The 71,824-nt window shown below is 37.0% G+C and overlaps 6 protein-coding genes and 2 pseudogenes across 12 annotated transcripts; 3 read left to right on the plus strand and 5 right to left on the minus strand.

Annotated features, from left to right (window-relative positions):
• Positions 1-5,994: 5,994 nt before the first annotated feature.
• LOC147508196 (outer envelope protein 80, chloroplastic pseudogene) lies at positions 5,995-6,733 on the minus strand (annotated as a pseudogene). Its single transcript, XR_015215613.1, has 3 exons — positions 6,681-6,733; positions 6,428-6,575; positions 5,995-6,202 (listed from the first exon to the last, which is right to left on the minus strand). The product of XR_015215613.1 is annotated as an outer envelope protein 80, chloroplastic pseudogene (transcript).
• Positions 6,734-6,750: 17 nt separating this feature from the next.
• LOC147508197 (outer envelope protein 80, chloroplastic-like) lies at positions 6,751-9,683 on the minus strand. The gene is made up of 7 exons (XM_086596943.1): positions 9,284-9,683; positions 8,626-8,663; positions 8,407-8,546; positions 8,178-8,318; positions 7,123-7,193; positions 6,914-6,992; positions 6,751-6,801 (listed from the first exon to the last, which is right to left on the minus strand). Exons 3-7 carry the CDS (start codon positions 8,413-8,415, stop codon positions 6,751-6,753), a joined length of 351 nt encoding a protein of 116 aa, XP_086453069.1. The 5' UTR covers positions 8,416-8,546; positions 8,626-8,663; positions 9,284-9,683.
• A 9,719-nt stretch (positions 9,684-19,402) lies between these two features.
• Positions 19,403-21,186, minus strand: LOC147508198 (very-long-chain 3-oxoacyl-CoA reductase 1 pseudogene; annotated as a pseudogene).
• A 639-nt stretch (positions 21,187-21,825) lies between these two features.
• LOC147508199 (DOMON domain-containing protein / dopamine beta-monooxygenase N-terminal domain-containing protein) lies at positions 21,826-25,258 on the minus strand. 2 transcript variants are annotated; one of them, XM_086600768.1, is made up of 2 exons: positions 24,811-25,252; positions 21,826-24,413 (listed from the first exon to the last, which is right to left on the minus strand). In XM_086600768.1, exon 2 carries the CDS (start codon positions 24,334-24,336, stop codon positions 22,090-22,092), a length of 2,247 nt encoding a protein of 748 aa, XP_086456894.1. In that variant the 5' UTR covers positions 24,337-24,413; positions 24,811-25,252; the 3' UTR covers positions 21,826-22,089. The 2 variants fall into 2 exon arrangements, with proteins under 2 accessions (XP_086456894.1, XP_086456893.1); XM_086600767.1 differs by having other exon boundaries at positions 21,826-25,258.
• Positions 25,259-27,226: 1,968 nt separating this feature from the next.
• Positions 27,227-28,069, plus strand: LOC147508200 (uncharacterized). Its single transcript, XM_086596944.1, has one exon. The coding sequence runs from the start codon at positions 27,227-27,229 to the stop codon at positions 28,067-28,069; it is 843 nt and encodes a 280-aa protein (XP_086453070.1).
• Positions 28,070-36,259: 8,190 nt separating this feature from the next.
• Positions 36,260-39,038, plus strand: LOC147508201 (uncharacterized). Of its 4 annotated transcripts, none has more exons than XR_015217954.1 (3): positions 36,278-37,390; positions 37,505-37,888; positions 38,643-39,038. XR_015217954.1 is itself a non-coding variant. In XM_086600771.1 (2 exons), exons 1-2 carry the CDS (start codon positions 36,329-36,331, stop codon positions 38,700-38,702), a joined length of 399 nt encoding a protein of 132 aa, XP_086456897.1. In that variant the 5' UTR covers positions 36,260-36,328; the 3' UTR covers positions 38,703-38,781. The 4 variants fall into 4 exon arrangements, 1 of the variants encoding a protein (XP_086456897.1); XR_015217956.1 differs by having other exon boundaries at positions 37,251-37,390; positions 37,505-37,613; positions 38,643-38,772; XM_086600771.1 differs by lacking the exon at positions 37,505-37,888 and having other exon boundaries at positions 36,260-36,667; positions 38,643-38,781.
• NIP6;1 (NOD26-like intrinsic protein 6;1) lies at positions 38,441-41,215 on the minus strand. Its single transcript, XM_086600769.1, has 5 exons — positions 40,887-41,215; positions 40,425-40,649; positions 40,150-40,344; positions 39,758-39,819; positions 38,441-38,864 (listed from the first exon to the last, which is right to left on the minus strand). The coding sequence occupies exons 1-5, from the start codon at positions 41,118-41,120 to the stop codon at positions 38,663-38,665; spliced, it is 918 nt and encodes a 305-aa protein (XP_086456895.1). The 5' UTR covers positions 41,121-41,215; the 3' UTR covers positions 38,441-38,662.
• A 2,268-nt stretch (positions 41,216-43,483) lies between these two features.
• LOC147508203 (Transport protein particle (TRAPP) component) lies at positions 43,484-48,906 on the plus strand. 2 transcript variants are annotated; one of them, XM_086600772.1, is made up of 8 exons: positions 43,485-43,635; positions 43,713-43,801; positions 43,918-43,981; positions 46,484-46,561; positions 47,679-47,755; positions 47,862-47,928; positions 48,034-48,141; positions 48,521-48,906. In XM_086600772.1, exons 1-8 carry the CDS (start codon positions 43,561-43,563, stop codon positions 48,548-48,550), a joined length of 588 nt encoding a protein of 195 aa, XP_086456898.1. In that variant the 5' UTR covers positions 43,485-43,560; the 3' UTR covers positions 48,551-48,906. The 2 variants fall into 2 exon arrangements, with proteins under 2 accessions (XP_086456899.1, XP_086456898.1); XM_086600773.1 differs by lacking the exon at positions 46,484-46,561 and having other exon boundaries at positions 43,484-43,635.
• The last annotated feature ends 22,918 nt before the right edge of the window (positions 48,907-71,824 follow it).

Below are 71,824 nucleotides of genomic sequence, written 5' to 3' on the forward strand. Positions count from 1 at the left end.
GCAACACAAGAGAGAGAAAACTCAATCTTGAAAGCAATCAAGATTGAGATATAACTTTTACAGAGATACAAGCCTGTAGAGAGAGAGAGAGAGAGGAGTGATCTAGTAAGGTGAGAGATTGAAATGAGTGATTGTAATCTTCCTTCCCACTTTATAAAAAGATTAGCTCTTGTGGAAGTAGGCACCATTGGCCGAACCACGATATATCTTTGTGTTGTGGTATGCATTTTACTTTTTACATTATTATCTGTTGTTAATAGTTGTTTAGAGAGTTGGACATATTAGCTAGGTTGTAATTGATATTTAAAATTTGTCTGAAGTTGAAACGAGTTCAAATACAAGTTATCTGTGTAGTGGGGATCGATTGATATCGGTTTAACCCCAACAAGTGGTATCAGAGCTAGGTTAAATGAACCTAGGGTGTTATCCAAACCTAGCCCAAAGGTGTTTGAATAAATTCCTGAGAGGAGGTTTTAGTTGAAAATAACTTGTAGAGATTGACCATTTCGTGAACACTCGCATGACGAGTCTGAATAGGAAGAACTACACCATTTGGAAAGCCAAGATGGAAGACTTGCTCTATTGCAAGAATTTGGCACAACCCATTGAAAATGGAGGAGAACAACCGGAATCGGTTGCTGCGGCTGAGTGAAGCAAGCTTGATAGAAAATCAATTGGGTACATTCGACAGTAGATTGACGACAGTGTTTTTCACCATGTATCCCAAAAGACTACAACTTTTGGCTTGTGGAAGAAACTCGGATACCTCTATGAGAGGAAGTCGGGCGGAAACAAAGTGTTGCTCGTTAAGAAGTTTGCCAACACGAAGTACCAAGAAGGTTATTCAATGTCTGAGCATCTTAATGAAGTACAAAATATCATAAATCAGTTGCATTTGATGAAGATTAATACGGGAGACAAAGTTGAGGCTTTGTTTCTATTAGGCTCTCTACCGAAAGTTTGGGAGACGTTAGTAGTTTCTCTACACGGATCAGCTAAGGATGGAATCGTTTCCATGGAGATGGCTACCGCGATCTTTATTGAATGAGGAGACTATAAGGAGTTCAAGAAGCAACTCCTCTCACTCAGAGATCCTTGTCACAGAGAAATGGGGGAGAGGTAGAAGCAGAAAACCATCTCATTCTAGAGGTGATGACAGAAATAAATCTAGGGGTGAAGCTAGAACTCCTAAGGCAGATAGGCAATGTTACTATTAGGCTACTAAGGGTCACTTCAGGTATGAGTGTAGAACACTGAAGAAGGATGAGAAAAATAATTTTGTACATGAAGACATGGTATAGAGGAACGGAAACACAAGTAGAGATACTACCGCACTAGTCGACGATCTAGTGGGAATTGTGTCAGATTGTGGTGTGTGCTGGCTTAGTACCTCATGCCAGGATACAGAGTAGGTGATAGATACAGGATCATCATATCATGTCACACCGCACAGGGGATTCTTCACTACTTATAGCTATGGTGAATATGGTGAAGTAAATATGGGTAACAATGGAGTCTTGAAGATTATAGGCATTGGTGATGTTCATGTAGAAACCAATGTCGGCTACACATTGACACTCAAGGATGTAAGACATGTCCCGGACATTCTGCTAAGCCTAATTTCTGCTGGGAAGTTAGACGATGATGGCTTTGTAAACTCGTTTGGTAACGGGATATGGAAACTGAAAGCAGAGGTTCCATTTGTAGCAGCCATAGGGAAAAAAACTTGCTCTCTTTACAGAACACAGGATAGTTTGTGTAAAGTAAAAGTGAATGCGGCAGAATAAGAAGCTTTCTCCGAACTGTGGCACATGAGACTGTGTCAAATGGGCGAAAAATGGATGGAAGTTCTTGCCAAGCAAAAGGCCTTGCCAGACATCAAAGGTATACATTTAAATAGATGTACTCACTGTTTGGTAAGAAATCAACACAGGGTGTTTTTCTAAAGATTCCCGTCTCACAGAAAGGACAGTTTCCCTGAACTAGTGCACACATATTTATGTGGTCCTATAAAAGTAGAGTCCCACGGGGAGCTTTATATTTTGTGGCCTTCATTGATGATGCGTCAAAAAATGTATGGGCATATAGTATGAAGACCAAGGATGAAGTACTTGGCGTGTTTGAAAATTTCCATAGCATGGTCGAAAGAGAGACAGAGAAGCTTTTGAAGTGTATTCGCTTAAATAATGGGGGTGAGTATATTGGGACATTTGAAGAGTATTACAAGAGTCACGGGATTCGTCATGAGCAGACCATTCCCAAGACACCGCAACATAATGGAATAGCAGAGAGAATGAAACGTACCATTGTAGAGAAGATGAGATGCATGTTGTCTCACTCTAAGCCACCTAGAAACTACTTGGTAGAAGCAATGCATACAGCCGTGCATGTGATAAACCTATTACCGTCAAAGCTTCTGAATAGTGATTATCTAGAGAGAGTATGGTCATGCTAAGATGTTGATTATGGATACTTGAAGGTATTTTGGTGCATGGCATTTGTGCATATTCCGAAGGATGAGAGATCCAAGCTTGATGACAAAGCCAAGCAGTGCATTTTTTTGGATTATGGGGATGAGAAGTTTGGCTACAAACTCTATGATCCGATTAACAAGAAGGTAATCTGAAGTCGAGATGTTGTGTTCTTGGAAGACCAAACCATAGCAAATTTCGAGGAGGGTGAGAAACTACAGGCTTTCACTAATGATCTTGTTGATTCAGAACTAGAAGTTCATACTGTGGAACGTATAAAAAGCATTGAGAATGCAGAGAGCCATGAGTTTGAAGCTCATGATGAGAATCATATTGCTCATAATGGGATAGAACCTATTGATATAGAATATGCAGATGAAATGCATGAACCACCACCTGAGCAAGCAGAAGTGCATCCTCCTGAGGCACCAGAAGATGGGGCAAGGAAGTCTGACAGAGAGAGACAAGCTTCAACCAAGTATTCACCACATACGTATATTTTACTATCTGATGGTGGAGAACATATGTACTATCAAGAGGCACTTGAAGGTACAGATAAAGAGAAATGGTTGAAGGTCATGCATGATGAGATGGATTCTTTGCATAAGAATCACACTTATGAGTTAGTTGAGAAACCGAAAGGAATAAAAATTCTCAAGAATAAGTGGATCTACAAAGTCAAACATGAAGATAACAATCCACACCCAAGGCACAAAGCTCACCTTGTTGTGAAGGGATTCGGTAAAAGAAAAGGGATTGACTTTGATGAGATTTTCTCTCCTGTAGTGAAGCTGACTTCTATCCAAGTGGTATTGGGTATAACCGCAAGTATGAACCTAGAGGTTGAGCAGCTAGATGTTAAGACAACTTTTCTTCATAGAAACCTTAAAGAAAATATCTACATGAACCAGCCAGAGAGGTTTGAGGTCAAAGAGGTAAGGAACACTTAGTATGCAAGCTGATAAAGAGATTGTATGGGTTGAAGCAGGCACCGAGACAATGATACATAAAGTTTTGATTCCTTTATAGCGAAGCCAGGATACAAGAAGTCCGCTTCCGATCATTGTGTGTTTGTTCAGAAATTTCCAGACGGAGATTTCATAGTGCTCTTGTTGTATGTGGATGATATGTTGATAGTTGGCCCAAACATCAACAAGATATCCAAGCTGAAGAAAGACTTGAGTAAATCTTTTAAGATGAAGGATTTGGGTCAAGCAAAGCAGATACTTGGGATGCGGATCACTCGTGTGAAAGAGTGGGAAGTTGTGGCTTTCAAGAAAGCTACATTGAGAAAGTGTTGAAGAGATTCAACATAGATCAAAGCCGGAAACCAATCGGGTTGTCCGCTTTGGTGGCGATTCCGCATGACCAAAGAGATGTGTCCAAAGGGTGAGCATGAGCAGATTTAGATGGAAAAGATTCCTTATGCATCCGCAGTGGACAACTTGATGTATGCAATGGTGTGTACAAGACCGGATGTTACTTTCGTCGTTGGTGTTGTAAGCCATTTTTTGTCAAATCCGGGTAAAGAACATTGGGAAGGTGTTAAGTGGATATTGAGATATCTTAAGGGCACTTCCAAATCGTGTTTGTGTTTTGGTGGAAGTAAGCCCTTACTTGAAGGCTACACTAATGCAGACAAAACAGGTGGTGTTGACTCGATAAAGTCTACCTCCGGTTATCTGGTTACTTTTGTAGGGGGAGCAGTTTCTTGGCAATCTAAGTTACAAAAAAAGTGTGTTGCCCTCTCCACTACAGAAGCCGAGTATATTGCAGTCACTGAGTGTTGCAAAGAGATGCTATGGATGAAGAGATTCTTAGATGAACTAGGGCTAAAGCAGAAACAGTTTGTAGTTCTATGTGACAGTCAGAGCACCATCCATTTGAGCAAGAATCCGAGTTTTCATTCTAGATCCAAATACATACATGTGCATTATCATTAGATTAGAGAAGTACTCGAAGACAAGCATTTGTGTATCGAGAAGATCCATACCAACAATAACGGGTCGGATATGATGACCAAAGTCTTACTGAAAGGTAAGTTTGATGTTTACTGTGTTACCGCCGGAATGGTAGCAGACTCCTCCTGTTGATTTGAAAATTGCACGGAGGTATCCCCCTTCACTTGTTCGGGAGGGAGAGATTGTTGGAGTTATCCCTTATATGAGGAAAAAAGTTCAGTCTCCTGTTTACAGGGCGCGCGCGCTCGACTTTGGCCTTGCCCAAGGTGTGGGTGCGCCCATGCCTATTTTCATCAGGATTTCTATTTTTGCGAAACTGTGAGTTTGCAATATAAGGTTTGGGTTTTTGGCAAAACCTAACAGACATAACACACGAACCAAGGCAACACAAGAGAGAGAAAGCCCAATCTTGAAAGCAATCAAGATTGAGAGATAATCTTTACAGAGATACAAGCATGTAGAGAAAGAGAGAGAGGAGTGATCTAGTAAGGTGAGAAATTGAAAAGAGTGATTGTAATCTTCCTTTCCACTTTATAAAAAGATTAGCTCTTGTGGAAGTAGGCATTATTGGCCGAACCACAGTATATCTTTGTGTTGTGATATGCGTTTTACTTCTTTACATTATTATCTGTTGTTAATAGTTGTTTAGAGAGTTAGACATGTTAGCTAGGTTGTAGTTGATAGTTAGAATTTGTCTGGAGTTGAAGTGAGTTCAAATACAAATTATCTGTGTAGTGGGGATCAATTGATATCGGTTTAACCCCAACAGTAAGGACTAAGGATAAAATGAGACGGCATGAGCAAATCTTGTTAACTTCCAAGCTTTTTTATTTTGGCTACGTTGGTTGGTTAGTCAGTGTTTTTTATGAGTTCAAAAAAGTTAGTCCAACTGAACAAAGGATTATTACTTCACTTACTTATCAGGTAACAAAGGATTATTACTTCACTTACTTATCAGGTAACTTTTGTTCGACAAGTATCCGTAACCCTGAAAATTTGGTTCTTTTGCAGGCAAATATTTTGGGAGCAATCAGATTGTGACTATATGTAGATTGTAGAGAATACATAAAACTATTGGAGATGGATAATACAAAATTTTGCTATGGCAATTATAAGTTTATAACTCACTAACTCGATCACGAGGACGCAAGTAAATGTTGCTTCATTTCTCAATTTTCATATAATTTATCTCAATATTAGAGTATGCTATTTTAAGTTTGAGCACTTCTCACTACACCAGATCTGTTGAAAAAAGACATGACAAATGTGTTGTTTTTAAAAAAAAAATAGACACTTTTGGGTGTCTTATGGTGACCCTTTTTTTTTTTTTGCAGTCAGTTTTTTTTCTACGACACTTGACATGTGTCGTTTTTAAGTTTTTCAATATTTTTTTAAAAAGGTCGAATCAGGGCCAAAAAAAATCCCTAACCCAAAATCTATTGAATCATGGCCAAAAGAAACCTACCCAATACAGGCTAATTGGATCACCTCTACCCTAGTGATCCAAAATCCCTTTAGAAGCCCAACCAAAACAAGACCCACAACATACAAGATCAAAAAAGATGATGCTTTATATATTCTAAGTTCTGACAACTTTCAACTATCAATTATCAAAATAAGAATTTAGGATATCCCAAAATACCACAAATTCCGGCATTACCAATGAAGCAACAAGTTTGTTTTATTGAAATCCCCAACAGAAAAATGGAACTGTTCATAATAGAATCATGAGAAATGTAGTGACCAGCATACCAATAATAACAGCTGTACCTGCAGCACAAGATAAGAAGTTAAATTTACAATATTATGAGCTTAAAACACATCAAGAAGTAAGAAAAACAAGAGAATTTGAAAAACAGAAATATAAGAATATGTTATACATTTATAATTATGACTGTATACACATGAAACTTCAAGAATTCTAAATACATGGCATAAACTGCAGAAGCAAACTAAATGACATGAAAGAGCAGGAGCTCTATGCTAAGTGCATACCATTGGAAAAGACACTTCTCCACTACCAACCACATACGATCGACCAGAGCCAACAGCACCTTCCTCATAACCTCTGACACTGTTAGTTCCACTAATAGCAAATGCTTCATGGGGAGAGAAACTTCCCACAACATGACCACCAGATAAACTACGCGACAAGAAAAACAATATAAGTAACATTTACGGCCCTATCTACGAAATGCTTACTTTCTTTGAAAGCTGTCGTGTTAACCCAAACAGAAGGAAATCATACCTCAAAAGAAAGCGAGCAGGACCAACTTCCACACCCTTCCTAACACGAAGCATTAACTTCGGGTTGAAACTTAACCACTTTCGGCCATAACAGGAAGACCCTGTTCCATGTTGAACACTAACTGCAATAACAAAGTGTCCAATGAGATGATGGTAGAATCCCACTGATGCTATATGTTATATATTCAAACAAATGTCAGCAACTTGAATTGAAGTTTAAGAAAAATAAGTTACCATTGAAGACCCATGGTCACCAGAATCAGTGTAGATGCTTTCAAGTTTGGCGAGTAGCATGTCATCATGTGTATTACCACTGGATCAGGAACAAATTTAAAAGGAGATTAGATATTATAATGACAACTATAACAAGCTATCCAGCATAATAAATCATTCAGATGAATTTTAGACTAGAGGTAGAACCAAGCAAGGTTTGGCACGCATACCTAGCAGTAAGTGGGCTGCTGTAATAATCCTTTCTAAGAGGATTCCCTCTTTCATCACGAGCACCAGCACGCTGAGAAGTTTCAATTTAAAACATATATCGAAAAGTGTACAAGCAACACTGCCACAATATTGTGATAATATATAAACTCTTGCTAAGTGATTAGCACACTGACACGTCCGTCAAATTCTGATACTATTATCTATTCTTTTCTTTTTCACTTGGTAAAGTAGAGATATTTTACAAATTACCAAGAGAGAACATTAGAGTTGTGTAGGATGAGACATCCTACCCTACAACAGTGGAGAATAGCAAATATAGAAAAAATACAGTACATAACAAAAGAGCATACTAGCCCGTGCTCATCAACGACTCCCATCTAAAGACAAAATTCCCGAACAGGTATCCCACTATTCGTCCAGACTTTCGAACAAAACTTACTATCTAATGTCATTAAAAATTTAAAAGTTCATGCAAATTGCAAAGCATACAAGAAATGTAACGACAAGTTGATACACAACACGAAAATCACATTATCAACATGCATACATCAATTCAAACATATATCCAAATAAACTAAGACATCTAAAAGGTGTTTAGTATTGTACATGAATATGACTATCTTCCCACCTACACCTACAATACAAAAAGATATATTCATGCTAGAAGAGTTAAATAATATATCAGAAAAACCAAAAACATGTAGTAATACATTACCATTACAAGGATGCAGATAACAGAATAAGAGTTATTCATTGTCCCTTTTATTTTTTCAATTGTCAAGTTATTTCAAACAACGACAGTCTAAATATCAATGTATGCTGCGTGAAGGTAATAGGATACAAAGTGGGACTGAAACCCAAAGGTTGGTCATGGATCCAGGAACCAGTGCCAAGCCATGGCAGGGCAACTTTTATAATCCTTGCTATACATGAATATTGTGATATATGACAAACCATGTCAGACACATCTTCCAGATACCCCTATTATTTAGATGCTAAAAGCCTAAAACAGGTACCACAATTAATATTTAATACTAAAGAATCAATGACATACCTGATAAATAATCCCAGACGTTCCACTCCACTTTGGTCTTATCGGTCGACTGAATTCAATACCAGCTGTTATCCTACCAATGGTCACGTTACTACTATCGGGTTGATTACCATGAACAAGAGTTCCCGGGGTTCTTGAATTCTATAAACAAAAAATAAAAAACAAAAGGTACTAGTTAGACAACTTTCTATTGATGAAAAATGAACAAAATTAGAATATCTTTACCAACCTCGACCATGATTGATCTAGATGTGCGCTTATCATCTCCTTCAATCCAAGGATCTGTATAATTGATGCGGAAAATAGAGTCGATTTTCCCCCTTTCCCATGCATTAGTTCCAAATTGTACATGTCTTGTACTTTGCCAACCTTTACTCCATTAGATAAGTAATCAGTCACAATAGTCGTAAAAATGATAATTATGGGTTGGTAAGGACATGGAACAAACCTCCACAAGAAGATCAACAGCCCAGGCTCTGCATTGTGCTGCAACATTGTAAACCAAATATAAGTACAAAATTGTAATAGCTAGGCGTCTGTGTTGAAGGGCCAAAGAACTCGTGATTATATCAACAAATAAAACATCAAGGAAACTGTGCTAGACATTCAAAAACCCTGAAAGCCTACATGAATTAGGAGCCACGCCTTCATACTAAAAGAAACGATTTGTATCACAAGTTACCAAACACAAAACTTTCACTTAATTTTTTTATTATTTAAAATAGATATTCCCCAAAGCTCCTATGTCAAGACACCAAACAAAAAAAAAACCCACCACTAAACATCATCAATAGCATTACAGCATTACACAACATGATTGCCTAACAAATAATACTCCGCAATAGCACCACAATGTTGAATTTGGTAATTTTTAATTTCTAAACTTTTAATTATGTATCTAGGTTTCATTACCAAACACAAAACCAACTGACAAATCAATGAATCACTAATTTCGAATCTTATTACAATACTACTCTGTTTAACTAATTTCGAATCTGATTACATGTTTGAAGATTATATGAATTAATCATTGACAGATTAAAAAGCGTCAAAATCTAAACCAAAACGCTTAACCAGGACAGTTGAAATCAAATAATTGAAATTACCTGAAGAGATTGTAGATTTGATAAACACAGTGATTTGCTGAAGATAGCGATTTGAGCATCGATCAAATGTTATGAAGATTTTGAGAGCGAGGGTTTTCTCTTATTTTTGTGAGAGAGAACGAAAGTGTGAAGAGACGGTTATTTTTTTGGGTCCCTTTTTTATTTTTCTATGGGTTGTGATAATGTGATCGGTAGTCTTTCTTTTTGAATCTGGTGTAGTGTTTACTCAAACTCCCTTATACTCTCTTGGGACACCATTCCCTACGTCGTATCCAAATTTCACTTTCTCTTTCCAAAAATAAAAAAACAAATATAGAAACAAAATAATAACTAGTATACTGCTAAGTAGTAGGGGCGTGAGCCGAGAGGGAGAAGTGGAAAGGGATAGGGAGGAGTGGAGTTTGAGAGTGCGTAGGGAGAGAAAGGGAGAGGGCGTGAGCGGAACATGACATTTCGTTAATAATTAATAATTATGTACTTTTTTAATTATTATTATTTAATTATAAATTTTCTTATGAAAAAAAAATTGACCACCACACCTTGGACTAAAATTTAAACACATTAAAAAAAATTCAAAATGTTCAGATAAAATTTTAGTCAAACCACGCACGTAACCATGTTAAGTTAAAAGATTGAAATACTATGTTCAGTTAAAATTAGCCAAACCATATAACCCTATTACTCAAATGTTTTGAAGTTAGGAAATCAAAAGTCCTGAGTACCACTTTGGCATAATTAATTAAACCCAATTCTACACAATGAGAAGTTTTTATTTTATCATGTCACAAATCCCCTTTAAGAGTCTCAACAATTACTAATGTGGTCATTGTATTGGTAGAGTCGGTATGCAGTTTTTGGCTATAAATTTAATACATACAACAAAATACACGTAAGACTCAACAAATTGTTTCATTACAAAGCTCTCACGCTCCAGTTGCACCTAAACATATGGTGCATATTTACACTAATAATCAAACTTAAAGAATATGAGAGTGGAGGTGAATCAAAGTCCAGTAGGAACAAACGAAATACACTAGCATCAGATGAAGTTAATAATCAAATATGCAGCAAGTGTAAAAAATGGTTCTGCATGGTTGGTATTTGCCGAGTCCCTACATAGATTAAAAAAAACAAAAAACAAAAACTTTATCAAGGTAATAAAAAAAACTTTCTTGGGTAATGACATAGACATTACTTCAAATAAATATTACGATGTGTTAATAAGACTATGTTCAATTTTAATTATTTAAAATCAACCCAGCAACCATCATTTTTTTTTCCTACAAAAAATCCGGCAAAATTTCATTTGTATTTTCAACATTTCAAATACCCAAAACCTGTCATAACCTGAAAATCAAAATAACATAATATTCATATATCAACCCTTCCAAGTTATATATAACCTTACATAGTTTAAAAACCAAAACATATTTATATACAACGCCAACCAAATATATACAACACCATCAAAAAATATACACAACACCTTCCAAAAGATAAAGTAGTGACTACACTACAAACATATACATACATGAAAATAAAATGTTAACTATAAACAACTTCACTCCAAAGCTTTTACTCCTCGTGGTCGCTTCTATATACTCCACTAAACTCGATCGCAATCTTCGATAGTTATATCTGAAAAGAGATATAAGGGGTGAACAAAAGTCCAAAGAGAAGATACAACTGCTATTAATTATCATAAAAACATTTCACGCATAAATATAATAGACTAGTGTACACCTAAACATTTAAACCACCAATCTAACCATCATAGCAATATCTACCACAACCTGAGTACATTCCACAAATCAAAACACGTTCTAAATAATTTATAGAGATAAATGGATGCCTAGAAAAGTATGTGGGATTTCCTGGATTTCATTAAGGAAGCATTCATCTCTTAGAAACCCCATAACTGCGGCTAATTTAAATGACAAAGCCCACGGCCCATTTAAAAGACAAGCCCGCGGCTAATTTAAATTACCTACACCATTAATCAATACTTACCGGGGCTTCAATCTCTGTAATCATAGCTCAATAATATAGCAAGCTACACAATCAACTAAACTTCCATCTCTAAAACCAATACCATATAGCCAATCATTCTACAACACAACCAAGCTTATCACACACATCACATCAAAATATCATACAATATATATTTTTCATAAATGACTAAGAGAAGTAATATCCACCTACATTCTACTCAAGAACCAAAACCAAACCTCGGTTAACTTCATGAACCACTAGATCTCTTCCATTACAAACCACTGAAAATAAATATTGGTAACTTATATTAATCATTTAGTCATACTCTAAACCAACGAGGATTCTCTAGTGTCTAACCGAAATACCAAACCCTAAATTACACTCTACGATTATAAAGATGATTTAAAATTCATCAAGCGACAATGAAATTGACTCCACTATTACTGTTCATATCCTCAATTCAATAAAATCAACTAACACAATGAAAATTACAACTACTTAGCTTTAAATTCGTGTTTCTACAAATACCTAACAAAAAACCGATGAAAATCATGTCTAAACACTTAAAAACTAAATAATTTTGTATGGTTATCATAGAATAATGATAGGGTAGTGTCTACAACATGATTTCTACTCAAAATATCAATTCTAGATGATGAAAAAATGAAGACGAAGCAAAGAACACGAAAATTTCAACAAACTCACCACTTGAAGCTTTGATTTCATCACCCAAATCAATACCAATGCACTCTAATCACTTAGAGAACTTAATTCAATCTATTTTCAGCAAAACCCCTCAAATTTTTTATGGCATTTTACCAAAATTTCAAAGTTGTACACTTTCTTGGTGTCTAGAAGGTGGAGTTGTGACCAGCTAGCGATGATTTCTAAAACGGAATTAGTTGATTTTCTTAATGAACTTTGGCAATCTTTGTGATATATTGAAGATTTCGGGGCCTATCATAAAGTGTACCTTTTGCATGAGGATAGGAAAGAGTCAAGTCGCCTAGCATAACCAAAAATCTTATTTCTGGAAAAGGCCAACCAAGGAGAATGGAAGTGGAAGTGTGAGATCGACCATTCCACCCCACTTCTAGGTATCTCCGACCTATACCTACATCTGCACTTCCTTGCTCTCTTGATATACATAATATTCTACCCTCTACAAGTTCAAGCTTATAGAAAAATTAACCATTTGACAAGAATTAACTTTTTTCTTAACAACTTTCCAGAAAGCCCTCCATAAGTCCATAGAATACTCAATTGTTCTGAAAAGCCCAAATCACAAGAAATCTCCTAAATACCTAATTTTGTGTGTGTGTATTACACCAAATCTCTAGTACGTTAGAAATATTACTTGTAAGGCTTGAAGTAAGAGACAGCATCACAGAATAAAAAGAAAACAAAAAAGGGGCAAAATAATAATAATCAACACATAGTAAATGACATAGATCACACAAAAATGCCTCCTCCATAGATCAATAATTGACAAAATGTACAGATTGTGAGTTGTGACACCTAAATCCCAAGGCTTACCAACCTCTATACCTATGACCAATGCATCTATTCTATGTTTTTCCTCTCACGAAAATGAGTTATTAGATCCTTACAAACTACCTTTCAAACGGCAATTTATGTTTCTCAAGAACAAAAAATAAGTACCACCATATCGTCACAAGTAAAATGTACGTAAGATCATCGTAACATTTGTTCATAGTTCATACTATTCAAACCATGAAATCTCCCCATAGGCCATGAAATCTTCACATGTTCCATTACTTATTTACTTCCATACTAGTTTTAACAAATACATTCATGGAATAAAGCATTCTCTATATTCTACCAAAATGACTAGCTAATACTCAATCTTAACACAAAAAGTTATACACGATCACCAAACAAATATTAGCCAAGCATGGTTTCGAGAAGGAATAATAGGTGACTTCCTTACCAACTTCAAGATACACATAGTAGTAAGCGCAATAGTCAAAGTGCTTTAGCAGCAATTTGATATTCCCACAAGATACCGAAAAGAGTCATAGAAACTTATTTATAGGGGTATTATCGTTAAAATAATTTAACCACGAACACACTCAACACATGATCGTAATAGAGTTCAAGAATAGAAAATTGATTTGAATCGAACATTTAAAGGACCAATAACTAGTTTGAACCAAATAAAAGGGAAACATTACTCTCCAAAAATCAAGAAGATTAACAATCAAATATTTCAAATTTCTCGACCAAATTAGAACATAACAACAAAAAATGATAAGAAGCTATATAAAGACAAAGAGCTAAACTAATTTCTCTACCAAAATCAATACTATAAAGTTAGTTGTTTTCAGCAGAAATTCCAAATGAAGCAATTGGAGATTAAACACCAACAACTACTTACATTCTCACATTAGCTAGTGCCTTCAATACCCCACATTCAAACCACCAAATCTCAAAATTCCACTATCATTAAACTTCACGTGAGCACTTGCCATACAACCCATGATCACAAACGAGAAACCAAGCGAGAAGATTCGATACCATTTAAATGAGTTATGCTTCCTTCATTCTTAGTTTCGATACCATTTTTCATCTTTCATGATAAACTAACAAAAAATATTCAATAAAATCCAAAAGTGAGATTTATTTCAAAGAAAACCGAATCAAGTATAAACCACAAAGCACAATTGAGATACAATCAAAAGGAAAGCTAAAAACTTTGATGAACGGATATAGTAGAAAAGGTAGAACTTTGGAACTTACCTTCTTTAATGTAAAGGATTTGCCGCACTTTGCTGTCGGATTTGTTGAGAAAGTTACCCTGCTGCGGTTGTTATAACAGTTGCACAAAAAGTAATGAAACCTGATTCTTGACCAATTTTCCAAATAGAAAGCGAAATATTGTGGGGTGTTGTGAAGAAGAGATAGAGAGAGTGTGTGCCAGGGGAGTGATGGATTTTGGCGTGGAGAGTTTTGGTAGGAAGAAGATATAGGGAGAGCGAAGGGAGTTTAAATAGCGAGAACGAGTGAGTGAAGAGAAATTGTAAAAGTCGCGGATGCATTGCATGTAAACGCGACAAGTTGTTTTTGTCCGAATACCCCCCTTCTCCCAAGATCGTTCGCTCCCGCTCACTCGATAATAACTTACCTAATTAAATAACTAAAACCATAAATAATAACAAAAAAATAAAAAAACTTACCAATATTTTCACAAACAAGAAAAAAAATAAAGAAAGAAAGATCCAATTTTAGTTATCGCAAAAAAAATAATAAAAAAAAAACCCCCTTCGTTCATCTTTCTTCTCTCTCCCCGACCGCCAGCACCACTCCCCCACCGCCTCCACCAGCACCCACTACCATCGGAAAACTCATCTCCATCAATCCCATCAACCCAAAAATGGATCTACAATCCACTACCCGGAAAACCCGACCTTCTAACTCTGCAACACCACTTGCGCTGCTACCACCGCCCACCACCTACCGCCACCACTATCTTTAAACACAATCCTCACATCGATCAACCACTGCCTCTCACCGCCTCCACCTACAACGCGGTGGCCTCCTCTTAGCTTATTCACCATCTCTCACCACCACCATTGCACACAATTGAACTGCCACAACCACCACCCTCCGCCACGAATTGCTACGTCCACCACCACCTTCTCCAGATCATTTCCTTATTCGCCATGCCTGGTTTCAATCCACCACCTCCTTAACAACGCCCTCCAGCCACCTTCTCCTCATTCCCATCGCCTGTACCACCATCACAACCCAACCTCCACTACAAAACAGTCGTCACTACCAGCACCCTTACTACAACCCCATTTCCATTGCCCAATTCACACATCACCCAATACCCAACCTCCATCACAACTGTGAACCCACTACTTCCTAGCCCCACTCTTTCTACCTTTTCAGCACTCTTCAAAGTATATATATTTTAATTCTTATCCTTATTATTATTATTATTATTATTATTATTATTATTTGTTTAGCACCTGTAGATTTTGTGGGATGAGTTTTGGGATTTGTTGAACTGTCGACAGGATTTGGTTGTGCCATTTGGGGATTTGTATGATGGGATTTGGTTTTGCCGATTTGGGGTTTGTTCTAAGGGAGTTGGGATTTGTCGATTTGGGGATTTGGGTTTTGTTCGACTAGAATTTTTGAGTGTTTGACGAGATTTGGCTATGAGAGGGAAGAAAAGTCTTGCTCTCTCGGTTGCTTCTTCTGGGTTCATTGACCCAACACCTAAGAAGCGTGTTCACTGTCCTTTCCAAGGTCGTCATGGATGCACAAATGGAGTAAACAGTAATGGGTTTACTATTTCCTATATTTTCACGCATTTCGATAAACAACACATGGATTATCAGTTGAATATCGATAGGGTACGGGATGAACTTAAGGAGGATCGTGAACTTTTTTTGTCACTAGAGGATTCCTTAAAGCCATTAGACAAATGGATTTGTGGCATTTGTCTTTGCATCCACGCATTTGGTATACCATGTCGTCATCCAGATGATACCATACCACCACCTGCTTTGATGGAGAATGGGGAACCCGAATGTGTCATTGTGGGCATACCACAACCACCCCCTAAGCCCAACACTACAGATCTTACACCCATAATAGAGAGGGGTGACGATAATACCCCTAATCCGTTTGTTGTTGCATCCTCTCTTGATGAGACGTTACTTGATAGTGCATTTCGTATACCTTTCCGTATTATGAAAAGTATACCACGTGCTTGTCATTTGCCTTTTTCTGGTGTACTGAAATCTGCTCTCTGGGATATCACAGCTGATCCTGGTTCAGTTATGCCCTGGGTTCGTCTCCTTCTTCTACCGCGCTGTACTCTGCAAGTTTTTCAACCACAGAATCGTCAGGAACGTCGTTCTGATACTAGAAAAAACCTTCAACAAAAACAGATTCTCCATGCTTTGATGACATGGAATGAGCCTGGTGGGATGTTTCGCCTCTTAGAGTCTGTAATAGAGCCTCCTTCAATCCAGTTAACCAGGAAATCCGTTCCCACTCAGAATGTGTGTCGATGCTTACAGAAAGTTACCGATGGATATTTTGCTGCAGCGGTACAAGTGTTATCATCATCAAGGGTTGCCTCTAATACTGCAGAGACTGTACATGCATTAAAGGAGAAACACCCAATGCGACAACCACCTATGAGACCAACGATTCTTTTTGCTGAGCCCCCTTTATTAGTAGAGAGAGACACCTTATTGTCATGTATTAAGTCGTTTCCGAAAGGTACTTCTTGTGGTCGTGATGGTCTCTGTGCTTTGCACTTGTTAGATGCCATGAGTGGTGCTGCAGCAGCTATATCGTCTAACTTGTTAGATGCCTTGGCTTCGGTGGTGAATTTGTGGTTACAGGGACAATGTCCGCAGCCGTTAGCAGAATTTATAGCGAGTGCTCCGCTCACTCCACTTCTTAAGCCGGATAATAGCATTCGTCCGATAGCTGTAGGTATGGTTTGGCGACGTCTTGTTTCCAAAATTGCAATGAAAGGGGTTTCCAAAGAGGTGGTAGGGTACTTGTCGGATTTTCAGTATGGGGTTGGTGTCCCTGGTGGAGCAGAGGCAATTTTGCATGCTGTTAATCGCATGGTATGTGCTAACGGTAACAATACATCTCTTTCTATGTTGTTAGTAGATTTTCAGAATGCCTTTAATATGGTTGATGTTGCTAGTAGATTTTCAGAATGCCTTTAATATGGTTGATCGGACTACTATGTTGAGAGAGGTTCGCATTCGCTGCCCCGTTATTTCCCCTTGGATTGAGTATTTGTATTGTCAGCCTGCAAGATTATACTTGGGGGATGATTACATATGGTTTGCTTCTGGGGTTCAGCAAGGTGATCATTTGGGTCCCCTTCTCTTTGCACTGGTGTTGCACCCTTTGATTCTACAAATCCAGTCAAGTTGTCAATTATTGCTCCAGGCTTAGTACTTAGATGATAGGACTCTAGTTGGGGATTAACAAGTGGCATTTCTGCGTATCATCATGAGGAAGAAGGGCCTTCTTATGGGTTGGTTCTTAATGTGGCCAAGATCGGAGATATTTTGGCCATCAATTGGATCCGCGTCATTCCACTCCCGGTCTCTTTCCTTGATTTATCTTGTCCCGGCATGATGGGGTCGGGTTACTTGGAGGGGCAAGAATCGATTCTTCTTTTGTCATGAGTCTTGCTCGTAAAGCGTGTTGAAAAGGCTATGACTTGATGGACCGTTTAAATTTGCATTAGAGGATCCACAAGTGTGAGTTAACACTTTACGAGCTTGTGTTGGGCTCTCCAAGTTGGTTTTGCGTTATTAGGACTTGTCCACCACTTTTTTTTTTAGGGGAGGACTAAGACTTTTGATTAGCACATTCGCATGGTTCTGCAGGGCATTATAGTTTCTGATGGTCCTGGCTTCGATGATTTGTAGTGTCGTTTAGCGACGCTTCCATTGCGCCTTGGTGGGTTAGGTATCTATTGTGCCTCTGATGTCTCTGCTTTTGCTTTTGTGGCCTCCCGTTTTCAGACTTCAGAGCTTTAGAACCACATTCTTAGGAGTTGTGGTCCAGTGCCTATAGGTGAGATCCTTAGTGATGCTACCAGTGCATTGCGTCTCTGTCTTCCCGATTTTGACTTTGATTCTCTGGCTGTGAATGTTACCGTCCCCTCAAAACCACAAAAAGTTTTGGCGGAAGCTTTTTACGGTAAGATTGTTGCTAGTCTTGAGAGGGAGTTTGAGTTCTCTACTTTCGTCGAAAAGCGTTGGATGCTTTGCAAAATGAATATGCAAAAGATTTTCTACTTGCTATTTTCGATGGGAGTGGGGCGACAAATGTGTCAGTGGAGTATCGGTCATTTCAAAAAAATCTTATGATTCCTCAGACTCGGACGGGTCTTTGTCCCGTATGCAAAAAGTAGATTAGATGCCTTTGGGGACCATGCATCACATTGTAGACATTTTCCTGATTTTAAATACAGACATGATCATGTTAGAGACATTTTGTGTGATGCATTTTGGAGGGCTGGGGTACAAGTGAAGAAAGAGACTCTTGTTAACTTTCTCACTGATCCGAATGAGGGCTGATCGACACTTTGGCCTGCGGATGTATTGATATACAGTTGGTCTGAGAGGAGACATGCATGTGTTGATATAACTGGTGCCTCTCTGTTGGTAGGGGTTGGGAATGGAGTCTTTGAGGTGAGAGAAGCAGCTAAGAGGTAGTGACAGGGAAGATGGAGAAGCATGAGGAAGCTTGCACGGCTAACCAGCATTGTTTCATTCCGTTTAGTTTCGACACTTTCGGTTTCTTAGAACAACAGGTTGTTGAGCTTCTCAAGAGACTTCAGAGAGTTATGGACAGTAACGTTATGACAGCTGATTCTAACGAGTTTGTTTTTAGAAGAATAGGATTTGTTATTCATAAAGGACTTGCGGCGCAGCTTGTTGCACGCTTGTCCTAATTATTTGTAAAATTCCTCATCTGTATCAATAAAATTTTCACTTAAAAAAAAAATAATTAAAAAAAAAAAAAAAAAAAACCCTGAATAAGGTTAATTTTTTTCTAGTGCATCTTCATATTCAGTCACACCATTTTCATATTTAAAACATTTATCTTTCTTTATATGTTTGTTCAAGTCAATAGATAAAGAACAGACAATTTTTTTTTTCTCTATTCAAAACTAATATAAACTAAAGTGATAAAAAGTAGAACTTTGTAACAAGAAAATGAGAGAGAGAGATTGATAATGAGTAAGGTGATTTTTTTGGGTGTTGGGTTTTTTTGGGCTTTGGATTTTTTTTTTTTTTTTTTTGTTTGATGAAATATATGTAAGTTTTTTTATTATTTATTTGTTACTATATTGAGTTTTAGCCAATTAATTGAGTAAGTTATTAGTTATTTATTTGTCTCTATTTTCGTTTTTTTTTTTTGAAAAAAATATATATAATTTGGATGCCACCTAAGATATGGAGTCCCTAGGGAGTTATTAATGGAGTCTAAATAGATTTTTTGTTTAAGTTTTTAACTCGGATCACGTTAACTCAAAGCAATCCAAGCTGTCAATCTCTCATGCACAAATCAATATCTTCATTCTAGCTAGATGAAAATATATGATCATTTCTCATTCTTGTTCTTCATCAACTCCTTTAACATTCCTTTCTCTCTTGTGATAAGAAAATACTTAAAAAGGAGCCAGTTCAGGAATGCATCAGGCAGTGCACGCAATACACACAATTCAAGGGAATGTGGCCAATATGGCAAACAGATATGCTCATATCCAATCCAACGGAGGCTTGCTTTAGCAAACATCTCTGGTGAAGGTATGAAAAATGAAGTTCTTCTAATTGATGCCATCTTTGTCGCAACAAGTAGAGGTATCTACATAATCATAGCAAAATGATATATTGTGTTTAATAACCAAAACAAATCAATATAATGTACGCAAAATATAAGCTAGGAAGAAAATTAGGCAATATATATATATGAGTGTAACTATTGATGAAACAAAACCAGAATTTGGTGTAAGCGAGATAGACGTTTAAGATGAACCTGGCATTGTATGTCTATTCCATATTGCTTATACTCCAAACTAATGCTTCTTGAGAACATCACTATGTATCTGTAATCCAAAATTAAACTGAGTTCTGTTAGAACGCTAAATTGTAAGCTAAGTTGTGATCAAGTCCAGCCAGATGCGATGCACACTCCATTTTGCCAGAGGACCTAAGTCAGACTCGCACTTGGACTTAATCAGAAAGACATGCAAAATGAACACAAATCAGCTAAGGATGGATAACTGAACATTATATGCCCGCTTTTCGGGGAGTGTTAAAAATGGATAACTGAACATTAAAACCATGACTAAGACTAGTCATAGAAAGTTTGCCACCCCAGCTGCACTAGTAAGAAAAATATTGCTGCATTTGGGCTACTAATTCAATTAGACTCTAATTGGCATATGGTCTCTTCATAATCCCTAGTTAATTGAGTCGATCTGTTGCATGCATTTGAGATGGACTAGCAATCTAGCATATTAGACTATCCATTTTTAAGGAAGCTATGAAGTAATTTAACTCTTTTAGCAACTACTAATTGTTCCAATAAAATTATAACGTAGTTTCATACTAAAATAAATAAATGTAACAAAATAGCAGTAGAAGACACAACAACAAACGCATGACTCAGTATTGACGCACGTGGAGTTAGCAAGAGAGAAAGAGAGCTTACGCTTTGGTAGCGGCATAAACAGTAAAGAGAGGGTATGACGGAACGATAGAGGATGAACCAGCACCAGAACCAATGTTAACAATGGCACCTTTCTTCTTCCTGAGCATTACAGGAAGCACTGCTTTTGTCACCCATGTTACACCATCCACGTTCGCTCGAACAACACTGTCCGCATATTCTGACTCAACTTCATGAAAATATTTCGGGTATGGGTACCCCAATGCAGCATTGTTAATCAAGAGCCCGACGTCTAACCCGTGTATCCCTTCCTCAATCTTGCTGACAATCTCATCGCTGTTATCCTTGGAAAAATCGATAACTATGTATTTGACTTGAACTGTGCTACCATATCTTTCTCGTATGTCATTAGATGTATGTTGGAGTTTTGAAGGATTTCGACTAATCAAAACTAAGTTAAGACCTTTAGAAGCCAATTCAAATGCTAGAGCCTTGCCAATTCCATTTGTAGCACCAGTGATCAGAGCCCAAGAGCCATAGTCTTGGAGATTCTTTGGTGGTCTAAGGAATGTGACCCAGACCCACCTCAACAACATCACTAGAGTCCTGCACAGGGAGATGAAACCTGCGATACATGGTAGAATTACAAGGATAGCTTGCAACCGGCCCATATATGTGAGGGTTGTTTTGATGGCGATGATCGAGGGCGTCTTTGCTCTGTTTTTTTCTTTGCTCTAGTATGCTATTGAGTAGTTAAGATTTGTGAATTTATAACAGACCAATGGAGGTGATTTGGATGGAGTAGATCAGTAATAGGACCCTAAAATAAATAGATATCTCTTTTACTTATGGCTTAATTGAGGATATTGACAATAGTTGGAATGCCATACAATCGAAATATATTCCACCTCTAGAAAGGATTAAGAAATGAGGTCAAATGGTTAGCAGGTAGAAAGATCATGACTTCTGCATTTAGTTGCGTGACGGCGATACTGAAGGAATAAAACATTAAAACCTGACTCGATCTTTCTATCGTGGAAATACCTTTATATACCAATATATAAACTTACATGAGTAGATTAACACCACTAGAGAAAAACTGAATATCAAAGAGAAAAAGGTCTTTCGAGGTGCCAACACATTAAGTATAACGAAAATGTTGTAAAATTTGGGAAGAATTAATGGAAAAAAACTTCTCGCTCTCAATGGTATTTCTTTTCCAACGAGTCACCAAGAAAGATATTCCTAAGCCAGCAAAAATAAGGCCATTGAATAACATAAACCACAACCAATATTTGGACTATTTTGGAACTGTAATTGGGTGTAAAAATCAAAGAAGCTCAAGAAGAATGTTTCTCAGAGTATCAAATGCGGTTAACAATTAACATTATGCTATACCAAAACTGTATTGAAGTATACAAATTACACATTTCAGGGTGGTACTAACAGATAGCGCGAGCCGGGGGTAAATCCATCATGCAAACCCCAAAATTTTCTCTGCAAGGATCCTTTCAAGCAGACGCCAAGGACTGCAAACCCCTCTATATCTCAGGAAATTCTCATCGGTAAGTATCAATGCAAGTTTGTATCAAGAAAACAAAAATCTAATAAACAATCTATCTGCTGAGGGGTTCTAACTGAACTTCCATTCTTTCAGATGGATGATGCTCTATGTCTGTAAATGTTCTGTTCGGCCGAAGAAGATCAACAGAGTCATCTTCTTCGGTATTCCCCAGCACCCAATTGCTTTTACCAAAGCCTCTCTCACTTCTCCTCCTTTTTGTTTCACTGTACTCCAAGTAGAGAACCACTAATGCAACCATCAAGAACCAAACTATCAGAGCCCAGTTGAGTCCTTTAACATTCTCACCACCATATCTCTCCCCCAAATGCTTCATCCCACTAAAAAGAGCCGCTATACCTGCCACAATGGCAGATCTTCCTACAATAACATGGAGATACTCCCAATAGACCCTTCTTGAGGAAACCTGCTCTCCATTTTCAGGCTTCTTAGGCCGTAAAAACGCATTCACTGGTTGTACACAAACCAAAAATATTGCTGTAATTCCAAACTTAACATGCGTTGATCCGAAGAAGAAACCACGGAGCTCAGCAACAGCAAAAATGATACCAAGCATGACAATAGCCAATCCTGAATACTGCAAGTAGACATGAATCTGGTACCATCCATCACCTTTCAAATGTTTCAAGTACCTTGCCGCCAATATTCCACCTGGCAGCAGGATGCCCCAAGCGACAAACATCATAAATCCATGAACTGCTAAAACAGGGCGTAGATCCTGTTCTGCCTCAGCAGAGCCCCGCAAGAGCAGCACACGGACTGATCTACTGCTTGTGACAGAATGCATATTTCTCTCACCCAAATGTTCGTCTGACCAACGAGCACCCATTGCCCAAATAACTCTAAGAGGAGTCGTTGAATCAATAATATTGTTACACTCAGGTCTCTCGCTTCCACTACACAAAGGTTTCAGGGGACGAGTGAATTCAAAAGTGATGACACCACTTTCTGATTTGCACCTTACATACGTCAAGTTCTCATTGGTCGGATGCACACTCAAGGCATCCTTACCATCAATCCAGTATGAATTTACTCGACCTTTACCACTATCATCAATCCAACCAACATAGGCATAGCTATTCACCATTCCACTACCAAACCCAATTGCCAGATAACCACTTTTTTTCTCTCCTCGGGCAGCTATAGTTATTGAATCCTCTGACAATGTCCAGAATAATGTAACTTGTTGATCATCAAGGAAAACACTGTTGCTGTACATGTCTGAAAGCCCCCCATCAACCACCTGAACTTTCCAGCCCATTTTCTGCCCATAGAGTGACTGATAATAAACTTGGTCCGGAGTATTCCGATCAGGAGACCAAACAAACTCCGTGGGATTGGCAGGAACACCTTCAGTATCTGGACCTCCGGCATATATGGTCTCTGACATGTTTCTCAGAGTCGCATTCCCACCAATTGGATCAGAAGTTATGTACAGAGCAACATCATGACCAGCTTGTACTGAAAACTTTACTGGAACACCTCTTTCTACTCTTAACAAAGGAGCCTCTTTCTTGTTTATGTAAAGTACCTTTGTGGGATTGGGAGGATTTGGGTAATGCAATGCTGGACCTGTTGCAACAACCAGAGGAGTCTTGCCATCTGCAGAAATAAGATCCTGATCTTCCTTATCTTCTGCATCCAATGGGCCCAAACAATCATTTATGCGCTCAGAGACATTGAGAACCAGGTGCCCATAGGCTTCAAACAAAGGACCTCCATGGTTTTGAGGGAGGTAAAGTGGGCGAAGGGTGTCAGGGGGGCGTATAGACCCTAAAGCCCATATAACAGTCATATTAGCAGTAAGATTCACTGGTATATCATACTTGTCATCGACTGTATCCAAAGGCCGTTGATACCGAATAAAGGACACACCATCCTTCCTATGTCCATAAAACAACCTCGTATTATTAACCAACCCAACTGGATCAGATCCTTGATAGATACTATCCGGGCAAACACCCTGAACTTTTCCATCCTTGCCTATCAAACACTCACTATACTTGGTTATATAGTAATCATCGGCAAAAGGAGCCCCTTCCTCAGTAAACCCCGTGACAGCAACATCAGCATGGTACATTAGCTCAGAATCTGACTTTTTAGGATCCGCCCACCCAAATGCCATATAATATTGTGACCCTACAGCTGCCTCAAGACCTATATCAATCAAATCCTCATTCGGACTCAACGTCCACCTCAACCGATAATTCTTAGACAAGCTCTTACAGTTATCCAACATAGTAGGTTGTTCATAAACCCAACCTTTCCCTCTCCTATGCATCGACGAAGACGGCGAAGGAGCTATATCTGGACTCAAACTATAATTTCTTACCTCTCCAAGTACAACATGACCGAAATCTGATGCAGTTGGTTTATCCCAAACAGAAACTACATTAATTTGATGCAATGTAAAATTCTTCAAATGAACAACAAAACTATCATTCTTATAAGTCCTATTCAACTTATCATCAGAAATCACAAACCCAGATGTCAAATTCTCAAACTCATGACCAAAAGCACCCCACCAATGTACATCAGAACCTTCAATCATATCAAATTCACTTACTTTAAATGAACAATCGTCAATTACTTTAATTAAACCTCTTAATTGATGTCTAATCATTACAAATTCTGATTCAAAACCAACCATAGAACTATTTTTCGTACAATTTAAATTCAATCCATCATCACTCATAACAAACACATTGAAATAAAACAATAAATAGAACAAAAACATTAAAAATCTTAACTTTACCTCCATATAATGAGTATATTTGAAAATTCAGATCTAGAGGTGTTGAATTGAAATGGGGTTTGATCAATTTGAGGATTGGGATTGAAAAAATGTACCTTTATGATCTGAGTAGAGGTAGGGTTTTGTGAAGAATTGGGGATCTTTTTTTTTTTAATGTTGTTGTGTTTGTGGTGAAGAAGAAGAAGAGTGAGTTGGAGGAGAAACTCGGGTTTAGTGAACGAGTTGCGTGACTCGGGGTTGGTGCGTGGGAAAGTTAGTTAACGTGTATTTTTTATTATTTGTTTTTGTTTTTAGATCATTGGTGCGACCGTTGTACGTGTCCCGATAAATTTGGCATTTTGGAGGAGAGATCAACTCGAGCTTACCATATTCTTGATGGAATGTGAAAAAAAATAGGCCGCAACTCGTATGAACAAATATGTGAGATGAGTGTTGGAATTTGTGTAATTATGTTTGGAAGAAAGTGAGTACTAGTTTCATGGAAATCTAGAAGCTAAACAAAATTCAAATTGGTTGTAAGGTGGTTGATAGCTCTATTGCCTATGTGTTTTGATATGCCGGAGTAGTAGACAAGACAAAAAAAAAAAATGTTGTCACGGCAAGGACTAAAATATCAAATTCCGTAAATATCTTGATGTATTTAAAAATTAAAATATATCGGATATATTAGAAATATAGGAAATATCTATTTTTTTTGTTGCGAGTCAAAATTTTGTTTTGTATGTCGATATATTAGATATATTATTGATTATATCGGAAATATCTTCAATATATTGGTCAGAATCAACAATATTCGATCGAAGTCAACAATATCGGTTAAAATCAACAATTTATATCGTATATATCGGTTGATATATATCATTATATAATAAATTGTGAAATATATTGAGAAAAAACATATTTAATATTCGGTTGAAATATATCGAATATTTTCATCTCAATATACCCAAAAAATAAGATATATCAACAATATTTTGAACCTTGTGTCACGGTGGTTTAGTGTCGTGCACCCAGTGGTTGGGTGTCGAGTATGTCTATTTCCATTTGGGATTGTCATGGGTCCATAAAAGTTTGGCGCAAGTGATTTCCATCGAAAAGTAGAAACTCACAGTCACACTAAGGCAAGTGCCATAAAAAAATAGGAATTGGGGTGTAAACCCATATTTAACTAAAGGGGTGCCAATTCCTCATTTGGTGGTGTAAATACCGCACCTCTTGTTTATTGAGTTGATTTTCTTTTCTTGTTGAATTTTGGTTTGTTTTTTTGGGCGTACAATTATAACTCACAACATAGAGATTTATCAACTTAAGTGATGAACATGGGAGCTTCCTCTTTATCAAATTAATAGTAATAATGTAATAATATAACTAATAATGACTCTCGAATAATTTACTCAAAATCTGTATTCGAGTGGCCCAAACCTAAAAAATTATTTGCTTAATAGTTGTAAGGGAGTAATATCCTAATTAAAGAATATTAAGCACGCGTTAAATATAAGTAGAGATCAGCTGCGCAATCAGGACGTCGTCCTCCAAGATCAACTCGCTAGCAGCGCGCTTTATGTAGGTGGCACACTCCAGCTCGCTCAAGAACGTTCCAAGAAGACTAAACGACCTAGAGTGGAACGCTTTGGATAAAGACATTTTCCTTAATCCAAGGGAAATCATTACCAAAGTCATATCTGTACTTCCAATTACCGGGAATTATGAACTACTGCACCCACTCCCAATGATCACCGCCTTTCTACCAGAACCAACCTAACACTCATTCGTAATCTCCACCCTACATATGTATAAGGGAGTACACGTGTCTCAAAGATCAACACTCTCTTGTGCCTATAAATACCACCTACATGAACTACGTCAGACCTGATTCTTCTCTGCCCCAGAATCAAGAGAAGATACATAGGCAGTTCGCTACTTAGCGAACTCGGTATAATCCAAATCCAATCCCCTTCTTCTTCCACCTGTATATGTAAGGGAAAAATGCTCATTTACATTGGCGCTGTCTGTGGTCTCGATTACTTGAGATACTAATTTCACACAAATCATCAAAACTCAAAAACGAAAATTCTCAAGCCCACGAAGCATGACAAGCCTCGAAGCTCAAGTTCAAAGCCTTGCGAACCAGTTATGTTTGACCAATGAAAGCATTTCCTTGCTCCGGCAGAAAAATGCCGCTCTACGTGCACAAGTGGACGCACAACAACAACCAGCTTGGAACATTGCTAAGAACGGCATCAATGAAGTTAATCAACAAATTAACGAACTATCGCAAAGAATTGGTCAAAGCGCAGTGAGAAAAGACGCAACCTAGATCATCCAGAAAATGCTCAAGACGTACCGGGCATCGCCATTCACCACAGAGGTACTAAATAAACCCTATCCTCAGGATTTCATTCAGCCACGTTTTCCGATGTATGACGGCAATACATGCCCTGGGCAACATGTGGCTCGTTATATCAAAAGCTTGGCATTATATAGTGCACCAGAGTTCGATCATCTCCACTGTCGCTTGTTCCCTGCAAGTCTCAAAGATGGAGCACTCGATTGGTTCTTCTCACTCGAGCCAGACTCGATAAAGACCTTCGAGCAACTTACCGATTCATTTGCTAGCCAGTATATGCATAACATACGAAAGAAAGCTGACCTAGACTCGATGTTTCAGCTCTCATTTGGCGAAGACGAAACAATTCGTAAATTTTTAGGTCGGTTCAAAGTCGAACTACTGTGCATGGAAGCAGGATTAAAAGAGTCTTTTGCCACCTTGGCATTTTACAACGCTTGTCGTGTGCGCAACACGGCATTCGCCAGATCGCTGATGAAAGAGCGTCCCGAGACTTTATCCGAGCTATATGCTCGAGTTGACAATTATATAAAGTTGCAAGAAGGCCTGAAGCGTCAAGACTTACCAGAAGAAGAAGAGGTCGCAGCAATATCAGATGACCCCCCAATCTCCAAAAAGTGCCCCCGACAGCAAGAGAGGAAGCCGGGTAACAAACTGAATAACAACCGCGAGCTCACCGTCCTGACACGCTCGCCCAGTTACATCCTAGAAAAGATCAAGCGAGCTTCATATTTCCGACCTAACAAACCGTACTGCGCATTTCACCGAGCCAAATGTCACGAGACTAATGCATGCTGGGGGATAAAGCACTACTTCCAAGATCTCATTGAAGCAAGGCATATCAAACAGTACACTAACATAGCCGACGACGACTTACGCCATAAACTCATGGCTCACCGAGTGTCGCAGTAGATCCCCACCTCGCCAGAACCATCACAAGGTTCAAGCTCGCTCCCGCAGCAGAGGACGTCCCCGAGACCGTGACCGTTCTCGCCATGAACGCCGACAACATTCATCAGATCGCAACAACGCTAGAACTATTCATATGATCACTTTCCCAGATGATTCTGTGACATCTTCCAGAGAGAAACGCAGGCGTGTCGGCGCCCTTCAAGAAGTATATCATTTTTCTTCGCAAGCGTCACACGCTCTGCGAAGTTTAGGCCGCAACACAGGGGATATTACGTTTACCGAGGCCGACCTCAACAAGGTTTGTCTCCCACACAACGATGCACTTGTTGTCCATGTCAAGATCAGCGACTGGACAGTCAAACACGTCCTGATAGACCCTGGCAGTTCGTGCGACATCCTGTTCTATCATACAATTCAAGAAATGAACTTACCTAAGTCAGTCTTTATAGATCCGATCGCTCCTCTTTATGGATTTAATGGCTCCAGGGCCGACCCAATCGGCGATATCATACTCCCAGTTTCAGTGGGATCTAGAGAGGACAAAGTCAGCTTTAATACACGCTTCAGCGTTCTAGACATCAAGTCGTCCTATAATGGTATCCTAGGGCGGCGCTGAATTCACCAAATGCAAGATATACCATCCACGCTGTATCAAGTTATCCGCTTCCCAGGACCAAGAGGCATGATGGAGCTTCAAAGCAATCAACTTGAAGCTTATCATTGTAATCAAATCCTTTCTGCAAACAAAATTGTTGACTTGCATGCTCACACAAGGAACGAACCCACCAGTTATACAATGGCCAAAGACCTGGTTGCTGAGGTCAAAGCCAAAGCATCAAAGCAGAACGCTGGGGGATCCAGCAAGAAGGTTCTGTTGTCTATTTCGACTCCATAAGTTAATCCAGTCATTGTCGCTCTACCAGGTCGGATCCCCGAAGTCACATCAGTTGTTGTCAATCCAGTAGTCAAGACCCCATAGGTCACATCCGCCGTTGTTGCTCTACCAGTTAGCACATTAGAAGTCGCGTCGTCATGTGTCGCGTAACAAATCTCAATCCCGAAGGTCACTCCAGAATCTGTTGTCATAACCACAGAAGCCATTCCAGCCTCTGTTGTCGTCACCACGGATATCGCTCCAGCTCGTGCACCCAATTTCACTCTCCCTCAGATCGATAAAGTATCCCCATCTGAGGACGCATTCGTACCAAAGACAACATCTCAACAGGCAGACAAAAGCGAGTGAACCTAGGAACCGAAGATGATCCCAAATTCGTATATGTAGGGATACTAAAGGCCCAGCTTGTAAACTTTTTGGCCATGAATAAAGATGTTTTCCCTTGGTCGTATGTCGATGTGCCTGGAATAGATCCTATGTTGTGTGTCATAGACTAAATGTGAACCCTAATGCCAGACCAGTTTGCCAACGACCTAGACGACTATCTCTGCGATTCCAGAAAGCCATCAATGATGAAGTCGAAAAACTTAAGCAAGTCGGGTTCATTAGAAAAGTAGACTATCCAGACTGGATCCTTAACATCATCACAGTTCCAAAAAAGAACGACACAGTTCATCTTTGCGTCAACTTCACGAACGTTAATCAAGAAACGCCAAAGGATAGCTTCCTCCTACCTCGCATAGACCGACTTGTCGATCAAACATGTGGCCATGAGCTCCTCTCTTTCATGGACGCGTACAGTGGATACAACCAAATCCGACTCACTGAAGAGGATCAAGAAAAAACATCATTCATCACAGAACAAGGAATCTATTGTTACAACGTCTTCCCCTTCGGACTTAAGAACGCTGGCACAACGTACCATCGTCTCATCACCGACATGTTCCAAGACATGTTAGGTGACACCATGGAAGTATACATTGACGACATGGTCGTCAAAAGCAAGAAAGCAGAGGACCACCTCACTCATCTCGAGAAAGCGTTCTCCAGGTTGCGCCAAACTCAAATGAAGCTTAATCCTGAGAAGTGTCTCTTTGGAGCATCCTCCGGGAAGTTCCTTGGATACCAAGTATCACAAAGAGGGATTGAAGCTAATCCATACCAAATCCGAGCGTTCTTGGACATGCTTGATCCCCAGACAAAGAAGCAAATCCAGAAGTTGTCTGGAATGGTCGCAGCACTTAACCGATTTATATCAAGGGCATCAGACAAGTGCCGACCTTTATTGTAACTTCTCAAAAAGGGTGAGCAATTTTCGTGGAACGACCAGTGCCACCAAGCGTTCTCCACCCTCAAAGAGTATTTGACTACATCCCCCGTCCTGGCCAAGCCTAAGGATGGCGAAACGCTGGGGCTATATTTGGCGGTATCAGACTTTTCCGTTAGCTCGGTTATTTTCAAAGAAGAAAACAATTCCGAGAAGCCGATCTACTTTACAAGTAAAACGCTCACTCCAGCTGAGAAGAATTATTAATACATTGAAAGATCAGTACTCGCATTGTTATACTCGGCAAGAAAATTCAGGCCCTATTTTCAAGCACATCCAATCAAGATTCTCACCGACCTACCTTTGAAGAAAATTCTTCACAAAGAAAATAAGACAACTCGCATGGTAGTATGGGTCGAAGAGCTCGGAGAGCATCACATGGAGTTCATCCCTCGCACTTCACAAAAAGGACAGGTTGTGGCTGATTTCCTAGCAGATTTCCCTGTCGATGACCCAAATTGGGAACCAGAAGCAGAGGTCGTGCCCACAAAGGAAGCCACCAAATCAGTATGGTCTCTTTTTGTCGACGGTTCTAGTAATCTTGGAGGAAGTGGGGTCGGCGTCGTCTTAGCATCCCCAGAGGGAGCCATGGTCGAGAAATCAGTTCGCATTGACTTCGCGACCTCTAACAATGAAGCCGAGTACGAAGCGTTAATAATGGGACTTCGCATGGCGATGCAGCTCGGTGTCAACAAGCTTAAGGTCTTTAGTGACTCGCAACTATTTGTTCGCCAGATTGCAAAAGAATACACTACCCATGAAGGTAACCTCGCTAAATACCTTCAAGTCGTTAATCCGTTACTTCCTTCTTTCAAAAAAGTCACAGTACACCATTTCCTGCGTGACTAGAACCGTCACGCAGACAATTTAGCTTATTTGGGCACTCAAACACCAGATTGCGCCCCTAGACAATTACTCATTGAAGTAGTTGACCGACTTGGTTACCAAGTAGACCAGGTATTAGAAATCAGCGACCTATGCCCGTTCTCTGCCAATCAGATGAGCCAAACATGGATGCAGCCCATCATTGAATACATCCAACACGGCACGCTCCCAGGCGAGCGTATCAAGGCCAAGCAAATCCCATATCAAGCGCGCCGTTACTGCGTGTTCAATAACATGTTGTTCAGAAAGTCCGCTGGCAGCCCTCACTTGTGGTGCGTAAGCCCAGAACAAGGCCAACTGATTTTCGCAGGAGATTCATGAAGGAGAGTGTGGAAACCATTCGGGAGGTCGCTCTTTGGCTTACAAAGCGATCTCCCAGGGATACTTTTGGCCTCACATGCAGATTGATGCCAAAGCATATGTACTCAAGTGCGTCAAATGCTAGACCTTTGGCCACAACATCATACAGCCAGCTCGAGAGTTGATTAGCATCGCGAGCCCTTGGCTATTTCATATGTGGGGCATGGACATCATGGGACCATTCATCCCACAGAAAAGTACTGGATTCCGTTTCGTCTTAGCTGCAACTGACTATTTCACTAAATGGGTCAAAGCTATTCCACTAGCAAATGTTAAAGAATCACATGTCAGAAACTTCATCTGGACTCATATCATCACCAGATTTGGTTTGCCGCACACACTGGTGATGGACAACGGCTCACAATTCAAGGGCAAAATGGTCAAAGAATTTCTAGCCAAGTGGAAAATAGTTCATGCATTTTCTACTCCCCAGTACGCACAAAGTAATGGTCAAGCTGAGGCTAGCAACAAGGCAATTTTAGAAAATTTGAAGAAAAAGATTGAGAAGACCAAAACCAATGGCCAAATCAGCTATAAAACATTTTGTGGGCTCACCGCACCATAGCTTCGCGCAAGTATAGGCGAATCGCCATTCTCCTTGTGTTACGGCACAGAAGCCGTTATTCCAACCGAGCTGACAGTCACCACTACTCGGTCAGAACTTGTCGAGTTTGGAGACAATGATTCCGTTTTAGCACGAGAGGTCGATCTGCTGGAAGAACGGCGCGACCTAGCTGCTATCAGAGTAGCATCCTATCAGCAAATTCTGAAGAAGTCCTACAACAAGCGAGTACATCCTCGATTTTTTCAACCCGGTGATCTAGTTTTGAAAAAGACTCGGGATGACTCCAAATTAGCACCAACTTGGGAAGGCCCATACATAGTGGAACGCGTTGTAGGCAACGGAGCATACTGGATCAAAACTCAAGAAGGAAAATTATTACCACGACCTTGGAATACTTTTTTGTTGAAGAAGTTTTATCAATAAAATTACGTTGTCGTATACCCCATATTTTCTTTTACTGTAAATTCTAAGTTAATCTACTTCTGTTTATTATTACAATTCACTCCATTTACTCGCAATGGCGAATCTCGCAACACGCTTTCATAAGTCCAAACGCTCTCCGTGAGTAGAACGCTCTCAAGAGCTTGCAGGCTCCACAGCCTCTCCGAGTCTCACTAGTCAAGGACCTATACTTCTAGGATTGACTCAGCGAGAACACTCTCAGTGAGCAGCACGCTTTCATAAGCCCAAACACTCTCCAAAAGCGAGAACACTCTCAAGAGCTTGGGGCTCCATAGCCTCTCCGAAGTCTCGCTAGTCGAGGACCTATACTTCTAGGATCGACTCGGGCCGAGAACGCGGCTCTCGATGGCAAAGACGCTTTCATAAGCCCAAAAACGCTCTCCCGGAGCGTAACGCTCTCAAGAGCTTACAGGGCTCCATAGCCTCTCCGAAGTCTCGCTAGTCGATGACCTATACTTCTAGGATCGACTCGCGAGAACGCCTCTCGATGAAAGCAAAGACGCTTTCATAAGCCCAAACGCTCTCAGGAGCGTAACGCTCTCAAGAGCTTATAGGCTCCCAGCCTCTCCGAGTCTCGCTAGTCGAGGACCTATACTTCTAGGATCGACTCAGCGAGAATGCTCTCAGTGAGCAGCACGCTTTCATAAGCCCAAACGCTCTCTGTGAGCAGAACGCTCTCAAGAGCTTACAGGCTCCACAGCTTCTCCGAGTCTCACTAGTCGATGACCTATACTTCTAGGATCGACTCAGCGAAAATGCTGTCAGTGAGCAACACGCTTTCATAAGCCCACACGCTCTCAGTGAGCAATACGCTTTCTTAAGCCAACACGCTGTCTACGGGCAGAACGCTATCTCCAGCTTACAGGCTCCAATGCCTTACCAACTCACCTAGTGAGAAACCCCTAATATTAAGCTCAGCTCGACGAGAGTACTCCCAATGAGCCTCACAACAGAGCGCAACAACCACGAAAGAAAGCGATAACTACAAGCATAACACTTTCTTAAGATAAACCACAGGTTCCTTGGACATTCCATCCCATATGCATTATAAACAAGAAGCTAGCTATAAACATTCAAGTGGAAACATGCATCCATACACAATCAAGGGGAATACTCAGCCAACGCCAAGACATTAATTTACCGATTTGCTGGGTCTACCCAGGAAATCCAGATCGATACTTCTAACATGTTCACAAAACAACGAACTGCCACTCTCGTGGAAACCAGTTCTCAGTATCAAAATGGCGAACTGCTCAGGCAAGCCTGAAGAAACAACTCTATTGTTAACTCTCATATAAGAGAGGTAAACTTACAAAATATTTCTAAAATTCCCATAACTGACAAAGACAAGAAGATACATCACAATCAAGAATCAGCCACAACATGCTTATCTTTCGGGGCAGCGCTAGTCGAAGGGGTGTGCCTGGCAGATCTCAACACCACACGCATACCCGAACCCTATCCCTCGCCGTCATTCGCCTTCTTCAGCTGATGATATTTCTCATCCAGCTCAGCGTATTGGACACAGGCAATGGTATACGCCTCTTGCGCCTTGCGCGCCACCCTCTGGCATTGTTTGGCATACTCAGTCACTTTAGCCAGCTTCCCTTTCAAATCAGTCATAATAAAGAGAAAGACCGCGGCGTTTCTCATGAGAACATCCTCACACTTCTTAGTCATCACCTCCAGTTTCTTCTTGTCGGCTCCCACGCAACTCGCATACATCCTAGCTCGACCTGTGGATTAGTGTTAGAATCGGCGCGTTGCATAGCGTTCTTCAACTTGTTGTACTCTGCAAAAAACTGCAAGTACAATTTTAACGACAAAATTGCCCAAGTAATGAAACAAAAACATCACGCATAAGTTTCTCACAAAACAAGCAACCATGTCCATGGTACTCAATATCGTATCCATATCTTCATCCTCTACCTCAGCTTTGTCACCGTCCAACACGATCCCCTTCAGCAGACAAGTCGTTATGGGTGCCGAGTGGAAGCTGCAATCAGAACGTTTCACCGCACGTTTCTTCCCCGTCTTCCCCATGTAGTAGAACTCGCTCCCCACGTCACCGTGACGTGGAGACGAACTCTCACTAGTGACGTGGTGACCTTGCCCCAAGTCGCCACGCTCCTCAGCATGTCAATCAGTATCATTGACTTGTCGAGGTGACCGGAATACAACGCCACCAGTCGAACGACCTGCCTTTTTAGGTTGCTTGTTCCGGCCCTTTGGCTTCTACCACAACATATTTCCTTTTTCCCCGATCACCATGCACATGGGGATGGAATTCCATTTTCTCCATTATAAGAGGTGAAGTCTCCCTCAAACTTCCTTCCCCTCTTACATATTTGCGGCACCTGGCCATAGTGTAACCTACGAGCGAGAATGACAATACACGAGTTACCAACCAAAACAACAGTCTTTGTTCAAATGGGATACCTAAATAAGGAAGACAGACGTACTTGAAGAAGCAACGAAGAAGATGACGCAGTACATGTTGGGGACGAAGAAAGACAGTAACAGGAAGATCAAAGGGGAGCAAATGCCTTTGCTCTCTAACGAATGATGTTACTTATGGTGTAATAATGTATCTTCCCTAGACACATCATAATTACATCGAGACGCCAAACGTCAGGCCACTTGGCAGTCATCATTGCACACATCTAACCGCTCACTTGCCTACACGTGGCATACACGTGCGGAACTGTTTCACTTCTACGGAACGATGATATCGACCTACATCCTACTATCAATCTACGTCCTACGATCACAGGTTACTTAAAGTCAACTACGGACACTAGGAAGCATCTACACAGCCATACAAATATAGCGATGTCTCCATTCATATATTTAACCAATACAAGAATCTTACAAAGCAACGAATCAAGAGATAAGCATAGCATATAAGCAAAAAGCAATCTACCAAGGCAGCCCACGGTTAAGCAGATGGCGGCCCGAGTCGGGCCTGAAGTCTACTCAGAAATCCAAACTTTCGGTTAGCCAACATTCATCATCGCATGGTTATCCATTATTCACAAACAGAAATAAGAAAAGCGAACTGCCCAGGTTACCCTGGGAAACCATTTCTATTGTATCACAACTAACAACAATTCAACCTACCAACCTTACATCACAACTCGCTAGTTTCAGGCATAACGGCCAAACCTCCAACCACCAGTGAGTCGTCAACTTCAGCTTTTTTCCCCTCAACTACTATGGACACACCGTTCAGACTTAGACTCATAAGAACATCAGACGTAGTAGCTTCAGTGCGGGGCACAACAATTTCCGGAGCAGCGATGGAAGAAGTAAGAGCACCACTAGTATCTCCCTGTACCGGTACCACTGGAGGACGAAGAGTACAACGTCCATACTCCTCTTTCAGAGCTTTATAATCAGCTTCCAGGTCAACAAAGTCAGCGTCCAGCTCGTCATAAGCTTTAGTAGTGTCTTGAGCAACTCCCTTGCAATGCAGAGCGTACTCATTCAACCTACCAATTTCCACAGTCGCTACATTAACGTTCTCTTCAGCACCCTGTAGTTTCAGCTTCAGATCTTCCGTCTCAGTATCCTTCAGCATCTTCGCCAAACTGAGAGCTTGGTGCGTTTTCTTCAGATCTTCAAGCTCCTCATGTTCCATCTTAGCAGCATCCTGAACATTATTTAGTGACAACATTATCGAGGGTTGAACCTAGGCCCAACGGAGGCCCGGTCCACTAACTTATTAGTTGAACACACTCTGTTGGTCGAGTAGTCGACTGAAAAATGGAAAATGGAGACGAATGGTTGGCTATAGACAAAGTAGAACACTTGTTATTCTGTTTCTTCATTTCCATATTCACGTCAACACTCTTACTAACCCAAACACGCTACACATTCCTTCGTAAATGGACCATTTGGATTGCTTCTCTACTTTCAATATCAGCTGGTGTTGTTAAAGAAATTGGAGACCAACTTGGTTTCTGGAACTCAGCTGGCGCTTCTTTTAAAGATTTTTTTGCTGATCTATTGGGCACTTTTCTTGCTGCAATATCTTTTCATCTCTTCAAATCTTTTTATACCTCAAGGAAGATAAAATTAGATCAACTTGGAGATGATGACATGGTTTGATTTTTTTCTTTTTACTGTTTTAGTTAACACAACTATGTATATTCAAGTGCAAATCTTAGAAATGAATGTATAGAGGAGTTGTTTGTATAGTGTACTAGGGGTTTTAAAAGTTTACCATAAGGCGTGTGGTTTGGGCATTTATCAATGAGTGGGATGGAGTTTTGAAATAAAACTAGCACATCATTTTTAGAATATGGAGGGATTGATTTTGGTGGAGGATTGGAAGTGGAATTTTTTTATTACAAGATTGTGTGGATGGGCTTTTAGTTAATGATTAGAAATTGGCGTCTCCTCGGTCCCAATTCCAGAGGTTTGAGACAAATTTAACTGCCTTCCTTTCTTTAAATGTGGTAGTAGAGCTGTAGAGGTTCTGAACTGAACTAACGGAAATGGAATGAATGTTAGAGGGCTTCCAGGTTTAAGTTATTCTATTGAATATCTAATTTTCATACGAATTGTCGTATTCCTGGTCAGTATGGGGAGTCATCTTGGAACATATATGGACCTCTATATGTTTCAAGGCAATTGTTTAGGGATCTAGGATGAAGATTTGGCCAAAGGCATGGATTTCTTGGGTGGTAGACAATGCAACCCGTGAAAAATAACATGAGGATACTTGGCGGATTCCCTCTATACCTGATTCTCCGATCTGGTGGGGTGTTCATTGAAGTTGTACACTGAGCAGTCTGGGAGAAAATGGATGGGCCTGTGAAGGAGGTAAAAAACACATTAAGTACTTCTCTCTAGTTTCTCATTTAACTACTTGATTGTCTTAGATTTGATTTGATTTTATTGATTTTTATTTATTTTTTCGTGCCACTATCATATTAGATGCAATCATGAGAAGTATTTCTGGGATGATATTTCCAGTTTCCAAAGACTTGTCTCGCCATCTTGTCTTATGAACTAAATGTAGTGTGCTTGAACGAACAGCAATGAGGTATTATCTCAAAAGTTCTGTTTCATAATTGGGACTCATAGAAATGTGGTTCCGATGATCAATGTTACTTCCAGGTTGTATATATATTTTTCCCCTCCCTATTCCTGTTGAAGTTCCGGTGTAGGTAGTTCTATTGTCAGAATGTTTTCTTTTTCCCCTCTTTTTTCCTGTTGAAGTTTCGGTGTAGGTAGTTCCGGCTGAGGACCACGAAACCACCAGACCCTGTATATTGTTAGAATGTTTTCCTGTTTGATGGATTCTTATGCTATGTGGAGGTACGCCTCTCTTTTCCTCTAAGATCAAAATGCCGTTGAAACTTTTATTAGGTTCATGTTCTTGTTGTGCTAATGAAACTTAATATTAGTGGGCAGTTCACCGAGTGAGTGATGTAGGAATATGTTACTGTTGTTGTTATTGGGCATCTCAAAACATTAAAGTTTATCATGCCCAGGGTTCGAACCTTGGGAGGGGCGACCTAGAGGCTGGATTAAAATTCTTGGCATTCAAAAGAAAAAAATAAAATGTGTCAGGTCATTGAATACTGGTAGGTGAGTGGAGCCACCAAAAAGAGAAAGGGCTACCATTGGGTCAGTGTCAATAGAGTGGGCCGACAAGGACGTCAGACTTTGGAAGCGTGGTGGAATGTTAGGATCCTGGTTAAGTAATTGACTACCCATTCCTTGACAACTCAACTCGGGTTTTCAAGGATTACTGGTCAGTTGTTTAACAATCCACTTGGTAAATAATTTTAGTCGTGGCCTAGGCTTGTGGCCAGTCAAGGATGTAGTATTGGCACTAATTAGTGATCTTGGACCAGTTCATCAATAATCTTAAAACAATGCTTAGTTAACTTAACTCCTCAAACACATTTAACATTCATAAGTTCTGTTGATATTAGAACAAGAAGATGTGTGTTTATATTGGCCAGGCTAAGATTTGAATTGGGTCTTTCACTTTGTAATTATAGTGTGCTCAAATGTTGACACCTATACTATCTCTTAACATATGCTCAATTATTTCTGTCTACAGCTATCATTCCAGGCCTTCAGTCACCTTCTCAGGCTTCGTACAGCATATGACTTATCCTGAGTATCAGGTTCTACTGGTAGTTTGACAATGGTATAGGCACCGGCCCCACAAAGTGTGCCAACGATCGGAGCGGTGAGGTACACCCAGATAGCCTTGTAGTTGTTTGCAGCAATGGCTGGCCCTAAAGTTCGTGCTGGGTTCATTGAAGCTCCAGTACTTGTCCTGTGTGCAAACATGAAAATGTAAACAGTGCGGAGATACCAAGATAAGTTTAAGAGTAGATATCTTCTAAATGTCACATAGTTGACGTTTGGGGTTGTAGTTAAAAGTAACACGGTGAACTTGATTCTTCTTGCGATAATGTTTCCATAAATAGTTGATTGAGACTTGCGGCAAGATTATGGTTTTGACTGTTGGAGGGATAAATATTGCTTGTACGTGTCTTTCGTACAATTAAAAGGCATTATGGGGCCTCCACCACTGGGTCAAAATGCTTTTGTCTGCTACTACTGTGGCCAATCCACTTCATAGAGCATCTTCTTCCAGAGTTGTACCAGGGGAAGAAAGTGCAAACAGACTCAGGTATGGGTCGTTCAACAAGCCTTTTTAGAGGGTCCTTAATGACCTTCCCCACCATGTGCTACACCTATGGATCAAATTTGGGATACCAGCCCCTTAATATATCAGGTTGCCAAATGAGTTATGCTCCACATTTAGGTGATGTCTGCAATACATATATGTTATTAGCTAGAAGAAATCGGATATGTATTGGCAATATATCAACGATATTAATTAACACCACGCTCGGTGTTCTCTAGCGAAAATCAGGCCGGTACGTGAACTCTATCAGCAGAAGCTGAAGTCCTAGAAATAGGGTTTCAAGGCCACCCATCAGTCTGATAAAGGATCCATCATGAGCTCAAAAGTCCTAGAGATATGGTTTCAAGCAGGCCACCCATCAGTTTGATACAGGATCAATCGTATGCTCGAACTTTTTGACGGCTCTGTAATCACCACCTAGGGTGATTTTTGATGTGCAAGCCCGTAGTCTTTTACATTTCTTCGTCATTGGACTGAATTAAGTATTGGAAAAATCACCATAAAGTAGACCATACCCTGCAATAAGTATGTTGAGCATAACCGTGGCTCCAACTGCGATTCCAGCTAACTCCCCCACCTGCATGGAGAAAGACATAACCATGTCAAGAAAGGACTGCATTCTTTACTGTCAGTTTATAGTCCACACTCGGTGCACATGAAGGATAAATGTAGTTGAGGTCCACCATTTCATTGATACCACTTCAATGATTTTCTACAAACAATGAACATCATGACACAGTTATCTCTGACGTGTCATGGAACTATGGAAGTGTGACGTTTGATATGGTATGGAGGATCTTGTGAGTTAGAAAAAAGTGAGATAGTCAGACATGGTTTGAGGCAGTACGTGAGAGCAGATATGTTAGGGTATAAGAACTTCATGTTTTCTTCATGAAAGTACACTCACAGCTCTTGTGTCGGTAGCCACTGCTGTAACAACAAACATGAGATTGAAGCTGATGATGAACTCCAAAGCAAAGGCTTGACCATATCCCCCAGAAGGAATAGTAACTCCACCACCCATGAAAGGATGGAAAACCCCCTTCAGTGCAAATGCAGCACAGATTGATGCCATAAGCTGAGCTCCAATGTACAGGGGTACCTGCAAGTAAAACCCACTGTCACTGTACATTTCCCAGGATCAAAATAATTAGTCTCAAAGATTATTACTACGTCAATTACCTGCTTCCATGGAAAGTGTTTGAAGGACGCGAAGGCAATGGTAACAGCTGGATTGAGATGGGCACCTGAGATGTGGCCTGTGGAGAGTATAACTACCATGACAGCAAGGCCTGTCGAGGCGGCAAGGCCTATGAGTGTCTCTGTGCCTTGAGATTTCTGGTTGACAATACCTGTGCCTGCCCCTGCAAATATGAGAATGAGGGTGCCTATGAACTCTGCTCCCACCTGGTTATAACCAAAACAACCACAAGTGATATTAACATAAATTTCACGTTCTAACGTATTTCTATATCGATTTACATATACATGTTCTCTTATAAGATGTTAAAATAGGATAACCTATGACTTCATCATTTACTATGAAGGTACTTAGGGTCCCATGAAATCTGGTATAGTGTATACATTTATCCTATTTAGCGCAACTAGATCGAGCTACACAAGTATGTTTTCCAGGACACTTGCCTTCCTTGCAAACGAGATGGGAGGCGACGACAATGAGCAACGTCCACTGCCTAAGGTTCCTTCTTCCATTCCCCATGCTTCTACAGTACTAAAGCATTTCCAACTCTTAAGGGAATTTTTAGTGCTTCCATTAACTCTCTCTGACTTGAACCCACCAAAAAGTGGAGCCCCGGGTGTGCCTGGAGTGACAGGAGTAGAATGAACTGAACCAACATCCCCTTGGGAGTCGCCCATACTTCCTAAAGAGATGGAAAAGCAAATGGAAAGATTATTTGGAGCTAGATAGGTGAGATCTTTTAACTTGTTTGCAATATGTTGTGAAGGATTTATAGGTTTATATACTTGTAAGGTGTTGACTTTAAATATCTTCATAGGGAGAGAAGTTAGTGGTTACAGTTGAAACATGGATTAGGGTGGTGGTGGTGTTGGGACTTATTAGAAAGTGGATGGTGGGACACTGCCTTGAAGAAATTTAACAGTGCCATCATGTAGGTGCGTACGCAAAGAGTACGTACATTACCTTGGAATGAAAATGGTATCTGTAAGCAGTAATTAAGTTTGTATTTTATTAGGGGCTTATTGATTTCCTTTCCCAATGATATTATTTGGTTAAGAAGTTTGTGTTATAATGTTATGATAATAAGATGTTTAGTGACTTTAACTTAGATATCTGATCGTGGGATAGATAGTTTTGTAAGTTAGGCATCTGATAACTTTTTTAAGTTTTACATAGTATTGATTACTACTAAATTCAATTCATGTACGGTCATTATTATTGTGCTCTTACTCCATTTCTTGGCATACCTTATTTATTTGTACGTACATTTTATAATTCTGTTGGGAGTACATAGAAAAATATACAGGCATATCATCTACGGATCTACCAATTCAATCAACATAAGAGAATCGGGTATAGGCTGATAGCTAGCTAACTAGGCGAGTATTTAATTGAAGAAACACAATTGTACGTGGTTACTTTATATTAATCTGACCTAGACATGTAAGGTGGGAGAGACTCTTTCGCATATGTGAACTTGGTTACCACTCCACCTCGCTTTTCATCCCACTTTTTTTTGGTTGGCCATAATCACCACTTCTCTTTTACTTTGATCTCTATATACTAAGTTGTTATGTTATAGCTACTAGGTATAAATTATCTTTATTCACATGATATTATTCCATGTGTTCTTCATGTACATTCCATCTCAATTTTAGCACATTATATTGTACATCAGTACCATTGTCAACCTTAATGAAAAGTTTCAGTTGTTTCAATTGTCTATTGAATTTAAGTTTTTGACAAATCCCCCAAACTAACGAAATTAATTAGTTCAAGATATTTACTATATATGTTTGCAGAAAAATATAAAATAAAATCTAGTTTCTCTGAGAAGAGTTTTAATTTCCTTAAGGGATAGTTACCCCCCCCTAACGCTTCTTCATGTGAAAAAAAATCGTAGCCCTTGGATCTTGCAAAGGAAAGACCAAGAGAGGATATCACTAATATTTTTTAAAATAGGGGGATATCCCTAATTGCAACTAATAATGGGGTATCTCTAACTAACCCTTCCCTTAATCATACACTAACTAACACTCACCAGAAACTATGTCTGTATTTCAGTAAAGAGGAAGTTACGAACTTACGATTGTACTGGAGTAATAACTACTATATACAGGAGTTGTTCAACATTTCAAGTTAGACTTGGTCAATTTTTTGACTAATTAGGACTTAGGACATAGGAACACTCATCTGATCAAAGCAGATGTATATATCTTTACCACAAAAAGTAGATGTATATATATTTTGATTCACATTGGGAAGCTTCATCTTTTTCTGTTTATGCACCTTTGTAACAGAAATAGTCTTAAAGTAGAGGGTGAATGGGTTGTTGCGTTTCAAAGTTCTTACTATTTACATATACTATTGTTGCCAGTCCAAAGTTTTATCACTGCACGCTTGGAAGAACATTTGATTTAACAAACACTCTAGACATGAATGGTGGAATCTTCCACTTATTTTGCGTTCAAATTGGTGAGGGGTTTCATCTTTCTAAATTTGAGGTAACACAACAAAGTGCAATATTGACCAGAGTATGCTTTGGCCTTAAGGTCCCTTTCCAGCCATGCACATGCTTGGAAGAATGTAGAAGAATGCTTTAGAGCATGTACTAAAGTGTCTCAACTTCCATTTCAGCACAAGAGCTTATATTTTGTTCATAGAAAAATAATGTTGGAAGACAATGAGTTTAGACATCATGGACACGAGCCTTTGACATCATGGCAAGGAGTTTGATGTCAGATCATATCATGCAATGAATCTGTGTCTCATTATACTTCACTAATTTGTCGGTTTGACTTCCATGAAAAGAGCAGAGAAATGATACTCAGCCTGCAATAATATCATCTGATGTCTGAGGTCTAATGTGGTCATGATAACCTTCCATGGTGAATGGGACAATAATGCCTATTTCCATATCAAGGGCCATATATACTCCTATATGTTATGTTAGGAGTTGGAACAGAAGACTATTTCACTATGGTCCAAGCGTGACACAGCATTGTTGGGCTTTTTGTTGGTCCATTACGTATCTGGGCTGGGCCTCCACTAATAATATCCGAATAACTCTAATCAAAATCCGGTTCTCTTTCTCTGCAAAACCAAAGAAGAAGAAAGATGATAGTGGGAGCAGGGAAGGGTAAACAGTACTCCAACGTTCTAGAAAAGCCCCTTAGCAAAGGGAAGCAAGAGGTAGTCTTTTTTTTCTTTTTTTCGTTAAGTTTATGACAATGGGTTTGGTGAGAAAATAGGATTTGATTATTGTGCAGGTAAGTTTGAGTGCATTTGCTTTGTTGTTTTCTGAGCTGGTGCAGTATAATCAGACTCAAGTTGATAACATTGCTGAGTTAGAACGAAGGTGATTATTGGTTACTAATAATTTGATTGTATACCAACAAATTAGTGATTTTGTAAATAAATAGATAAAGATTGGATCTTTTATTGTCGAAAATAATTTAATCGTGACTTGAGCAGGCTAGAGGATGCTGGTTATGCTGTTGGAGCCAGAGTTTTAGAACTTCTTTGTCATAGGGATAAGGTACATATTTTTATGTCCATGTCTATTACTTGGTAAGCATGGGATGGAACATTAGCATTGGAGTTAGTTCAATCAAATTCTACATTTTGATCACCAAGATAACTGAGAATACCAAAATATGCTAGTATTCTTTTCAACAAATTATTATTCAGGTATGCATGGAAGAATGAAAAATATTGGCTCTGACTCTTTTCGATGAATAAAACGCAACAGATGTGTGAATTTTTTTACCTAGATTAACATGATACACAAAAACCATAGAAGTAGTGTAGATTGTTTGACATAATAGGTACAATTTGTATTCCAACACAAAGAATTTTCATTATATGAAGTGTTTCTGTTGACATGTAAAACTATAATCTGTCCCTTGCATAGCTTTGTACATAGTATGGTATTCTTCTTGACGTGCGCACATTTCACCATAGATTTTGACTTTGGAGTTGGCAATTAAATAACCTCTTTAGATAGCGTTGGCATAGAATGATATCCATCTATTTACTAGATGATAGTTGTTGAGATTTAGTGTAGTTCCTCATGGGATGTTTAAGGCCTTGCAGTATAGTCTCTCCACTCATCACCAATTGGTTTTAGTTGAATGCTCCTAAAGTTTAAGATGGTATCAAAGCGGGCACAATCCATGTCACCATTTTTAAAGAAATTCTATGTTTACGCCAAACGTGAGGTGGCATGTTGAGATTTAGAAACCCATATCAGGTTTCTAGACACATAAGAAAAGATAAATCCTAGGGCAGTTCGACTCATTACCAATTAGTTTTGAGGATAGTCCCCACATTGGATGTCTAAACTTTAAAAGCTTGTTGTGCAGTATAAAAGTTCCTAGGCCTCTCCTGTCATCACCCATTGGTTCTGAGTTGGATGCTCCTAAAGTTTAATAATATTTTAGTTATCACATCAGATTTTGCTTTCAGCATCTATTTGTTATAACCTTAAAGCGTTGATGCATAAACATTACCACAGGTGCGGAGTTCGAATTGGGAACAAAGTGTTGGATTTGGCCAAACCTTGAAATAGGACTTGTGAATAGCTTAGTTTCAAAGATTGGATCTTATCTATTTACCCTGGAGTGCAATATGATACACCCCCACTGATTGTCAATACACTAATTTTACCAACCTTATTTATGACATATATGTATGGGGAAGGGGCAGTGAGAGTGATACTTAAACGATTACGAGGGAGAAACCAAATCCTTCTCGTCCTACCTGATGTTATAATCAAATTTTATTTAAGAAAATATGAAAATGTTAATTTTTGTTTTGGCAAATACTGAGTAAGAAACATTGTAGAGTTGTTACTGATACTATTAAGTCTTCAAAAGCTAAAATGGTTGAAATTCTGGTGTGTTATACTCTCATTGTTGAACAATCAATGTTTTCATCATTATTTTGTTTTACTTGATCCAGTTCCGACGCATGTTATAGGACTAGTATTTTTGATCTCTCAATGGAAACACATCTTCATGCGTATGAGAGGATTCTTTATACGTGAAAAGGAATAGTGAGAATATACTGGAGATGCATTTATACTCTTGCAGCTTTGCAAATTATAAAATTGATCAATCATGTGTCTCCTCTGACTGGGACATGTGCATGGCTTCCTTGACCGCTACGATTGCTCTCTCACTCATTTTCAAATTTCAATTTAGCAGTGAGAGCATGCAAGATTCAGTCCTTGAGACCAATATTGCTTCTCATTGAGCTCCTGCTATACATAGTTTCTACCACTTCTTCTCATCCTCCTCCGTTCTCTCTCCATTATAGGCATGGAAGTTTTTCTCTGCTGCAGTGGCGGCTAAGTCCCTTTTAGTGTGTTGTTTTCATTATTTCTGTTTTATTTTTATTTGTTTTTTTTGTTTAACATGATTTGCTACTCATGGACGGATTCTCACGGTAGGTAACTTTCGTTATGAAAGAAAATTAGTATATGTATGTATGTTTTAATATTTTGTGCTTCAGAGAATACTTGTTGTGATGTTGATCGTCTCTTGTTAAATTGCATTTTCTCTCATGGTTTTTCCAGCCTCTGGGCTTGTCTGAGGTCTATGTGAATTTCATTGGGCCAGTTTGCCAGTGAATTTGTTTTTTACCTTTTTCTTTCTATTTTCGTATATGGGTCACTCTGTTCTAATTTTACTTTATTTTTCTTTCTCTGACTATCTGTTTGGGAAGGGGGAAAATCCTACAACAGCTGGGCACATGTATTACTGCTTTAAACTATTCTCAATTTCATGTAGTTTATTCTTGGTATTAAACATGGATTTATATATGTTTTAGAAACCTGAGTTTTGTCAATTTGTGGTGTACTTGTGAAAATTTGAAGCAACCTGAGTTTCAACTCGGAAAAATTATAAGTCTATACAACACTATGTTACTATATTCCTTACTTCTGTTGTGAATTTAAACTGGATGCAAAGAATTATGGAAGACAATCAGCTGATGAGGTTGAATTGCATATACTGATGGTTCCGTTCTGATGCTTCAGGGAAACAGAAGGGAAACCAGGTTATTGGGTATTTTATCTTTTGTACACAGTACAGTATGGAAAGTGTTATTTGGAAAAGTAAGTCCATTCTTTTCAACTTATTCTGTTGAATCGGTACGTTTAATTCCTTAATAGTAAAACAGATTTTCCTCAAAGCACATTCATCATGAACTTTTAGTTTTTTCACCATGCCTCCAACTATCTGAAGTTCCCAAAGTTTTGTTCAACTACCAAAAGTGTTGTAAAGTCTCCAAGAAAGTAGAGTTTACCGTCTACATTGAAAGACAATTGTTATATTTGGTGGTTCGTGATTTTGGAAGAGCTGATGATATCTTTGAGTGAATGTTCCACCTGTTTTTTTTTTTTGTAAGCTAAAAACTACCTCATTAGATTTCATCCTAAGCCTAGTGCATTGGCTTCAACACGGCATGTTAGTTCTACAATATGTACATATCATATGACACGCAAGAAGCAGTATATTGTCAAGATGGCCGAGATACCTTGGTTCAGCTTTGACTAGTTGTCTAGTTTCAGACTTTTTGCAACTCGGAATATTTGGACGCCTTGGTTGAAGGATTAATCTGCCTTCAGTATTATAAGGTCATCTCAAGTTGACAGTAAACAGTCCTAATTGTCTGGTCTCCCTCATGCTCAGTATTGCTGGAGACTGGCATACAGATCTTGTCCCCCATAAACCTGTTAGAATATGATGTCAGAAGAGCTCAATAGGTTAACATTCCTACTCACTGAATTATTCTCAAGCCCACATTATCGTTGGTGAAGGGAATTATAATGGGTACTCGAAAACTTGGAAGTGCAAACTCACTCCTTACAAACTGCTAGAATTCTGAATGCCTAGCTGAGCACATTAGGAGTCTATCTAACTCCTTTGGGGCTAGTATGTTTAAGAGTGTATATAGTGAAGGCAACAGATAGTCTAGCGGCAATATGTGCTAGCAATGACGAACTTTGGTATTTTGCGTATCTCCATGAAAGGGTGCAGATATACTTGTAAGGGATGGTACTACTGGCAGTCTGGCACTATGCTGATTAAGTAACTTTAAGCCATAAAACCTGTAAATGATCTGCCTAATCCCTCACTTGCTTTTTGTAATAAAGAAAGTATATAATATCTGTATACTTTATGAACTAAAGCTCACACATCTTATTTCTCCTGCTTTTTGGTTTGTTATAGGTTGCCGACTCTCTTGAGAAAGGCACTGAACATGAAGATGAATATATGATCAGTGAGAAGGAGCTCCTTGTGAATCGGTATTGTTTCATATTTGCACTTTTAAGCTTGTGACTACTGGATCAATTTAAAGGAGTAAAATTTGGGGCCAACCTTGAGTCTACTTGCTAATTTCTTTCTATAAAGGTTTATATCTGTGCCAAAAGACATGGGAACATTCAATTGCGGGGCGTTTGCTGCTGGTATTGTAAAGGTTAGTCTATTGTAGTTGAGTCATTTTCATTTTTTTTAAACCTTTTTTCTAATTTCACATAGAAATATGGTGGTTAATATCTGTTAAAATTGGTATTTTGTGTAGGGTGTATTGGATGGTGCAGGTTTTCCAGCTGTAGTCACTGCTCATTTTGTACCAGTGGAGGGTCAGCTTCGACCTCGGACCACCATATTGATAAAGTTCGCTGAAGAGGTAAAGTCCTTTGTTATTTTCTTTCTCAATGTTCTTTGCAATTTAAATTGGGTTGTCTTTTCTCACCAACTGTTGCAAGCAGCTGTTTCCAATGAATATAGATCTTCTAAGTGTTTTCTGTCATCTAATGGGTATCAATGGCTATTATGTCAGTAGCGAGCTGATACATGCGAATCTTGAATTAAGCGGTTTGCACACATCTTGCGGCTTCTAGATAATATGCTAGTTTATGTTTTCACAAAAATATCTTTTCAGTTCTCTATGTTGTTATATATAGCATATATGCCGTTGGTTTGCTTGTCAGGTGTTTTTTCTGTTTATGTTTGTATAAGTCGCAATCAAGAGTATGCTCACATCCTTTCTTGTCACTGGTTCATAGGTACTTCGAAGAGAAGCGAGGATGGGATAATGTTAGATTAAGTTTCTTCATCATCTTCTTGAAGACCTCTTGGCATGAAGAAAGAAGATACTCGAAGATTGGAACTTTTAGCTTATTAAGTATATTGACCGTGTCATCAACCTATCAACTTCTGCACATGCTACCTATCAACTTCTGCACACGCTAATCGAAAGTTAAGATTCCCTGTGTAGGATTTTATTGGTTGAACTCATGTAGAAAGCATTTATGTGATGCTGTATTTGTTGGGACCAATTGTATTACATGTTTACCACAGACGAGGGTTTGAGAAGATTTATGTAAGCCAAAAATTGTTCAGTTTTAATTTGAGAAATCTGGTGTGAGTCCCGGTGATTCCTTCTTTCTAATCTTTTGGTTTTATTTAAGTAACTAGGTATCACCTGTGCCTACGACACAATTTGTTATGAAGTGCTTATTATGTTATTTGTGGTATTAACGTTGGTGCACCCATAGTTCGTGATTTTGAACGGAATCACGGATGAATTCCGACAATTATTTCAGTTTTCCAAATAACCGAAACGGAATCGAAACGAAACATCATACAATAACCGAAACGGAATCGAAACGAAACATCATACCACCAGTGGTATTTTGAGTAAATATATGGAATACCGATGAAATTATGGATAATCAACTATCTAACAAAACTACAACGAAACTACAGTGGAATTGGAACGCAAAAAAATTAAATAGTATTTGAATTTTTTTTGTAGCCCATTAATGGCTTTTCAGCTTCTTCTTCATCAATTAAGTAACTCAATAACTTTAGAAGATGAAAGAAAATAGGATTTGCATAAGAAAATAAATAAATAAATGAGTAGAGGAGAATTGGTAAGAGAGTTGCAAAGATTGGGAGAGATGAATGAAGATGTGTTGACGAAGATGAGTGGAGGTGAAAACAGATGTGTTGACGAAGATGAGTGGAGGTGAAAACAGACGTGTTGACGAAGATGAGTGGAGGTGAAAACAGCCAGATGAATAACCAGTTATTTTCAAATGTGTTTACTCAAAATAAAATACTACATGCCATAATAATAATATTGCAAACATGCAAAATAAAAAATAAAAAAACATTCTCAAATTGACCATGGATAAAAATAATTATGAAGATCCATCGTGTCTTAACTTTCTTTGGTATTTGAGATAACAAAGCCTCTTTATAAAGCAAATGCTTTCAACGTAACAAAACAGACTACGACATCGAGCACATGAGTTTGCTTCTTAAGTCAGTTATCACGCAAAGCCTTTGGTAGATACAACTACTAAAGCTTTGACTCGTAACCCTGAAAATTTAACACCAAAATTAATAACATTACAAAATCATTCCACCATTATTAACGGGCTAATCCCCACTAAAACATGTTTTCTTTTACATAAAGGTTTGACTAAAATATTATGTTAAGTTGGTGTTTCTTCCGCACCATTGCAGATCTGGCATGATGTCCATTTGCTCACATAGAACTGGAGCACATGTCTCAACTATCACACCCTCTCGTTGATAATTGAAATATTTTCACCCAAGAAAATATCAAGATTAAGCATCAGTAACATATAATATGTGAAAGTGAGCTGGGACCACTTTCCAACATACTTGCCTTTGAATTTTCTAGTTGTTAATTAGGAAGTCTAATGAGGACTTGAAACACCAAGTCCATACAGTCCTTCACAACACTCCTTGTAAGCGTCACTTGCACCTGGAGTCAATATACAAAACGGCATGCAAGTATATCAGAATAAGGAAAAATCAAATCAATGCATCAACTTGGGGGGATCACCTACTTTTCTTGGTTTTCACTAAAGCATCTAACATTGCATATACATGTCGGTTGGCATAAGCATAACCTCCAATGAATTTGAAGCAACAAAAAAGCTAAACGTAGTTATTATTTCTTCCAATATACTCATAAACCGAAAGTATATTTAACACCTTGATGACATGTGGTTTATAAAAGTAAGATGGAGCACCATGCGACGGCATCAACAATTCTCAATATTGTACTCACAATCGAGAACACCAAAAAAAAACAATAAATCTCGAAAATTCCCATAATGGTCTTTCTGAAATGTATGTAAGCGAGAAAACACAAAACAAATGCATCGGTTTATTAATTAGTTATCCAAGTTGAACGATGCAATCTAAAACCATTTCGCAACCTGAAATAAGGCTTGCATAGTTTCATTCAAACTAAAATAGCTGAATTCGAAATGAAATGAAAATGAAAACTTACCAAACATGATCGGATTCATTAAACTTGTTCAATTATAGAAATCAGAAAATAGAAAACCTACCAAGTGAATTGGAACTGTATAATTGTATCATTAATAAAAAGAAAAAGAAGGAGTTTATTAATTAGTTATCCAAGTTGAACGATGCAATCTAAAACCATTTCAAGAACACTGAAATAAGACTTGCATAGTTTCATTCAAACTAAAATATTTGAATTCAAAATGAAATGAAAATGAAAACTTACCAAACATGATCGGATTCATTAAACTTGTTCAATTATAAAAATCAGAAAATAGAAAACCTACCAAGTGAATTGGAACTATATAATTGTATCATTAATAAAAAAAAAAGAATGAAAAACTCTGCAAGTACCAAATTGAATTCTGAAATTGGAATTAAGATTCGCCCAATGAACAATGATTGAAAAAAGTTAGTTCTAAGAAATTGACGAAGACAGGAAGATTTAGACAATGATGTTGGAAATTGCAGTTGTTTTATACCTTAGGCTGAGTCCAATGGTTTGAACCTCTAAAACACTAAACCACAATAGCACAGTATATGCGGTTAGTGGGATAGCGTTGTTCCACCCAATGGTTTTTCTTTTGTAGCCGCCACTCACACTGGCGTGTAGGAGAGAATTTTTTTTTTGTAACTGCTGGAGAGAGAAAAAAAAATTGTAACCGCCGTTCACACTGGCGTGTGGCTTGGAGAGAGAAAAAACAATTTTTGTAACCGCCATTTACACTGGCGTGTAGAGAATTTTTTTTTCTGGAGAGAGATTTTTTTTTTGTAACCGCCATTCACAATGGCGTGTGGCTTGGAGAGAGAATTTTTTTTTTTTAACTGCCATTCACAATGGCGTGGCTTTTGAGAGAGAAAAACAAACTTTTGTAACCGCCATTCACACGGCGTGTGGTTCTTTGTTCCGTTGGCGCCACTTTCGTTTTGGCGTCGCGAGAGCATCGCTATATCGTTAAAATTGACTGTATACATAGCGAAACTTATACCGATAGTGTAAGCGGGTTAGCGATTTCACGTACCATTGGATCACAATTTACGTGATATTTAGTGTTTTGCCGCACCATTGGACTTAGCCTTATAGAACCCTTCTAGAGTTATGGGGGATGGTTACAACAAGTGAGTTTGAGCAAGTTTGGAAACCACCGATCTTGGGAGAGAGAGAGTGGGGAGTTGGTGGGTTTTATATGTGAATTGTGGTTCTATTGAATAATTGAATTGAATGGGAAAGGAAAATGGAGAAACAAAACAGGCTAGGGTGTAACGACTATACTAATGGCAGTTTTGAATAATCCAATTAATTTTCTGGTGAAGAAAAAGAAAATTTTGGATTTAGTAATGGGGCGGGGAGAGGAAGTCGAAAAGGGAGTTGAGTAACGACTGCCACTAATGGGAGTCTTGAAAAATTAAATAATTTTTTTGGTAAAGAAAAAGGAAACTTTAATGATTCCGTTTGGAATACAAACCGCCACATGTTTGCTAGGCTTTCTAAAGAATTGAGTGCATGGTCTTTCTAAAGTACTCTACCGTTTCAAATTTCATTATTGTAAATTTAGTGGATGCTATATCGTTTTTATATTTAGATTTTGGTAACTCTTCATGTGATATAATTTTAACTTTCAATATATTACCCTTTCATGCTAAATTGTATTTTTGTATTACATATTTTTTTACCAACAACTTCAAGACAATCTTCTCATCAGCAAAATAAGATCAAGTATTAAGAAAAAGGACTTTGAAGATGAGGTCATTGCGAGGCAACTTTTCAAGAAAATAAATACAAACTCTCAACACAAACGATAAATATATAACCAAGCTAGTTGAATGCTCCTAGCCAATAGATCGTATCATTGTATCATGCTCTTGAAATTTAACAATTGTGTCGGGTATTAAGAGCAGTACTCTCAACACAAACAATAAATATATAACCAAGCTAGTTGAATGCTCTTAGCCTTCTAATAGATCGTATCGTTGTATTATGCTCTTGAAATTTAACAATTGTGTCGGGTATTAAAAGTAGTAATGCTACACCGACCCACTTATTTGACCTACTATTTGAACCTACCGATGTGTTAAAAGTCCTAATCATATCATTGATTTACATAGAGATACGTGTCCGTGTGTATTGCAATGCAAACTAACGTTATCCAAATATAGTGAGTCGCAATAGTAGGTCTAAAATTAAAGTAGGTCTGTGTAGTACCACTCTGTTAAAAGTCACAAAGCAATGCAATCAACATAAACGTTAAATTTTTTGTACGTTTCGCCCTGTAAATTTATATATATTAATTGATTCTCCACGAACTTAATTAGTTATATAACTATAATATCAACCGTTTTGGGTAGAACAAATTAGACATAATAGTAGGTGGGGGGAATTATTGTTAATAAACTAATAAGCAAATTAATTTATGATAAAATATCAATAACATAGGAATACCATAGAAAATCAAAATTTAAGAAATGGGGTTGAAAAAGATGTACAAATCTACCCAAGTACCCAACGATCTTACTTGATACAAAAGAAACTCGCTACTGATATGGTCAAGAAATAATAATATTATTACCAATAGAGATTGCAACAAGGTTTCGCGAAAAGAATGAATGATAGTCACAACGGTGCTCAATAGGAAAAGGCATATAGTTTTTACAACGACAAAAACAAAAATTTCAAACTGAACTTAAAACAAATTGAACTCAAAACCAATATTGTACTCATTGCCTCATTGGAGAACATTAATCATTCTTCTTCCGTGAATAACATTGTGTTAGACTTATGGGATATGGCTAGCTTCTACCAGCATACTAACTACCTCGAGTTGTTTATCAAAGAAAAAGAAAAGAAAAGAAAAGAAAAAATGTACCTCAAGGCTCAAGCTATATTGTCTTGCACCTAGACATCATCATCATCATCAAATTGAAAGTACAAAATAAATCAATTCAAACATGCTAAAAAGTTGAAAGCAAATAAAGAAATTGTTGATGTTTAATTGCTACTATTAATGTTAAAATTGCACGACAAAAAAACATACACAAATATTTGTGGGCAGTCGCAAGAGAAATGAACAAATATAGTTTTACCTTGCATGGTTAGCAACTCTGAGAACATCATGAAGCCATAGTTTCTTGAATCTCGAGATAGATTAAAATTGATAAAAAAACATGTACGTACTGCTCTTAAAGCAACAACAACACAGTTAATTAGTATTATATATAATTCGTATCAAGACAAATATGTCTTAAACATTGGTAATACCATATATGCAACATAGAGTGAACAGAGTAACAACGTATGTAACAAACTAACAATGGAATTTACGTCATATTGTTGAACCCCATATCATTGTCCTTGGTTTTTAGAAATGCATTAAACCTGCCAATAGTATTCATTAGCTTCACAAAAATATGCAAAAGTACCAAAATCAAAGTTACACACCATAAAAAAAAAAAAAAAATAAAAAAAATAAAAAATGCTAACATGACTAAAACAAATTAGTTAGAATTAAATGGAAATAATTTAAAACTTAATCAGAAGCAATAAACGAAGAAAACACATAAAATGTTGATGAGAAAATAAAATGAAAAATGAAAAATAGAGAAGAAAAGCAATGGCAAAAACAAATAAAACTAAGAGCTAGTCTAAGAGAAATTGTCATTTTTATTGACTATTGAGTAGTGGTTACATTTTAGAGGTGCCTTTTAATGGTGCTAATTAATGTGAGAATACTAATTAACCTCATATCATAGCTTGTTTACCGTTTTAATTAAGAAGAACAACAATTGTGGAAAAATTAAAATAATTCCAAAGACTAAAATGTAACGTAGGTACATTATATTGATGGGTCATTTGATGATTCATAATTATGAGAATGTTACAAATTGATTATGAGTATAATATTGTGTAAAAGGTCATTCCAAAAGACTACGGGCGTTTCAAAATTTCAAAAATGGTGTAGAAAATTTATTGGATGGTGTATTAATTCTTACTATTAATACAGCCGTTTTTTTTGTAATGGATTAATTGAAAATTTCTTGGATGGTGTATTAATCCTTACTATTAATACAACCATTTTTTTTTTGTAATTGATTAATTTCTTTTAATACAATCTTTAAAAACACTTAATAAGTTTAATATAGGTAAGGAATCGACTTAAATGTCATTGAGAATTAGCATCAAAGGGGTTTCAAAATGCTCTAGATCGTATATCTGCCCCAATCTAACTCAGAACCCACGCGATTTCTTAAATTAGCATTAATTGGTTGAAAATGAACTGGTAAGAAACCAATTAGTTGAAAATGAACGGGTAACAAAACGTCACATAAACCGTCTAGCACGGTTACAAACTGACAATCTTAAATTGGTTGATACTCGAGTGTATTTCAAGCTTACATCTTGGGGTTTAATATATTTCAAAATCATACATAATATCGATGAAGACTTGTCAAAGGCGTATTTAATGTGTTAAGTAAACACTTTAAATGTTATTAAGGAGACCTTTCAAATGTCCACATTACCCCATATGTGTCAAAAACGTCCAATATATGTATTGAACACAAAATATTTTTTCCCTATTAAATTTTTATTAATTACGATTAGGCATCCAATGTATAACCAATGTATGCATTGAACACAAATTATTTTTAATTAATTGAAACATTGATTACATTAGGCATCTAATGTATGCATTGAATTTGTATTTAAAACGCCTCTTTATGCAAATCCCCACACACATCTAACTCAGATCTCCACGCGATCCTGACCACTCTTTGTCTACCCATTTTGTTTTATTATAATAGATAACAAACTGAAAACCTTACATTGGTTAATACTCGGGCATATTTCAAGCTTACATCTTGAGTTTTAATATATTTCAAAATCATATATAATATAGATGAAGACTTGTCAAAGCTGTACTTAATGTGTTAAGTAAACACTTTAAATGTTATTTAGGAGACCTTTCAAATGTCCCTATTACCCCATAGGTGTCAAAAAACGTCCAATGTATGTATTGGACACAAAATATTTTTTTCCTATTAAATTTTTATTAATTAAAATATTAATTACAATTATGCATCCAATATATAACCAATGTATGCATTGAACACAAATTATTTTTAATTAATTAAAATATTGATTACATTAGGCATCTAATGTATGCATTGAATTTGTATTTAAAAATCCTCTTTATGCAAATCCCCGCACACATCTAACTCAAATCCCCACGCGATCCCGACTACTCTTTGTCTACCCATTTTGTTGGTGAAGACAAAATATTATTTTCCTACTAAATTTTTATTAATTAGAATATTAATTACGGTTATGCATCTAATGTATAACCAATGTATGCATTGAACACAAATTATTTTTAATTAATTGAAATAATGATTACATTAGGTAACTAATGTATGCATTGAATTTGTATATAAAAACTCTCTCTGTGCAAATCCCCACACACATCTAACTCAGATCCCCACGTGATCCTTTGCCTACCCATTTTGTTTTATTATAATAGCGGTGGAAATATTCACCCAAAGATAACTTTTGGTATTCAAAACGCATTAATATATTTTCAAATAACCATTAACTATCTTTAAGCCCAAAAGTCTTCAAGTAGACCTTACACACTACGGTTACAAACTAACAATCTTAAATTGGTTGATACTCGAGTGTATTTCAAGCTTACATCTTGGGGTTTAATATATTTCAAAATCATACATAATATCGATGAAGACTTGTCAAAGGCGTATTTAATGTGTTAAGTAAACACTTTAAATGTTATTAAGGAGACATTTCAAATGTCCACATTACCCCATATGTGTAAAAAACGTCCAATGTATGTATTGAACACAAAATATTTTTTTTCCTATTAAATTTTTATTAATTAAAATATTAATTACGATTAGGCATCCAATGTATAACCAATGTATTCATTGAACACAAATTATTTTTAATTAATTGAAATATTGATTACATTAGGCATCTAATGTATGCATTGAATTTGTATTTAAAACCCCTCTTTATGCAAATCCCCACACACATCTAACTCAAATCCCCACGCGATCCTGACCACTCTTTGTCTACCCATTTTGTTTTATTATAATAGATGAAGCAAAAGACCCCTCAAGTGTCGCTTTGCAAAAACTGTTTTGTCAATAGGCTAAACTCCCACAGTTTTTTCGGTCTGCTGATAAAGTTGATTTGGACTCCCCTTACTAGTGTTGTGCCTACTGACCAAGTCTCCAAAGAGATTAGAGTGGACGAAAAAATAAATCCAATGTCTTCGAACATTGAATGTTTTCCTACATATCTACCATTATGATCCTGCATTTCTTATAGCAATTGCCACTCAGAGTTACATTTATAGAGAAAAATGTCTTTTTTCACCAACACTTCAAACTCCATACATTCTCTCCTATATGACACTCTAATATGAGAGTTAACATGTTCTCTATCCTATGTGGCAATCTAATATGAAAGATAGTATTTTCTAATTAATAGCCGAATGTATATAGAACCTATTTGGAGAGTTTGAGTGTATTTCCAATTTTTATATATTTTATCAAATAAAAAAAATTGCTAAAAAATAGAATCAAACACTTTTAGTATTCCAATTCTTATATATTTGATCAAATAAAAAAAATTGCTAAAAAATAGGTGATTTGTAGAAACTAATTCCCTATTACAAATATAAGAAAAAGAAGTTGAAGTAGTTTTGAAGAGTCATAACATGTCTCTGCATGAAGAATAGTATGTCATTCAAGATGTTTTGCAGTTCTACCGTACCACTTTGCGACGTTATTAGTTCTAGTGACAGGTTTAGAGGGTTTTGCAAGTAAATAGTAGTAACATGCACAGGCAACACAATCATAAATAATACCAGGTTATATAATCATAGTCACGAAGACTCGATAGATATTGAGACCCTAATAACAGGTTATTCAAAATCTTTGGATTTTAGTGGACGAGTATATAGTCAGAGACTGATCATCATGTTTCATGAGATTGCATACTCTCTTTCTCCATAGCTCAGTACCAATTACCAATATGGAAAAGCAGTAAAAATAGAAAAAAAAAAAAAAAAAAAAAAAAAAAGACGCTTGCTGACCATTATTGTCTAAGAGAATTGTGAATTCCATTGAGTTTCCATCCTTTACTTGAAACAGTATATCCAAAATTTAGTTATTTCAACTACATCACTTAACCATTGTTATCCATGCATTTTTTTTTACCCATTCAGTAGATTAGTAGTTGCTAGATTTCTTGTTGTCGCAAATTGATTGTATTGGATCATATTCACTGTATCATTGTATTAATTGTAACAATGTTTTGGAGTGGAAAGAAGAAATGAAGGAAAGAAGAAATATTTCTAAATTATTTCGATTTGGAGTGGTTATGTTTGTATTTGGAGTGGTTATATTTGTTTGTTCTTCGTTTTTGCTGGGTTGCTAGAGATAGACGAATTGTTTTTTTGTTTTTTCTTTTATTTCGTTATTTTCTTTTGTTTTAATTACGTCCATGAGATCTTGAGATCATCTCGCGAGTTGAGTGGATGAGATTGGGAGTGGGCTGGATGTGGGCGAAATGGGAGTGGGTGTATCCCTCCCCATCTAGGTATTAGGTGTGAAATTTGTTTGTTCTGTATTTTTTGTGTTATTTTTTGTTTTGATTTAGTATGAAGGTATTGAAAACAATTATAAAGTTACACTGCGGTACTTGATATCCATGCATGTTATCTATATTGAAATGGGGACCCTTGAAATGGGATTGTTATGATTACACTATCTATTATGAATTTGGTTCAGTGTGTGCATTGTCATGACCTGATTTTTGTTGGTGGTTGTATTGCATTGTCACGACTAAGTTTGCGAATGAAAAATGAGGTTTCCTTGTGTTATATAGTCAGTTCTTTTTGCCAACGAAGATCAATCCTATTTTTGGTTTCGAGTTGTTTATTAATTGAATTAGTAGTATATACATATCACGGGGAAACTCAGAAAAGAACTGTTGAATTCATACAAAGAAGGAATTGTTGTCATTTTCCGAAGACGACAACTATTTTTTAAATTACCTTGTTACTAATACTTGTTTATTACTATTTTTTGTAGTAATAATGACTCCTCGATCAAATAATGTGAAGAATATAGCGAAAACCATCTACACAGGTGCTAAAAAATTGCTTAGTGGCGGCAGTAGTAGTTCGGGTCATGCTGACCCCGCCTGAGAAAAAAAGAGGAAGGGCCATGTCGACATCCGCCTGTAGAGCGAGGGGATTGAGAAGCCACTGATCCGAGTAATGTAGTAGGTGTAGGTGATTTAGAGGTAGTAGAAAAAAATAAAAGAAGAAGGAAGAAAGAAATAAGAGCTCTTATTGTAGTTGAGGACGTAGATTTAGATTTAGATAAGGATATAGATGAAGATGAGGATGTCGATGTAGTTCTTCCCGAGAATTTAGATGGTGGTGATAGTAAAGAGGAGGATGATGATGGTGATGAGGAGGGGGAAGAGGAAGGGGAAGGGGAAGAGGAGGATGGTGATGGTGATGGTGATGAGGAAGGGAAAGGGGAAGAGGAAGATGCTGATGGTGATGAGGAAGAGGAAGGGGAAAGGGAATAGAAGGATGGTGAAGAGTCTGGTGTTGACGATGAGGAGGGGGACGAAAAGGATGACGATCTGGAGGAGGTTGACGACGATTTGGAGGAGGATGACAATGAGGAAGAGGGTGATGATGATGAGGAGGAAGCGGTGGAGGAAACAATGGAGGCACGGTGGTATGTCTTGTTCAAATTTTTGTGAGAAAATCGAAGAAAGACAAGGAGTACCAACTAGGCACATATGGTGGTGGCCTAACTAGAGTGAGAGGATGTGTCAAGGACCAGCTGTAGTATGACTATGATGTGCACGTTGCTCGCGATGTTTGGGAAGGGCAGGTAATATTAATATTAATTAGTACTTTAATTATTATTTTTTTACGAAATTAAATCTTCTCCGCATTGACTCTTTGTTGTCTTTATTATTTTAAGAGCGCGGAGTTTTGAAGTATGGTCAACACCTAACTAAGTTAAATCAATGAAATCTGGAGTCAAAATTTATAAACTCTCCTAGATTTGGAAACGAGCTCAGAAGGACGGGTTTGTATGATCTCGTGATGGGAGTATACGAGCATCAAGATTCAGTGTTGGTCTATGCGTTTGTGGAGAGGTGGCATCCGGAGACCAACACATTTCATATGCCGTTTGGGGAGATGACTATCACTTTGGATGATGTCTCTCAACTCCTAGGAGTCTTGATAAAAGGAAAAGTCGTGCAAGGGAACATTGATATGAAGTTGGAATAGACTCAGAATATTCTTAACCACGCTTTTAATATATCGTTGGGAGTGATTAAGGAGGAGTTGGAAGCCAACCACTTCATATCAAAAGTAAGGTTACAATTCTTGAAACATCACATGGCTAGGAAGGTGCATGATAATGCGATTAAAGTAAAAGGGGGTGTGAAGCAGGCGTTGACTTTGGCAGAGGTACAGTGTGCTGTCAGAGGTTATTTGTTATTCTTTTTTGGATGTACTCTCTTCCCCGACAAGTTTGGGACTGCAGTGCTTGTTTGTTACTTGAGGTTGCTATTGAAGTTTAGCGAGATCAAAGACTATGCGTGGGGTGTAGCAATACTTGCATACTTGTACCATAGTCTTGGGGCTGCCATAGGTGGCAAAGTCAAAGGTATTTAAGGCTATTTCACTCTCCTACATGTAAAATATTTAGTATTTTCGTTTATATGTTAACCCTTTATCTTATTATTATTTTAATGGGTTTTTATACATTGGTCCTACTATTATTACGGAATTAGAGTTTGGTCCAGAAATGCTGAAATATTAGGTTTTGGTCCTACTTCTGTTATTTGACCGTCAGTCAACTTAGTTGACTATGGTCATGCTGTTTGCTCTTTTGAGCGTGTGTCACATGTGCTTACAAGTAGGACTAGCTAAACTCTAACATCTAACTTACAAGTAGGACTAAACTATAATATCTAACTTACAGTAAGATTATTCTGTACTTGAGAGTTCTAATTGACCATTTAGATGGAATTTGATTCCCATATTAAGGAATTTTCTTTTCACGTTCTACAATAAATTGCCTAAAAATTGGTTGATATGTTGCATAAACCAATTCTCTCAGTGGGGAATCAATTCAAAGCACCGCCTTCAGTGGCATCTTTTGCGCTAGAAATAGTAATATGTATGATAGATAAGAGATTAAACAACATATAACCAGCATCGGATACTATAACTATTTTAGGATCTATAGGATCGAAAACTGGATGCAAATGCATCGAACTAACCTCAAATAATATTTAACGGAAAATCGGAAACATGATGCAAATACAAGCATTAAACTAATCTTAAAAAGTAATTAATAGAAAATCGGAATATGGATACAACTGCATTAAACTAACCTCAAAGAATAATTAACAAAAATCAAAACTTGGATGCAAATACATCAAACTAACATTAAAAAATAATTGTCGGAAAATCGGAAATTGGATGCAAATGCATTGAGCTAACCCTCAAAGATTAAATTAACGGAAATTGGAAACTGGATGCAACTGCATTAAACTAACCTCAAAGAAAAATTAATTTTAAATTGGAAACATAATGCAAATGCATTGAACTAATCTCAAAAATAATTAACGGGAAATCGGAAATCGGATGCAACTGCATTGAACTAATCTCAAAAAAATAAACTAGATGCAAAACCTCAAGAAATAATTAACGGGAAATCGAAAATTGAATGCAAACTCATTGAACTAACCTCAAACAATAATTAATAAGAAATCGGAAACTGGATGCAACTGCATTGAACTGATCTCAAAAAATAAATAACGGGAATTGAAAATTCGATGCAATTGCATTGAACTAACCTCAAAATATAAATAATGGAAAATAAAAAACTGGATGCAAATGCATTGAACTAATCTCAAAACATAGTTGGGTTATATATTGTGGGAATGTCTTGATAAATACAGTTTTGCATTTAAAATGGTGTTTATCTTATCTCTTTCCGTATGATTAGGAACTCCTTGCTATTCAAGTAGCTTCAATATATATTAACTTCGCCTTATTAGGCAATCTCACAAAATTTCAATCAAACTTCTATTATTAAACAACAAAATGAAGTTGAAGGATTTTATCAAAGGTGAGTTTTTTTTTAAATGGAGAGTGAGGTTTTCACGTTATAAGAAATTTGGTTGAGTGATCAATATAATATTAATATATAATAGTTCTACATATTTACAAATATTTTTCAGAATAATTAATATAATAACACCTGTTCATAGATAATCTTTGAAGATTTCACATAGTGAGTCATGCATAATTTTAGTAATAATTAACGGGAATCGGGAACTGGATAATCTTCGATGATCCCACATAGTAAATTAAGCATAATTTACTTTTTATGTCATGTTTGCAAGGACACTACAAATGGATCAGTAGAAGTTGGTATTACATACCATATTGGATAATTATAAGGAAATCGTAAACTGAATACAAATACATAACTGAGCTCAAAGAGTAATTAACGAGAAATCAGAAACTTTATGCAAATTGCATTAAACTAACGACAGAGAGTAACTAACGGGAAATTAGAAATTGGATGCAAATCCTTGAAAAATATTTATCGAAAAATTGGAAACGGTATGCAAATACATCAAACAAACTTCAAATAATAATTAATGGGAAACCGGAAACTGGATGCAAATGCATTGAACTTAACTCAAAAAATAATTAGAAGAAAATCAAAAACCGAATGCAACTGCATTGAACTAACCTTATAGAATAATTGGTGGGAAATCGGAAACTAAATGCAAATGCATTGAAATAACCTCAAAGAATAGTTAACGGGAAATCAGAAACCGGATATAATTGTATCGAACTAACTTCAAAGCATAAATAATCAGAAACTAGATGCAGATGTATTGAACTAATCTTAAAGAGTTATTAACAGGAAATCAGAAACAGGATTCAAATGTAATGAACTAATCTCAAAGACTAATTAACGAAAAATAAAAAAATGGATGAAACTACACTGAACTAACCTAAATGAATAATTAACGGGAAATTATAAATTTGATGTAGCTGCATTGAACTAACCTAAAAAAAATAATTAGCAGAAAATCAAAAACTTGATGCAAATGCATTGAACTAACCTCAAATAATAATTAACATAAAATCGGAAATTGGATGCAACTGCATTGAACTAACCTCAAAGAATAATTAACGGAAAATAAAAAACTGGATGCAATTGCATTAAACTAAAATCAGATATTAATTAACATAAAATCAGAAATTAGATGCAAATGTATTGAAATAACCTAAAAAAATAGTTAACTAGAAATTGAAAATCGGATATAACTGCATCGCACTGACCTCAAAGCATATATGTCCACTTTTTTAGCCTTCTCACATGAGTAATTATGAGTAATTAGGAACCCAAAATGAAAGTGAGTTTATAAAAACAGACTCTTACATGTATGCAAACTGTATATAAATTGTAAACTATCAAACTAACCTAGAAAAACAATTAACGGGAAATCAGAAACTGGATGCAGATGTATTGAACTAACCTCAAAGAGTAATTAACGAGAGATTGGAACCTGGATGCAAATGCAATGAACTAATCTCAAAGACTAATTAACGAAACATCAAAAAATGGATGCAACTGTACTGAATTAACCTTAATGAATAACTAACGAGAAATCATAAAGTGGATGCAATTGCACTGAACTAACATCAAATAATAATTAACGGGAAATCGAAAACTTGATGCAACTGCATTGAACTAACCTTAAAGAATAATTAATGAGAAATTGAAAACTGGATACAACGTACTACATTAAACTAACCTCAAATAATAATTAATGAAAAATCAGAAACTTGATGCAAATGCATTAAACTAATAACCCTAAAATATATTTGTATTATATGTAGGGAGAATAAATGTCTCGACAAATATAGTTTTATATTTTAAATAGTGTTTATTATAATTCTTTTATTGTGATTGAGAATGCCTTGCTATTCAAGTAGCTTCAATATTATCTTTGCCACATTGGGCATTCTCACAAAATTTCAGTCAAACTTCTATTATTAAACCTAACAATAAAAAGAAGTCGATGAGTTTTATCAAGGTTTGGTGCTTCCTTTTTATAGAGAGTGGTGCAAAAAATTTAAATGAGTAATTAATATAATTTTCATATCTCATAGCTATGCATAGTTGCTAATATTTTTTAGAATAATTTAATATAACGACACCCATTCGTAGGACACGTTCATGTGATAAAATTTTCAAGTGGGAGTAGTGTATTCTTTGAGGATATGGAAATAATCAATATGTTTTAGTAATTTATACACATTAGTATGTAAGCCGAACGGTGATGATTTATCACTAAATCACCATAAATCTAATAAAACTATTATACAAGCTAGACCGAGTTTAAGATAATTCTATTTGAAAATTATGGATTAATATTCTAAACCATCAAAGTAAAGAGGCTATCTCAATTTAATCTCTTAGTTTCCAAGTACTTATGCACCATAATTGCTGTTCATTAACGTATTTCGGTTTATTTTCAATAAAAATATATTATGATTCGAAAATTTGCTGCTAAATCACCATAAATATAAGAAAACTATTATACAAGCTAGATCGAGTTTAAGATAATTTTATTTGAAAATTACGGATTAATATCCTAAACCACAAAGTGAATATGCTATCTTAATTTGATCTCTTAGTTTCCAAATACTTATGCACCATAATCACTGCTCATTCATATATTTCGGTTTATTTTCAATAAAAATATATTTTGATTCAAAAATTTGCCGCTAAATCACCATAAATCTAAGGAAACTATTATACAAGCTAGATCGAGTTTAAGATAATTCTATTTGAAAATTACTCTTTTATGATATGGATGAAGTACCCAAACACTAAACAAAGTATGAAACAACCAAAAAAGCAATAAGAAAAGCAAACTATCTCGCCCCAGATCATGGTGATAGTCTAGAACAACGAGTTTTAGTTTTTAAATGCATCAATTAGTTGTGTATGTACAAGCGAGAAACTAAGTTTCCAGGCCACACCCATTATTCAGAAATTTGCAAAATGTGCAATGTAATGTACTAATGTGAGCAGGCGTGAAGTGCAGTTAAAACTTCAAAAATGTCATACTAAAGCGCGATTCAAAAAATGTCACACAAAATAGAGTCCAACAATGTCAGACTAAAATCATGTCAAAAAATGGATATGAAACGTAAACTTCCAACACTTCTACCCAATCAAAACCACACTAGCATCTTAAGATGATGATTATGTAATCACAGCACAAGCCTTAACTTCAATTTTAGAGGCAAACTTAATGAATAAAATCAAGTATTGATATACCAAAATTAAGCAAGGAATAATAGATGGAACACCTATTGTGCTTGGTACAATATGGAGGTACTTTATAACTATGCCTGTTTGCGGATTTTCCTTGCAATGCATGTTTTCTAGGAATTACACCTATATATATCCAGTTTGCTACTAGAACTAGGTATGTTGGTACTTTACAAATAAAAAAAGGCATGGGTACGGTGCGCATACAACTACGAAAATTCAGCAGAGATGAAAGACTCAACACTTGCAGTTCAGATATTGAGGGGAGCTGAGGAGTGAATCCACCTTGGTACATCCTAAACACAGTGTTCTCCATTAGGAACAAGGTGCTCATGCTAGAGCAATGATTTTTTTTTTCAAGTATTTAGAGGTTTAGGCTGACCTTAACCTACAGTACTACGTACCACACAACACAAAGCACTTGAAATTGATCAAACTCTATGGGGGAGATATAAAATGTAAAAATGGACAAAAATATAACAAACTCACGGAGTTTGACAGTGTAGGTAACATACTTGGATATCAAGACTTACAGAGTTTGGCAAAATTGTACCAACCTTGTTAGTGTATACTCACAGTTCACCTAGATCTAGACAGATATGCAAAGAGTTGGTATCATAGTCAAACAATCAAACTCTTTCAACCATATATAAAAAACCCAATAGTTTGATTGTATTTCTATTTCCGCAAGAGAGTCTAATTTGTATGATCTATAGAACCGACCTGCTTAAATATATAACATATTCTTTAGGGAATTATCCAACAAACAGCGATGAGTAACTGATCCACTACTTCTACGTATATATATAACTCTGTAGCATCAAGTAAAGGAAGCATTTGAAAGTTTGAAACCTTGCAATAGGCATAAAATTAACCAAACTCTATGGGGGAGATACAAAATGTTAAAACAAACAAAAAACAAACTCACAGAGTTCACACCTAGATCTAAACAGATATACAAAGAGGTTGTAAGCAGTGTTATCAGACCCGGCCCGGCCTGGCGGTTTGACCCGATGAACCGGTAACCCGATCACCAAATCGGGTTGGGCCACATAGTAGATCGTTTAAGCAGTTGACCCAAGCTAAACCGGGTTAACTCGTCCAGTTTTTTTGTAAACCACTTTAACCCGGATGGTTTAGTTCGAGCCACCGGGCCATAACTAATTTTAGAAATTATAAAATTTTAATTTGTTGGTACTAAGACTCGAACCTTGGGTGACTATTAAACAAACTAGGATCTCTACCATTACACCACAACAACTTTTCTTACTAGTTATTAACTATATAATAAATATAAATAACATCTAATAGTAAACTAGTAAAGAAACATTTTAATTTTGAAAAACATAACCTGTATAGACTCGAACCTTGGTTTATTGGAAAATAAAATGGCTCTAGCCACTAATGAAGTTGTGAAAATGTATGTACTAAGTAAATTATATAATATTTTCAACTTAAGTATTAACCCACTGGTCGAACCGGTGACCCAGTTCCTTTGTCGGGTCAGTGTTCGGGCTGGGTCTGATAACTATGGTTGTAACTATTCCACAAATAAAATTTACGCTTCTGGAATCAAAGTGAGCCAAACTACCAATATAGTTTAGGCTCAAATCTTCAATGGTATTGTAAATCCACTAACACAATAAATCCAATTGGTGATAAACTCGGTATTGATTATTATTCTTTTCAAAGTTCTTATAGAAGTGTGAGTTTTTTTTCATGTAGAGTTCTCAATGGCTTTGGTGAGGTAAGCCATGATTAGTTATTTTTTTTATCCATATATATTTTGATTAGGTGATGTTTGACATGGTTTTTGGATTGATCTGATAGACAGCAATAAAACTCAAATGCCAATCCCTATTTCTGACGTACTTATTACATGCTTTATTTTTCCTTATATATGAATATTGTTTTTTAAACAGGTGGCTATTTGGACTACACAATGATTTTAATGGACTGTTTTCTTCCAACGTAATATAGGCCAGAGAAGTTTCTTCAGTGATTCGAGTGTTCAATGATCAAATGATCATCATCTTGAAAGTTTTGCTCCATCGACTAGAGGGGTTTCCTCAATCATACAAGATAACACTCTTCAGCTCAAAACTTAAATGGATGTCGCACTCTCTGTTCTACCTTTAATGTATTCCCTTAGAATTGATTGTCATTTTCCATCAAGTTATATTCAAGTATTCAAAAATCTAAATAGTGCTGACCTATGATTGTCTATGATACGGTACGGGTTTAAAACGGTATACTTGAAAAACTTAGTGATCCTAATGGTTTAAAACGGTAAAACGGGTTTAAAACGTAAAATTACGTGATAATACGTAGAAAAGAAATGCCAAATTCTATAAAAGTGGAAAAAAAAATAGACACTAATACAAAGGAAAATTCAAAGTTTCCATTCTCATCCAAATATTATAAGTTTTAAACAAGATATTCAAAATAAGATACTACTTCACCAACCATAATGGCATAATTAAGTATTCAAAAAGTTAATAACTTTAAAATTTTTAATTAATTAAATTGAAGGCAATAAAATCTTTCAAAAAAGGATCTTTTAAAAAAAAAAAAAAAAAAAAAAGTTTTAACTCAAAATCTAAACGCTTTTTAAGTTTGTTTAAAAGCGTTTGGGTTTTAAACCGAAGATGATAGGGAGGGACAATGTTATTAAGAGTTTCCTCCTCAAACAAGATAATATAAGAACTATATGTATTGTTGTTTTTCTTTATTTATTGTTGTTTTTTTTTTTTTTTTTTTTTTCTGATAAATAACAGAAGAACTGTATAGACATTAGATGGTTACTTTCAAAAACGTTTTGTTAGTAATTGTAAAGTAACTTTTGTAATTCCATTTAAAGTATACTTGCATATTTTCTAAAATAGATTTGCTTGGCAACCTTGATTCTCGATCTAACAGTCCAAGAGATGTAGATCTTACCAACTGTTCATTTGTTATTGTAATTCCAAGATATTAGCACACCATGGAATTTGTAAAAGTAATGTATATCCATTAAGGTGTAGCACTTGAGTTCTCTCTAAAAGCTGAAGGTAGTTCGGTAGGGGTGACCTGTAAAATGACTTTTTAGTGAAGTACCCATTGATTTCAGAACAATTAAAGAACTCAATTGTTTAAATGGTTATTCTAGCATGTGTTGAAGATCCGATCCATAAGAGAAATCTAGCAAGGACCGTCATAAGCACACACTCCTGAAGTTATCGTGGCCCTCAAAGAACTCAGTTATTTCAATAGTTACTCTGGCTTATGATAAAGATCCATATGAGAAATCTAGGAAAAACCGTCATAAGCACAACGCACACTCTGAAAGTTACCGTGGTGGCTGGGTAATTGGGTATGCATTGTTTCTTTTAAAAGCTTCTCACATATGAATATATGTGATCAAAAGATAGATGTTAGTACAAATTGATTTATTGATTTCATTATTGGGGTGTTAGGAGTTATTAGGAAGTCTATATTATAAGGTGTTATATGAAGTCTATATTACAAGGTGTTAGTTATATGAGTAAAATTGAAAATTAGTTGATTACCATGTTTATTGGTGTACGTAATATTAAAGTATAACTTGGTCATGTATACTACACATACGTTTAATGGCGATATAGCACTTGAAGATTAACATTATATGGAAGCTTAAAAAGGATTAAACGTCACATATGGTGAAGTTAATCAGATAGATGGTCATCTCATTAAATTTTTTTCATAAAGGTGTATAGAGACTCAGGTTGTCTTTAAAATGGACCTTCAAAAGTATTTAGTATGAATTTGTTTATTTTTATCTCTTGAAAATAGATCAATTATCTCCTATTTCGACCTTTTTTTTTTCGTGAAACCCGTATCCAATTTTTTAGTTGAAACTTGAAACTGAGAATGAAGTTATTACTTCATTTTTATTTGGATTAATTTGAAATTATTATATTCTTTTTGGATTTTTAAATTCCTTTTATGTTCTTCATTAGTTGTATTTGTCTCCTTCAACAGTTCTTCTTCATTCTTGACAGTGTTATTGCAGGTATTTATTTGATATATTTGTTTTTAAATACATTTTTAGTGCAATGAGTACATCCTTTTTAGAGAATTGGCAATGGATTAAATATGTAGTAATGTATAGTATATTGTTGCATTGTTTATTGTTTCCTTCGAAATATACTACTTCGTTGACCATCCCACCTCAGCACCTCTTTAACCTGTCCAGTATTTTAGTTCACGGTAATGTGATATATATAACGGTTTGGTTGTTGAATTGTTAAAGTAACACTGATGCTATGAGATGTTCTGAGAAGTCTATTATTTTTTTGTTGAGATTTTTAAACTAATAGGCCAGATAAGTTGTTTCTGTTCCTGTGTGGGCCTATTATATTAGAGAAAGAAAATTTTGTTCTCCAATCTTTATTGTACTTGGTCATGTGTAATTGTGTATCACTGTATTAGTGTATATCATTGTATATTTGCATGTATGTTGTTTTGAGTAATCAGTATACATGCTCCAGTTTCTACATCCAAAATAAGGTCAAATTATTAATGAGGTCTTATTCTCACATTTTAATGATTCAACTACATTGTCCAGATAATTTAGATATATATCCACCATTAAAAAAAGAAAAAAGAAAGATATATATCTTAATCCCTGTCTAGATGTTGTTCTTAAAATCGCCACATACAATTGCCCATATGTGAAAACTGTAATAGATTCGAATGAATTTCCAACCTGAATTTCCTATTACTTTGGAAAGCAGTGGAGGGGTCTTTATGATTTTGGCAAGTCTCGTGCTATTGGTATTAGAATTTTTGTCAAAAAAGTTGGGAGAGCTTTTGGAAGTTTCAAGTATCCTTGTTGTTGTCAATCAGGTAGAATGCCACCCAGCTTGGCAACAGTCTCAGTTGCATGCCTTTTGCCAATTGAATGGAGTACACCTATCCGTGAGTTATAAGTTTTAAGGAACTTAAGCTTCTAACTTTAATATTATACCCTCTTTGTAGAGCTTTTTCCATATCTGGCCTTCACTTTGCAGGGATATTAACCATTACGTTCCCCTGGTTCAGCATGGCTAAAGAGTATTATGCGTAAGCATCTAAGATTAAGTATGGTGTCAGAGAAATTTTTGAAGACTCCTGCACAAATTGCTCTTAGTTGAGGACTCCAAATGGGTAATATTGTGCTGCCTAAAAGGCATGGATGATGGAGAATCTTTACTGCTTTGATTGGTCGATTCCTGAAGACTCTTTTATGAAGTTTGATATATGCTTGGAGAACACTACTTAGAGTTTTGAACTCTCTAAATTAATGTAAAACAAATTGAACATAGAGTTTGAATAAGGAGAACTAACCTAAAGCTTAGAACAACTAAAAATTAGATGTTACAATAAAGGGAAATTAAGGAGTAAGGATATAATATAAATGTTAGATTTTTCCTTCCTACACAAACATTAATAAAAACATTAACAATGAAAACATGCTCTTAATACCCCGAAATAGAAATTTGAAAGAGAAGTTGGAGAGTTAATCCTCCTCATGTGAAACTATCATTAGTGTTGATTTGAAAAGGTTTTGATTCTTCCTAGACTCATAGACAAGTCCCTAGACAAGTCCCTAACGGAAAAATAGATTTGATCCCTAGCATGCATGGCTCACTAAAGAGCTCATACATGCTAGCAAGTGAAACCAAACAATGACTTATCTCTAAGCTCATTGCTTGATTCCTAACTAAACTCTACACCAACTACCATTTTGGGGTAGGATGTAGAGTTTTGTTCTTCCTAAACCTACCAAACCAACAACAATTGGTTTTTTACCCTCACATAGTTAGATTAACTCCCCAAAGGGAATAGCTCATGAATCATTGATTTATGAACTAAGAAAAACAAAAAGAGAGAGAGAGAGAGAGAGGAGAAATATCCACTTCTATTATTTTTCTAGAAGAACAAGTGTTCCTCCATTAAAACTATTACAAGCCAATAATTTAATTCATTTTCACTAAGGAACTAAAATAATGTCATGTGAGGAAAATAAGTCAAGGAGTAAATGGAGTGTCCCCACATTTGTCTAATTTCTTCTCCATTTTGAGAGAAATCTCATTTCCTCCCACGTGAATTATCAAACCACATTGATTCATTTTTATCTACCACATTAAAAACAAAGTGATATCTTGCCTTTTTTTCACTATTAACACCTAATCTAATTTATTACATGCAAGGTGTCAACTTTGCACCAATAATTTGTTATCTTTGTCTTGACATGCTCCATGATTGATGACTCATCCAATCTTTGGTTGATAGTGGGTCCATGTATATTGGCGGTCCGGTATTTTGGGCAAGTGTTACAATTTAGAGTTCATCACCGATTGTCGAGCATGCTAGCTAGTCTTGGTTCGAGAGGTATTTTCGTGTGGATTTGGGAGAATTTCGCCGTTCCTCGTGCTTTATTTGGTTTAACCAATATTTCCATGTTTCTGCAAAGAATAGTATGAAAACATATTTATTTGATTATTAAACCAACATGTTATGTTATTCATGTGCTTATTGACTCATCTTCTACTTGTTAAGTTGTGCTTTTTGAATTGTAGGTGATTTTGTTT

Source organism: Coptis chinensis, chromosome 3, assembly GCF_015680905.1.
Source record: "Coptis chinensis isolate HL-2020 chromosome 3, ASM1568090v1, whole genome shotgun sequence".
NCBI lineage: Eukaryota > Viridiplantae > Streptophyta > Magnoliopsida > Ranunculales > Ranunculaceae > Coptis > Coptis chinensis.

Bases quoted from the DNA above. Each gene is read 5' to 3' on its own strand.
- LOC147508203 (XM_086600772.1), top strand. From the start codon at position 43,561: ATGATAGTGGGAGCAGGGAAGGGTAAACAGTACTCCAACGTTCTAGAA. The intron at 43,636-43,712 runs GTAGTCTTTTTT...ATTATTGTGCAG, and splicing joins TTAGCAAAGGGAAGCAAGAG to GTAAGTTTGAGTGCATTTGC. The intron at 43,802-43,917 runs GTGATTATTGGT...TGACTTGAGCAG, and splicing joins ATTGCTGAGTTAGAACGAAG to GCTAGAGGATGCTGGTTATG.
- LOC147508201 (XM_086600771.1), top strand. From the start codon at position 36,329: ATGGAAAATGGAGACGAATGGTTGGCTATAGACAAAGTAGAACACTTG. The intron at 36,668-38,642 runs GTTTGATTTTTT...TTCTGTCTACAG, and splicing joins AACTTGGAGATGATGACATG to CTATCATTCCAGGCCTTCAG.
- LOC147508200 (XM_086596944.1), top strand. From the start codon at position 27,227: ATGTATGACGGCAATACATGCCCTGGGCAACATGTGGCTCGTTATATC.
- LOC147508199 (XM_086600767.1), bottom strand. From the start codon at position 24,816: ATGGAGGTAAAGTTAAGATTTTTAATGTTTTTGTTCTATTTATTGTTT.
- LOC147508197 (XM_086596943.1), bottom strand. The intron at 7,194-8,177 runs GTATGTCATTGA...GAAACTTCTCAG, and splicing joins CGTCTGGGATTATTTATCAG to CGTGCTGGTGCTCGTGATGA. The intron at 6,993-7,122 runs GTATGCGTGCCA...TTCCTGATCCAG, and splicing joins AGCAGCCCACTTACTGCTAG to TGGTAATACACATGATGACA.